The following is a 72,089-nucleotide window of genomic DNA, read 5'->3' on the forward strand; positions in this document are numbered from 1 at the left end:
CCTAGTCATGATAGAAATTGATAAAAGAATTATATAAGGTTAAACTCACTTACTTGAAGGTTTGTATGAGATACTTGACTGTAAATGAGAAACTTGTATTTTCTTGAAAAAAATTATTATTTGTGGATCGAGCCGAACGCCTCGGTAGTAAATAGATGCATCTATGGTTCGCTCCATCCGATCCTCTGGCAGTGCACAATTTAAATATTTATTGGATCGGGCCGTACGACCTCGACATGATTTGCGCATGATTTAATTGATTGATTTGGAAATTGTAATAATTGATATTGCCTTCTCGACCTGAAATAAATTGTTAAATAATGTGAAATCAATTTGGAGAGTTCTTAATTAGAAAAGAACTGCTTACTTACTTCAGAATAATGGGCTTGCAGCCGTATTAATTAATCCTTCAAATCTAATTTAATGATATTATTCTATTTATTTATAGACCATAGTAAGTGTCAAAGTCGACCCCTCGTCACTACTTCTTCGAGGTTAGGCGGGATACTTACTGGGCACACGTTGATTTACATACTCATACTACACTTGCTGTACGTTTTGTGCAGGTACATATATGACTAGTGGCCTTGTGGGCGCAGAGGCGCGGTTATTTCAGGGACTTAGGTGAGCTGCATCTTATATACGATCCGCATCCAGCAGAGACTCCTTTAGAGTATGGTATTTTCTTTCCTGTCCAAATTTGTATTCTGGACATTTATTGTATTTTATTTTAAACTCCTAAAAAATGCTTATGCACTTGTGACATCGGGTTTTGGGATAATTATGGGATGTTCAGTATTGAAATTGGAAAATATTATATTTATTCTGTAAATTCATCTTTTACCAGATAAATTGAAGTAAATTTACGATTTTAAAAATATTAAAATAAAAATTTAATTAATTATTTAGTGTTGGCTTGCCTGACAGTGATGCCCGGCGCCATCATGACCCTTAACGAATTTTGGTTCGTAACAAATAATCTTGGATCAACATTTGCATTTAATCAGTAAGCCCTCCTTTTGTTTCTGGATGTGCATGGGACAAAGTTGCACGAATAATTAACTTTTGACTCTACTCTTACAATTTGTCGTGAACTATATATGGCAATAATATGAAACCTAATCACATATCCACTACTAGGCAAATTAATCTTGAATTCTTGATTTCATTTATTTAAAACCTCCAGATTCTACTTCTTGGCATCTATAAATTTATGTTACGAGCAATTACTTTGACGAGTTTCTCATGTTGTGCTAATTACGTGACTCAAAAGATGAAAATTTTGAATAAATACTTCATATTCTTTAGCATAATTTCTTGAGGAATAACTGAAAATGGAAACACATATTGAGAATTCAAAATAAACGCCTGGATTAAATAGAAGAAAATACCTTATTATTATACTAATAAATGAGCAGCAAGAGTAATGCTTGAATAGAGATCATAATAAATATCTGACCTTTCTACTTAGAAGAGATAGTGGCTATATTCATAATTTTTTGCAAAGGCTACTTGTGTAAATTGGTTGTATTTTTGACTTTGGAGTGTTGACACCTTGATATATTGCTTTTGCTAACTTATTTTTTCTGCCTTTTGGTAGTATCTTATTTAGATTCTCAACTCTTTTATTCTGATTTTTGTGTAACAACTGCCAACTTTACCGGAAGATATTGAATTCAAATAATAAAATTTTTACAACATTCTAGAACTGTATCCTTTTGTGACATTCATTATTTGATGCTCAAGTACTACTGTAACAAAAAACCCCTATTTCCGCTCGCCATTGCCTCAATACATACGGTTGTTACACATCATTTCATAATGTATTGTATTGCATAGTTTGATAAATACAATATTTTGATAGAATGTATCGTTTGACATTGTTTCATGCAGAGGCGGACCCAGGATTTGAGTATGACGGGGGCACCATTATCATTAGAAGTACCACTTAATATCTTCACTAACATTTACTTGTAAATTCTAGCTATGTTGCATAATTTAATTATATTTTAATACTTAATATTTTCACTAACCTTTAAATGTAGTGTTGGTTTCTAGCACACTATAATTAAAATTGCGTCTCAAAATACTTAATTGACTTCTTTTTGTATATCAAGAATCAGAAACTTAAACATAAATTGAAAAACATGGAGACAGTCATTCTTAAACAACCATTCTTAAACAATTTGGAGCGTCTGAAAAATAGAATGAGAAGCCATTCTTAAAGTTAAATAACAAAAATTTAAGAGACCACTAAATTCCAGAGAAAATAGAAGCTCAACCTAAACAAAATTATTTGAATAATAGATTTGGGGTTTACCTAATTACCAAGAATGCCTTTACTGGAGATTCTTGAACCAAAAATTTTAAATCAATTGTTGCTCATTACATGATAACTCTGCACTATATACGTCTTTATGAATATGTGAGTGTGTTCTCGAATTTTTGATCAAGTTTATAGTTTCTGTAGTTCTGTATCTTGGCTGTTGTTTATTGACTTAATTTTAGTGTTGTATTTATTTAGATAATAATTTAAACAAAAGCAGATGTCATTTGTATTTTGTTGTGAGCCCATATTTAAGCTTTCTATAGTTTTACTCAAATATCTTTGAAGAGGTCAAGTTGGTGGACGGGATGTAAATTAACATCCATCTCCAATTCTCCATGCTCTTAATCTCTTATAATTTATAAATAAAAAATAAGTTTCAAAGTAAAAGAAGCACTAACCAGAGATTTGGTGCCTGCTACTTTTTCAAAGTAATGAGAGGAATTGAGATTGAGGAAGAAGGGTTCTCCATTTTAAAGTGAGAAGTAACTGCCTGAGAGATGAGTTAACGGGAGGCGAGTTTTGATTTTTGATTGAGGAAGAACCGAAGAAGTGAAGAACTGGAGAAGGGTTTAGTCTTTAGGGAATTGACATTTGGGGCTTTTGATTAGGGTATTGACTATTATCTATAATTATTAAAAATTTAAAATATAATTGAATTGAGAAAAGGTGAAATAAAAAATTATAAATTAGTGAACTGTTGACTAGTGACTAATAAATAGTACTATTGTACTAGTATATAGTTCCAGTTATAAGAAGTAAAAGAAACTTTTAAAAAGAAAGAGTAAAAGGCTGGTTTCGAACCCGCAACATATGACAAGAAGCAGAGCTTATGCTTAGAGGTGGACCATTGCTCCAGGCGTAATTTCGTTAATGAGGGGGCCAAAAAAATTATTTAAGGGGTCCCCAAAGTATATACAGCTATACATAAAATATATATACAGAGTTTTTGTCAATGTTAACGGGTTCACGTGACCCCTCAAGGACTGGTGTAGGTCCGCCTCTGGTTTCATGATATCATGCACCAACAATATGAAGAATAAATTTGTAATATTATGAAGAAAACTTATGAAACGGGTTAAATTTATTATATAAAAAGATAAGATAAATGATAAAATAAAATTATTTAATAATAGTGAAGGGTGAGATGAGAGAAAAAGACAAGATAACGGCGCAACCACACCAAATCGGTCGTTACATAAAGTGGCACATTTCGTCGTTACGTAGCGACGGATTTAACGTTACGATACAATAAAATTTAAGTAACAACCAAAATAAATATCGTATTTAAAGTAACAATATGATACAATACAATAGGTGACGACCATCCATACAAGTTGTTAGTGGGTCGATCAAAAATAATTACAATCGTTAGTTAAAAATATATATTAATTATGATATATATATATATATATATATATATATATATATTTATAATTATGGGTTTCGAAATATACTTTGTCGGCTATTATTTGAAGGCGATTATAATGTATAGATTTTCCAGGCACTAATGTTGTATTTGAACAGCTGCCCTCTACCCATGAAAGACAGCTCAATAATGACATGTGATGAAATGGAATTTTTATACTCATAATTAAGAGTTTAGTATATAAATTATAATGTCTTATATATCGTGTAATTTAGACAATAATTATATGTCGCAGTAGGTAATTAGTTGGAGTGGATTATATAAACTAACCGTAAAATGTGGCCTTATTTTTTGGTTTTTTATTTTTGAGCCTTGTTGGCATATTTGGAGCCTTTTATTTAAGGCTTTGTTGGCCAAATAAATGGCCTTGTATTTTGAGAGGATGTGGCCAATTGTTGACCAAACATTTCTTTCTTCTCTTCCTATATAATGATGACTCTCTACTCATTTGGAAACACACCAACAAGACTTGAGTCTTCATTTCTTGTTTTTTTCTTTATTAAGAGTATTTTGTATGAGAGTTAGTGTTGAGAAGCACTTGTGTAAACCCTTTCTTTGGAGTGATCTTATGAGGTTATTCTCTCAGGGTATTTGGGATTAATTAGAGTGTTTACTCTAATTTTGTACTCTTATTGTTATAGTAAATTGTTCCTCTCCGCTTGTGGACGTAGGTCACTTTGACCGAACCACGATAAATTTGTGTCTTCTTTATCTACTTTAATTGTCGTTGTTATCAACTTTCATTGTCTTTGTTATTGCCATTATACAATTATTTGGCTAAATTCCGCACCACCCGGGTTCCCGATCCTAACAAATTGGTATCACAGTCGGATCTAACCGGGTTGGTTTTAATAGCCAAAATGACTATAACAAAGACCTATGTTGAGAAATTTGATCGAAGTGCAAACTTCGAAATGTGGCAATTAAAGATGGAAGCTATCCTAATTTAGGATGGCTTAGACTTGGCGTTACAAGGAAAGGAGAAGAAGCCGGATAAAATAACGGATGAGGAGTTTGTAGTCATAGACAAAAGGGCAAAAGCAGGTATCATTTTAAATCTCTTAAATGAGGTTTTACGTGAAGTTTCTGTAGAAACCACAATCAAAGGCATGTGGGAAAAATTGAAAACCTTATATATGAAGAGGACGGTGGAAAATAGACTTTACCTGAAGCAGAAGCTTTATACAATTCGTATGGGTGAAGGTACCTTTATTCTCTCTCATCTTGACACATTTGATTCCATTCTTATGGATTTGAATAATATAGATGCTGAAATTAAAGATGAGGATCAAGCCGTGTTACTGCTTTGTTCTCTACCCCCATCTTTTAACAATATAAAAGATATTATACTTTATGCAAAGGATAATATCTCTTATAAGGATATTAAATTTATTTTAAAATCAAAAGAACAGATAGATAGTGATATTACTGGGGAAGCTAGTGGAACTCAAGCGGAAGTTGGCTTATTTGTTAGGGGCAAATCCGACTCCGTATCCAGATACAATAATTTACAGTGCCGCTAATGTCATAAGAAATGTCACAATATCTCTGAATGCTATAAACTGAAAAATAAAGAAAAGCATAAAGAAAGAAAAAATAAGCACAAAAATACTGACACCGCCGAAGCTAGTGTAGCAACTGATGAGATTGAGAGAACTATATTTTTAGCAACTGAAACTAGTTTCAGATTAGACAATGAGTGAATTTTATATTCTAGTTGTTCATATCATATGTGTCCTAACAGGGACTTGTTTTCTACATATGATTCAGTTGCAGGTGGAGTTGTCCAACTGGGTAACAATGTTACTTGCAACGTTATTGCCAAAGGTACAATTCGGTTCAGAATGCACGATGATGTGGTGAGAACTCTCACTGATGTTAGATATGTTCCTGAGTTGAAGAAAAATCTCATATCTTTGGGCACTTTAGAATACCTAGGGTGCAAATTCACTAGTGAATGTGGAGTTTTAAAAGATTTTCAAGATGCTTTTGTGATCATGAAAGCACACAGATCTGGTTCGTTGTATACTTTATTGGACTCCACTGTTATAGACCCTACTGCAGTTTCAATATCAGACAACTTGTCTGATTTTGATGGCATTAAATTTTGACATATGCCCGTTGGGGCTTTTGCGGAGAAGGTGAAGCAAATTTACTATATCAGCCAAAATTAGGCCAAGGTGGAGATTTGTAAAAGGTGGCCTTATTTTTAGGCTTTTTATTTATGAGCCTCGTTGACACATTTGGAGCCTTTTATTTAAGGCCTTGTTGGCCAAATAAATGGCCCTGTATTTTAAGAGGATGTGGCCAATTGTTGGCCAATCATTTCTTTCTTCTCTTCCTATATAATGGGGACTCTCTACTCATTTGAAAACACACCAACAAGACTTGAGTCTTTATTTCTTGTTTCTTCCTTTCTTCCTTTATTAAGAGTATTTTGTATGAGAGTTGGTGTTGGGAAGCACTTGTGTGAACCCTTTCTTTGGAGTGATCTTGTAAGGTTATTCTCTTAGGGTATTTGGGATTAATTAGAGTGTTTACTCTAATTTTGTACTTTTATTGTTATAGTAAATTGGTCATCTCCGCTTGTGGACGTATGTCACTTTGACCGAACCACGTTAAATTTGTATCTTCTTTATCTACTTTAATTATCGTTGTTATCAACTTCCATTGTCTTTGTTATTGCCATTATACCGTTGTTTGGCTAAATTCCGCACTACCCAAATTCTCGATCCTAACACTAACAATTAACTTTTCTTTTCACGAATTTAAACGATCCTTAAGTATTTGAAATATCTTTTTCGAATAAACGTTACAACACTTTTTTTTAAAAAATAGTCCCAAACAATCGTTTAAAATCTAGAAACTCTTTTAAAACTCTCAAATTGTTCAATTAGCTTCGTGAAAAAGAGCTGGAACTCAGGAAAGTGATACGGTTTTTTCCTCATACGTAATTTAGGAGTTGACATTTATTATTTAAAATTATCAATATTTTTCTGTTTGAAAACTGACAGAAAAATATAAATTAAATAAAGCAACAATAAGGACGAAAGAGTAATAAAGGAAGCAGCTGATTCGTCTTACCTTTCTGAGTTATCTGAAACAACATTTTGAGGGAAATAATCTTCTTTTTTTAAAGCTTTGCAAATGAAATGTGGCAATCAAAGGGGAACTCAAACTGACACGCAATGGACGGTGTTACTTTATGTCACTAATGTTTCGAATGTTAAAAATAAATAAACCAGAATATGTGATAACGTCTCTTTGGCTTTTAATGAAGAAATATTATTTTGATTTTTAACTACGGTTATCTTCAAGTTGGTACAAAATCGACCTGATTATGACTCATTATTATTATTAAATCTGGTCAAAAATGGGTGAATTAATTGCTTATTAATATCATTAAAACTCTTTTTTACTTTATGAGTTATAAAATCTGGACATATAATTTTTTTTTACATCACCAGTAAGCTAACCTGTTTTTGGTAATGAGATTAAACTAACATCAAGCCAGAGATTTATTGCTCAGACTAATCTAAAAGTAAGAAAATCATAAGAGTATTCATTATGCTAGAGCGAAAAGATGAAGTGAAGGAGGTTGCTAAAGTCGAGCCTTCAATTTAATTAAGAGTAATATTTAATCACCCAAAATACTTGAATTTGCAAATAGAAGCGGTGAAGGGAGATCTATGCAATAATAGTTTTTAAGATTTTTATAGAAATATATTTATGAATACGAGATGGTTACTTTTCATAAGATTCTAGTACTTGTAGAAACAAGAAAGGTATAAAACGATATCTTTGTTTTTATTTAAATATTTACATGACATATATCGTTTTAACAAAATATTATATTATACTCATGATTGATCTTTAAGAGCAATCATACTATACGAGAATAGAAATTGTATGGTGACGAAGGCCTCATTCCTATCTTCTACAATTCCAAAAAGATCATAACCAAGCAATGAAACAAGCCAAAAGAGAGAAAAGTTAAAATAATAATCATCTTTGTTAGTACTACTTAAGCTGTGACTAATCTACTCCTCAAACCCATTCCTTTGTAGTTTGTACCAATTATAGACTCAAGACAATGAGTATTTATAGAATTTAGCTTGTTTGGCCAAGCTTGTGGAAGGCTAAAAATATTTTTTTTGTGAAAAATAATATTTTCTTCATTTTAATTTATGTGAACCCATTTGATTGGGCACAAAATTTAAGAAAAAATAGAAAACTTTTGAACATGTGGTGTAAAATGAGGCACATATATTTTGTGTGGCTATAAATCATTGCATAAAGGTAAATTATTGCCAAATAAGAAAATTGATCATTCTTTTTGGTACGGACTAAAAAGGAAATAAGTTCATATAAATTAAAACAGAGGGAGTACTTTTAAAGAAATTTAAGGTGTTTGATTAAAACATTTAAAAAGTTTTTTTTTTTTTTGAAAAGATCAAAGCATTTTTCAATTGATTTATTTAGAAAGAAAATAAAAAATTTAAAATGACAAAAACATTAAGGAAAAAGGATAGGAATCCTTATTCTAAGAGGTGTCATCTCGCCTTTACTTAAACCATAATTTATATAAATATACAATTGGAATAGTGATCCGTTATCACCTTAATTATAAATTACTGAACTAGGGGATGGTAACACTAAGCTTTAAATAGATTCGTAAACGAGCTAAGTAATCCGGATCTGACTAGAAGTTAAGCTTTGTTTAGTTGACATCAAGAGATGATTAGTAACCTTAAGTAATTTGTGTTTCTTCAACTTTCATGATTTGCACATGATTTTAATATGAACATGTTACCGATTGTTTTGAATTTGCACGTGGGACAAGTTTTTTACTTGATATGATACCGCTATATTTATTTGAGATGATTACAGTTATTTGAATGCTCTCATTGTTACTGAATATGTTTTACCATTACTTGAGATAATATTTACTGTTATCGAAATGAAATTACATGATTTGATAAAAACTAAAATACCCTATATTATCTTAAAATATTTTTATACGAGTATTTACCGATTACAGAGATAAGTATAAATGGGAGGGGACTTGAAGGACCCCCATAGCTACGGCAGGTTCACTAGACCTGATGCACCTTGTAATTATGGATTACCGTTACAACCCTCGCTAGTGGGAAGGTAGAATTAGCATACCGTTACTGATTTTCCTCGAGTAAGGACTACCGTTGTATTTGACTTCTTGCGAAGAGGTCCACACTTATACCGATTACATGATCCGTTTATTGAAACCTTCCAAACATGAATATTTGATATGACATAGTGTTTACCGAATTTATTACCGAATGGTTAATTGATTTCTATTTATATTAAACACATGATGAGGCTGATTTCTTTTAATTGTTTTGAAAGGGCATCTTAATAATATTTTCTAGTTAATATATTGCATGTTTTCTGACTTGTCCCCAATTAAAAATAGTTGTGGTTAAATATTATTACTCACTGAGCTAGCGACTCGCCCCCCGTTATTATTTTTTCCAGAGACAACAGGTGATGCAAACGATAACCTCCCTAATTAGAGCGCAAGAATTGACAATTCCTGGTGAACCCCGCACTTATTCACGTAGGCGAATAGATTATCTATTTGTCATGTTCCTTCCTTTCGAGCTCTTAAAGTCGCTCCATAGTCATTTTTATTGGTGCCATGAGTATCCTTTTATTATTATAGACCAGTGACAAATATTGCACTTTCTTTATGTATTTTGGAGATTGATTTAATATTATTATGTTGGAAAAGGTTGATAATATTGGTAGAGGCTCATTTTTTATTAATTGATGAAGATTATGACTGTTTTTGATGAATATTGATTTGTTGTGTTTATTAATGAGACATGATAATGTTTGGTTAGTCTTAAAATAGGAAAAACTTTGTTTAATTTTATGTAAAATACCGATGAGGTTTACTTGGGAGCACTTGCTCCCAAGCGCCGGTCATGATCCTAAATTGGGTCACGACAAAGTTGGTATCAGATTCACTTCACATGCAACCTTAAATGTTGGTGGGACAAATCTCAGCGACGACACAGAGTCCCTAAATGGTGTGTATGTGACACTCTAGGCGAATTCTATATCGACAAAATACGGGAGATATGGTGACTATATAAGTTGACAGACCTTAGACTCTAGTGACACGTTTTAAAGCCGTACGGATCTAGGCCCAAAGTGGATAATATTACTAGTGGGCTGAGCTGTAACAGTCAGCCATGCAAGTAAAACGTCTTCTCTTTTCTAATTTAATTATTATATTCTATATATGAGTATATTTGAACTTAAAGTAGTTTCTCTTTTTAGTAAAACATACCAAAATTTGAAAAATATTAAAATGTAAGGTAGAATCATCGACAGAGGACATAAAATGGCCCAAACTTCTGCATAAAAGGAAAATAGAAAAGTCAAAAACTCAAAAGCCATGATGCATGTCCTATATTTTAGTAGTTGAATTTCTCTTACTTTTTGACAAATAGTTCAATGAGAATCTTGAAAACTACCTTCCTAATTCAGCTCCATTATACCATGTGAATTACCTATCCTAAATAAATTCCTTTCCATAACATATTAATGACAACAAATTGCAGTTATGAAAATCTAATTACACATTTCAGGTTCTAAAACGACCCTATTTAAAACTTCCTTAAATTTAATGACATTTTCAAAAGTTTAAAATTCTACTCATTAAATAACATACCCGTTCATCCACCTCAAATATATCAAACCAAGTGTGCTCTAAATTTGAGATAATTTGTTAAATTTTCATAAAGAATTTTTTTTAATACTTATGATGATGGAAAACAACATACACCTAATAGATTAACCAATATTCATGCTAATTGACATGTCCAAAATCGTTATAAATTTATAATAAAAAGTACTGTTGAAGAGAGTATACTGAATTTGTATATGCATGATCGCTATTGAACTTGATTTTTTTTTTAAAACAATAAAATAAATGACTTCAAATTTTTTTGCGCTAATAATTAATAACATAAAAATTATTTATATAATCAGATTATTTATTATACTTATTGACAAATCTCAAATATTAATTCATAATCTAATAAGTATATAGTGTAACTAGCATATATACAAAAATTGTATAAAAAGATCCTTACAATATCATTGCATGTGGAGTAATATACTATACTATAACTAAAATCCAAAACAAAAAAGCATATTTGTATGCATTATTTTCTGGGAAATAAATAGGAAAAGGACAAAGGTGAAATGAAAAAAAGAAAAGAAAAATGATGTACTTTTGCATGAACTCCTCGAAAATAAAGGCTTAGACTAAGAGACGCTTGGCAGTCTATTGCAACCTTTTTCTCACCAATTGTTGCTCTTCTCCTTCATTATTCCAAAACCCCATCTCTTCTCTTTCCTTCACTTTCCCAAGAAAATAAATACATACATATAATAGGAAAAGAATATCCAAACCCATAATAATTTCACCTTATATATATATAGGAGTACCATATAGTAAGCTTTTTTGTGTTATTGTTGTTATTTATGTAAAATCATGGAAAGTTATAGAAAAAAGATGTATTATTCATCAACATCAACGAGGCTTTTGTGGATTATGGTGCCATTTATTTTGGTTTCTATTTTTTTCGCTTTTGGGAATAATTCAAAAACTTCAACTTCTTTATTTTCTTCTTCTTCAAGTTGGCTTTTTTCTTCAGGTTATTATTCTTTGGACTGGATTACTAATAATAATTATTTTAGTAATAATACTTTAATGGTTATTTTACTAATTTTTGCTTCTTAAACAGTACTTAAAAAGAGTTCCGGCGGTGAGCAACCGGATTTTCAGCCAAAAGTGGTGGCGGTGGCGGTGGCTGGAAACGGCGGCGCTAACCGAGAAGAAGCTCTGTTGGAAGACTACAGCTTTAACAGTAGTAATAGTTTTTCTCCACTTACTGCTGAATCTGATCAAGAAGTTCAGAAAGAAGCTCAAGAACTTCAAGAAATTCAGCAACCAGTAAGTCTTATTTTTCTGTTTCTTTTTTCTCAATATTTTTAATGCTTTAAAGGAATTTTGTGCGCATTTTAATATGCATGTACTTTTTTCTTTTCTGTGTGCTGGGATGATTTTATTTTTAAAAAGTAGGGCCTAAAATCAGAGTTCCTACATTAAAATTAAGAATTTAATTTATATTCACTAACAATGTAAAAATTCCACTATCAATACAATTTAATGTCTGATATTTACTAATTCAATTTTTTTTTCTCTATCTTTTTTTTTTTAATGTTTTAAAGGAAATTTGTGGGCATTTTTATGTGCATGTACTTTTTTTGTTTTCTGAGTGTCTGTGATGATTTTATTTTTAAAAAGTAGAGCCTAAAATCAGAGTTTCTTGGATTAAAAATAAGGATTTAACTTATATTCGCTAACAATGTAAAAATTACACTATCAATACAATTTAGTGGATCTGCTATTTACTAATTCAGTTTGTTAAGGGGGATTACCTGTTAGTACTACATTTGAAGTGACCTGATATTGTAAAAAAAAATTACATTGTTAGTATATAGAAGTTAAACTCTAAAATTAAAGGTTCGTGAACTTTAGATGTCTGTAGTTAATTTATTGCTAAATGATAGGAGTAGTAATTTTTAGAAGGAGAAAAAACAATGGAGCTATGAGTTTTCTGTAATTTTTTGTTTTTATTTATTTTTTGGTCAAGTTTTGTATCTGTTCTAGTGGGTACCGACTACTGAGTACTTTTCAGTGTATATTTGTTTCCCCTTTGAATAGTTATTTTCTGCATAGTTCATAGAATTTAACTGAACTGGTATGAATAAACCGCATTACAAGTAGTTATTTTCTTGTCTGTGGAAAAAAGAAATAAAAAAGCAGGGGAAATGTGATTGCCTTTTCTTTTTTTCTCTTATTTTCCTTCTCTTTTTTGTGGGGAGGGGTGTGTTTTGGATGGTTTAATTAGAAATACTTTATATCCGATGATCGGGAAAAAGGAAAAAGAGGAAGAAAGATTTCTGAACTAAATCTTACTCCCTCTGTCCGAATTGAAGGGTTGAAGTATGAGCTTCAAAGCACATGATTTTCTATTTGAATTCATGTATAAATTCTTCGTGTTTTAAATATAATTTACATATTTGAAAATTACATATTATAAGTTGACATACGTAATGATTACTGTTTTGACTCTCAAAATAGTAATATCTTTATATAAAATGGGATGGGGGGAGTATATATTTTGCAGTGGCCTCATAATTTTAAGCAAATAATACTTGTCAATTGTCATTATCAGTTATTAAGTAGTTTGCATGTAATAGTGATTTGGTAATTTTTGTAGCGAATATCGTGGACAAATCTCTCCTTACTGAATGGTAATTTTTGCAAATCTTTTTAAGCAGGTTATACAGAAGAATGAAAGTTTTAACATTATTTCCTATGACAAACCACATGAGTTCCCTTCTTTGAATGAAACTCATGCTCTTCCAATTGAAACCAGAATCAAGAGAAAGTTTAGCAATTTGGAGAGATTAGAAGCCAAATTAGGGAAATTTCGAGCCGCCATCAAAGAAGCCGCTACGTCTGGAAATCAAACAGATGATGCCGATTACATTCCATCAGGTCCTATGTATTGGAATGCCAATGCTTTTCATAGGTGTGGCGCTGTTTATCGTTCATTATTAATTTGCTTTTGTTGTTCATCATAATTGACACTTTTTAATCAAGAAATCTATTTTTTTTTTGTGTCCGATTTGTTTGTGTAATGTATTTTGGTTGTAACTTCAGGAGTTATTTGGAAATGGAAAAGCAATTCAAGGTATTTGTGTACGAAGAAGGCGATCAGCCTATTTTTCACAATGGTCCGTGCAAAAGCATATACGCGATGGAGGGAAACTTTATTTATCAAATGGAGACGACCAAATTCCGAACTAGAGACCCTGAGAAAGCTCATATATTTTTCCTACCAATCAGTGTGACGGCAATAGTTCACTTCATATATGATAGAAACTCCAAAGAACATTGGAATCCTATGAAACAAACGCTTAGGGATTACATTAATCTTGTCGCTGGGAAATATCCTTACTGGAATCGAAGCCTAGGCGCGGATCACTTCATGCTTGCTTGCCATGATTGGGTAAAACCTTACACCCTACTCCTGCGTTGACCGTTTTTCATTGTAATTTTCAACTTAATTATTCCTTTTTTGAGTAGGGGTAAGGCTGCGTCCTCACTACCCTTCCCAAACTTCACTTGTGGGATTAAACTGCGTATGTTGTTGTTTCTAGAAAAAAGTTTGTTATTAGAATAATGATTGTTTTGGAATGCGTCGATTTTGTAGGGGCCTGAAATTTCCAAGGCTGTTCCGGAGCTATTCAAGAACTCAATTAGAGCGTTATGCAACGCAAATACCTCGGAAGGATTCAAACCTTCTAAAGATGTATCCTTTCCGGAGATCCTTCTTCCGGGAGGTACAATGGACGGCCTAATTGGCGGTCCATCCCCATCACATCGATCAATTTTGGCGTTCTTCGCCGGAGGACTTCATGGACCTATACGCCCGATACTTCTCGAGCATTGGGAAAACAAAGACGACGATATCCAAGTTCATAGGTATCTACCAAAGGGTGTCTCGTACTATGGCATGCTAAGGAAGAGTAAGTATTGCTTATGTCCAAGTGGTTATGAAGTTGCTAGTCCACGAATGGTCGAGGCACTTTACACGGGTTGTGTTCCGGTCCTTATTAAGGACCATTACGTACTACCTTTTAGCGATGTTTTAAACTGGAAATCGTTCTCGGTTGAAGTTCTTGTTGAGGAAATTCCAAACTTGAAGAAAATTCTGGCTGGAATTTCGACAAGGCAATATATAAGGTTGCAAAGAAGAGGTAAACAAGTGAGGAGGCATTTCGAAGTTAATATGCCTCCAAAACGTTACGATGTGTTTCACATGATCCTTCATTCTATTTGGCTTAGAAGACTGAACATGAGAATTCGTGGTGTTGAATATTTGTAATATATCTGTATTTTCTTGTAGTGTTAATGTAGTAACAAGGGAAAACTTGAGGACTGTGTTTATGTGAACCACGTGTTTTACAATGAAATTGTGTAGTGAATTACGTTAATTAATTCGGTGAAATATTTGTTTTTAGGTAACTAATGTATGTATATGCCGTGCTATATCAAAATTTAGTAGGCCTATTTGATTCTAAGTCAATGTTTAGTAAGCCTAATAGTAGTCGCTATATTGTGTTTGTCTTTGTTAATTAATCTCCCATTCCCTTTTGGAAGATTCTAAACATGAAATATCTTTTGGAATAATCATTAATTATTCAAGGGAAAAATAATATAATATTTTGTAATTTATTTGTTAACCATTAATGGATGGCTATGCACAGTTTGATTAAAGTCTAATTGCAATTTATTTTTTAATTAAGTGATGGCCGGCTTGCTAGGAAGCAAGATTACTACATTAACTAGAGACTACAAAGGAAGTAGTGGGATGATTCTATTTGTAGCGCCCCCGAAAAATTTCGAAGTACTTAAGCGCTATTAAGAAAATTGACGTGTGCTAATTATATTATTTTGTGTGCAGACGAGGACTATTAATATGATGGATATCAATTGGATATGATAATAAGTGTACAAGGCATATTATAAGTGATGTGGGGCCTAAGGAGATCCCTAAGTCCAAGTTAAGTTGGAAAATTTCATAATAGACTAAAGTTTCAAATGAGTACGCACAAGACCAAATTTTGGACGAGCATATATACATATATATATAACGAGTATGTGATGGACAGCCTATATGTGATGATAAACCTACCAAATGAAAGATCTTCGAGTCTAGTTTCTAACGCTTCAAACCGTTTGTCATTTGGACACTCCTACAAGAAATTATGACCAAATTATCCAAAGATGGCAGAATGTGACACTACCGAGCCGCCCCATGCGCGCCGCCTGTGAGGATCTCCAGAACACTTCAAAATTTCGTTACTAGGCACATTTTCACTACCGCCCCGCGCCCCATGCGGCGCGGCTGTGCAAATTTATGGGTTTTTACAACCCGACCCCATTTTAATAAATAACCTTCGGGCTTTATTTGGGACGATTTTCTGGTGAGTCTAGAGAGAGGTGAGAGAATTTTAGAGAGAGAAGGAGAGAACTTAATCTCCCAATCATCCAATCTTGCACCAATCTTCAAGAATCAAGGAGTCAATCACTAGATTATCCTTCATCCGGGTAAGTCTGTGATGACCCAAAAGGTTATCTTTAAATTTAATAATTATTTCTGTGTTCTAAGACCTCGAAATGCACTATTCATCATTCCTCGACTTGAGTGCGCAGTCCGTATAATTTTTCAGAAAGTTTTTATATGAAAAATTGATTAAAATGTGAAATAGAGCCTTAAAACTCAACTGAGTTGACTTTGGTCAACATTTTGAGCAAACATACTCGGATCAGTATTTTGACAGTTCTGGTAGGTCCGTATCGTAGGAATTTAATTTGGAGGTCCCTAGCTTGAAGTATCGCCAGTTGGCGAAAACTAGAAGCCTAAAGGCTTAAAGATTTTAAAATTTAACCACAAATTGACTTTTATTGATATCAGGGTCGGATTCGAATTATGAAATTTTTTATAGGTCCATTATGTCATTTATGACTTGTGTTCAAAATTTGAGGTCAATCGGACTTGAATTGATATGTTTCGGCATTGAATGTAGAAGTTAAAAATTCTTAAGTTCCTTAAGCTTGAATTGTGGTATGATTTATGGTTTTAGCATTCTTTGATATGATTTGAGGTTTCGACTAAGTTAGTATGATGTTTTAGGACTTGGTGGTGTATTTGGTTGAGATTCCGGGGGCCTCGGGTGAGTTTTAGATGATTAACGGGTTGAATTTTGGACTTGGAACTTTGCTAGAATTTTTCTGATGCACTGTCTGGTTTCCTTCTTCGCGTTCGCGATAGGGGTCTCGCGTTCGCGAAGAGGAACTGGAGGCAGGCGGAATTTACACTTCGCGTTCGCGAAGAGGGGACCGCATTCGCGAAGGGGTAAAGGGCAGTGTTCATCTCGAACGCGTGGGAGCATTCGCGTTTGCGTAGAAGGGAGAGGCCTGGCCGGGCACCAGGCGATAATGCTTCGCGTTCGCGTAGGGGAGACCGTGTTCGCGAAGGCGAAGTTTGGCAAGGCATCGCGTTCGTGAGACTGCCCTCGCATTCGTGAAGAAGAAATATGGGGCAATACAAAAATGTGCTTCGCGAACGCGAGGGTGCTATCGCATTCGCGAAGAAGAAATTCTTGGACAACAGAACTTAAGTTCTGGAAATGGAATTTCATCCCATTTTTCATTATTCAAGATTTTGAGCTCGAGTAAGGCGAATTTTAGGCGATTTTTACGGAAAAACATTGGGTTAAGTGTTCCTTATCCTATATTGAATATATTTCATGATTCCATACTCTTTTACATCATGAATCCGTGAATTTATGGAAGAAAAATCAGATTTTTATAAAATCTTCTGAAAATGTAAAATGAAGATTTGAAAGCCATTCCGATGTCGGAATTTAATAATTTTTCTATGGTTGAACTCGTATCGGAAGGGGTGTTCGGATTTCGTAAGTTTTTCGAGATTCGAGACTTGGGTCCCACTGTTGATTTTTGAAATAAATTTCGAATTTTAATCCTGAAAATTAGTAAATTCATATGGAATCAATTTCTACGATTTGAATTGAGTATATTGAATTGTTTATGACTAGATTTGAGGATTCCGGACACGAATTCGTGAGGCAAAGATTTATTGAAATCTTGAGTTGGTTGCAAATCGAGGTAAGTGTCGTGGTTAACCTTAACTTTAAGGAATAGAACCCTTGAATTATTTGCTACGTGAATTTCATGTGTAACGATGTATAGACAAGGTGATGAGTGCCTATACTTTGTCAAATTAATTATTTGCTTAATTATTTAAACATCTTAAATTATTTTAAGAAACGAATTAATTGTTATAATAATTATTTCTCTCATATTCCTTGTCAAATATTAATTCTTGAATTCCTGCAATAATTGTTACATGTTTATTTGATTTATGTGTCTTAATTGCTATTTGACATTTAGCATATTAAATATTAAACTGTCTATTTTCTCCCTAATTTCCATAATTAATTGCTACTTGTCATTATTTGTTTCATAAATAAATTATAATTATTGTATGACTTGATGCTTAATAGTTTCTCATTGAACGTGGTATTTATTGGAGTATTTTTATTATATTTAAGAGTTGTTAAAATATATAGGGGGATCGGGTTGCATGCCACAACGTAAATGAAAATGAATATATTGGGGGATCGGGTTGCACGCAGCATCAAATATATTTAAAATTTATATTGTTGGAGTGGGTTGCACGCCGCAACATAATTTAATTGAAAGGTTATATTGTTGGATCGGGTTGCACGCCGCAACAGATTTGATTCTAAGTTTATATTGTTGGAGCGGGTTGCACGCCGCAATGGAAATAAATTAAGAAATTATGATTGCTGAATTGACTTCAATTATTATTATTATTATTATTATTATTATTATTATTATTATTATTATTATTATTATTATTATTATTATTATTATTATTATTATTATTATTATTATTATTATTATTATTATTATTATTATTATTATTATTATTATTATTATTATTATTATTATTATTATTATTATTATTATTATTATTATTATTATAAGCGACCTGCCTTAGCCTCGTTCCTACTTCGTCGAGGTTAGGCTCGGCACTTACAGAGTACATGGGGTCGGTTATACTCATACTACACTCTGCACTTCTTGTGCAGATTTCAGAGTTGGTCCCAGTGGCGTACCATAGACTTGCTCGGATTTCAGCTACCCACAGGAGACTTGAGGTATAACTGTACATCGTCCGCAGTTCTGAAGTCCCCGTCTACTTTATTTTAGCTGTGTATTTTCTTTAAGACAATTTTATTTTATTCAGACCCTTATTTGTATTATTCTAGAAGCTCGTGCACTTGTGACTCCAGTTCTGGGATGGTATTTAGACATCGCGATTATTATGGATTATTCACTTTATTTTAGAATTTATTTTCGCATTTATTTCTTTGTTATTAATTAATTTAAAATTATGTTAAAATGGCAAATTATATTCTAATATTGGCTTGCCTAGCAAGTGAAATGTTAGGCGCCATCACGGTCCCGAAAGTGGGAATTTCGGGTCGTGACAGTTGGTATCAGAGCACTAGGTTACATAGGTCTCACGAGTCACGAGCTAATTTAGTAGAGTCTGAAGGATCGGTACGGAGACGTCTGTGCTTATCTCTCAGAGGCTATGAAGTTTAGGAACAATATCACTTCCTTCTTATTCTGTCGTGCGATTTTATTCTATCATCGATGATTGAACCATTTATTCTTATTCTCTCGCAGATGGTGAGAACACGTAATACATCTACCGATGGATAGGGACCAGAGCCCCCGGTGGCAACTATGACCAGGGGTAGAGGTCGAGACCAAGGTCGTGCTAGAGGCCGAGGCAGAGGCAGAGGTAGAGCTCAGTCTAGAGCTCGAGCAGCATCACCTATTGTAGAACTTCAGGTGGATCTTCAGGAGGAGGTTCTAGTTCAGACTGTACCAGTTGGATCAGTTCAGGTTCAGGAAGGGTTCATAGCTACTCCAATACTTCAGGACGCTTTAGTCCATTTGGTGAGCCTAATGGAGGGTGTGACCCAGAATAGCACATTTTCAGTGGCACCAACCGTCTCACAGGCTGGGGGAGGAGCACAAACTCCCCCTACTCCAGCTCCGGAGCAGATAACTCCTAGTATCAGGCTCCAGCAGCCCCGCCAGTTGGGGTAGTTCAGCCAGTTATTGCGACACAGGCCGGTGATAGGCTCGCCATGCCTTCTGAGGCTTTATTGAGGCTGGATAAGTTTTCTAAGCTCTTTCCAGTTCATTTCAGTGGTACACCTTCTGAGGACCCACAAGATTATCTTGACCGCTCCATGAGGTATTGCAGAACATGGGTATAGTTGAGACTAATGGGGTTGATTTTGCTGTAATTCAGATGACGGGTTCCGCCAAGAGGTGGTGTAGGGATTATATATTAACCAGACCAGTTGGATCGCCTGCATTGACCGAGGAGCATTTCTCATGGCTATTTCTAGAGAAGTTCCTCCCTATCACATTAAGAGAGGATTTTCGCAGGCAATTTGAGCGTCTACAGCAGGGCAGTATACTGTTACTCAGTACGAGACCCGTTGTGGATCTAGCCCATCATGCTCTCCTTTTACTTCCTACTGAGGGAGAGAAAGTGAGGAGGTTTATTGAGGGACTTACTTACCCTATTAGGCTTCAGATGCCCAAGGAAACCGGAAGTGAGATTTACTTTCAGGCGGCTGCTAATGCTGCGAGGAGGATCTAGATGGTTTTTGCACAGGAGATAGGGCAGGGGTCTGATAAGAGGCCTCGTGAGTTCGGTGGGTTCATTGGTACCTCGTCTGGAGGCAGGGGTAATTTTGGTAGGAGTCATCCTCCCAGACCGTTTCATTCAGCACTTCAGGCATCTCACGGTGCTTCAGGGAGTCACGATCCTATTATGCCTTACTCTGGGCAGCCAGTATTTGGCGCACATTCAGCTCCTATCAGCGCACCACCACTCCAGAGTCACTATAGCGGTTATCCGGCCCGTTCGGGCCAGCTTCAGCTTCAGCAGCCAAGGCAGCATGATGGGTGTTATGAGTGTGGAGACATTGGTCACATCATGAGGTATTGCCCTAGGTTGTCAAGTAACAGATCTCGGCAGGATTCTCATGCCATCATACCGGCACCGGTTGCTTCACCGCCTGCTCAGACAGATAGAGGTAGGGGTCAGGCAACTAGAGGTGGAGGTCAGGCCGTTAGAGGTGTAGGCCAGCCAGTTAGAGGCCGTCCCAGAGACGCAAATCATAGTGGTGAGGCCCAACCCCAATTTTATGCTTTTCCAGCTAGGCCTGAGGCCGAGTCATCCGATGCAGTGATCACAGGTATTGTTCCAGTTTGCCATAGAGATGCTTTAGTTCTATTTGATCCAGGATCTACTTATTCCTATGTATCCTCTTATTTTGCTTCATATCTAGTGATGCCTCGTGATTCTCTGAGTGCTCCTCTGTGTGTGTCCACTCTGGTGGGAGATTCTAGCGTGGTAGATCATGTCTATCATTCGTGTGTGGTTACTATTGGTAGTCTTGAGACTAGTGTGGATCTTCTACTTCTTAATATGGTAGATTTTGATGTCATCTTGGGTATAGATTGGTTGTTACCTTATCATTCTATATTGGATTGTCATGCCAAGACGGTGACCCTAGCCATGCCGGGGTTACCTCGGTTAGAGTGGAAAGGAACTCCTGGTTATTCCACCGGTAGAGTTATCTCTTATGTGAAGGCTCGATGTATGGTCGAGAAGGGTTATCTAGCTTATTTGGCTCATATTTACGATTCTAGTGCGGATGTTCCTTCTATAGATTCAGTTCCAGTTGTCCATGAATTTCCAGATGTATTTCCTGCAGACCTGCCGGGGATGCCACCCGACAGAGATATTGACTTCTATATTGATTTAGCTCTGGGCACTCAGCCCATTTCTATCCCACCATACCGTATAGCCCCGCTGGAGTTGAAAGTATTGAAGGAGCAGTTACAAGACTTGCTTGATCAGGGATTCATTAGACCTAGTGTCTCACCCGGGGGTGCCCCAGTATTATTTGTAAAGAAGAAAGATGGTTCTATGCGGATATGTATATATTATCGACAGTTAAATAAAGCCACTATCAAAAACAAATATCTGTTGCCAAGAATTGATGACTTATTCGATCAGCTTCAGGGTGCCAAGGTATTTTCGAAGATCAATTTGAGGTCTAGTTATCATCTGTTGAAGATTAGGGCATCCGATGTCCATACGACAACTTTTCAGACTCGATATGGGAATTATGAATTCCTAATGATGTCATTTGGGCTGATAAATGCCCAGCAACATTTATGGATTTGATGAATCGAGTGTTCAAACCCTATTTAGATTCTTTTATGGTCGTGTTCATTGATGATATCTTGTTTTACTCCAGCAGTCGAGAGGAGCACGAGCAACATCTTCAGATTGTGCTTTAGACTTTGAAGAATAATCAGTCATATGCCAAATTTTCGAAATACGAGTTTTGGTTAAACTCAGTTGCTTTTTTGGGGCATGTTGTATCGGTTGAAGGCATAATAGTGGATCATAAGAAGATTTAGGCAGTTTAGAATTGGTCTAGACCTACTTCAGTTATAGAGATCCGGAGTTTCCTGGGTTTGGCAGGTTATTATCGTCGGTTCGTGGAGAGGTTTTGTAATGACTTGACTTGTCGTTTTAAGAATTAATGCCTCGTTCAGTGACTTAAGGTCTCGAGAAGCTTCATAACATGTATTATGACCCGCGGGTGTGGTCGAGTTTGATTTTCGGAAGATTCAGAATTTAATTAAAAGAACAATTCTCATTTTTGAAGCTTAAATAAAAAGAGTTTACCAGAGATTTGACTTATGTGTAAACGACCTCAGATTTGAATTCTAATGATTCCAATAGCTTCGTATGGTGATTTTAGACTCAGGAGCGTGTCCAGAAAATTATTTGGAAGTCCGTAGTGGAATTTGACTTGAAATGGCGAAAATTGAATTTTAGGGAAGTTTGATCGGGGAGTTGACTTTTTGATATCGGAATCGGAATCCAGTTCTGAAAATTTTCATAGCTCCGTTATGTCATTTATGACTTGTGTGCAAAATTTAAAGTCATTCCGGATTGATTTGATATGTTTCGACACAATATATAGAATTTGAAAGTTCAAAGTTCATAGATTTTGATTTGAGGTGCAATTCGTCGTTTTGATGTTGTTTGATGTGATTTGAGGCCTCAAGTAGGTCCGTGTTATGTTATGGAACTTGTTGGTATATTTGAACGGGATCTCGAGTGGTTCGGTGAGTTTCGGGGTGAGTTTTGAGCGATGTCTGGGCATTTCGACACTCTAATGTTGTTCTGGATCTTCAGAGGAAAAGTGCGGACCGCACAATTTTGTGTGCGGCTGCACATCAGGGGTTCTGCAGGTTCGATGGTCCGACTTCGTAGGCTTATATAGTTTAATCCATAACGAATTTGGAGATAATTCAAAAACGAAAGTTGTAGCCCTTTGAATCTAGTTTCCAGAAAGGTATAGTATGAATCATTTGAACATTTGTACAAAAAGTTATAAGCAATTTACTAGAGCCCGATAAGCTATCACAGTGAAGTGCGACCGCACTCAAAATTGTGCGGCCGCAGAACTTGAATATGCCCGGCAGCACTTGAAAATGTGCGGACCGCACATTGGGAGATCAGACGTGGTACTATATAGCCGAGGGTTAGGGTATTATTTCATTTTTGGAATTTGGGAGCTCGGTTTGTGGCGATGTTTCATGAGATTTTCAAGAAATTCACCGGGGTAAGTGATTCTAATGCAGATTTGGTTAACATACATGAACATATCATTGTTTTCATCATTTAATCAATATTTTGAGATGGAAATTTGGGAGAAATTATAGACATTTCATAAAATGAATTTTTGGTATTTGAATACCGATTCAGAGTCACATTTGAGTGAAATTAGTATGGTTGGACTCGTATCGGAATGGGTGTTCAGATTTCGTAAAAATTCTGTCGGGTTCCGAGAGGCGGGCCCCGCGTTGACTTTGGTTGACTTTTTAAAATAAAATTTTAAGTTGACATTTTATTATCCGGAATTATTTCCGATGAATTTTAATGAAGTTATACAATTAATTTGGATAGATTTGAGCTGTCCGGAGGTCAATTCAAGCAAGAAGGCGATTTTGGAATATCGGTATAACTTCAAAAAAGTAAGTATCTTTCCTAATCTTGAGTGGGGGAAATTACCCCTTATACATTGAGTCTTATGTGAAAATTATGTAATTGAAACCATGTACGCGAGATGACGAGTACGTACTTGGTTTATATGTATAAATTATATTGGTTGAAATTCGTAGACGCCCTTATGTATTAAATTAGAAAATTGTTGGAACATAGTAAATCCTTTATTTGTCATGTATAAATCCAGGTTTGTTGAAATTATTTTTATATGATAATTTGGTGTGATTGTCACGTTGAGTTTTATGTGAATTTCGTGTTTTTGTTAGTTGATATTTCCTAAAGATAATTTCATTATGGATTATTCATTTATAAATAATTTATTATGTAAGTTTAAAAGGAGACATTAATCTATTTGCCAAAAATTTGGATTAAAGAAGGCATTGTTCCTTTATGAATTACTTTCCAGTTCATGTTGTTGCAATTGGTATTGAGTTATAAAGGTCGTAAATGATATTTGAGGCAAAGTGTTAAATTATAAAATATTATTTTGTTGAGTTGTTCACTCCCGGATATTCTATTCATCCAGGTGCCGCCAAAATGTATCAAGATTTACGGCAACACTATTGGTGGAGGAGAATGAAGAAGGATGTAGTTGCATATGTAGCTCGGTGTCTAAATTGTCAGCAACTCAAGTACGAGCATTAGAGAACTGGTGGTTTGCTTTAGAAGTTAGAAATTCCTGAGTGGAAGTGTGAGCATATCACTATGGATTTTGTTGTTGGGCTCCCATGGACTCAGAGAAAATTCAACGCAGTATGGGTCATTCTGGACAGGTTGACCAAGTCAGCACATTTCATTCCAGTAGCAGTTACCTATTCTTCAGAGCGGTTAGCTAAAATTTACATCCGCGAGATCAGTGTGCCTGTGTCTATCATTTCTGATCAAGGTACGTAGTTCACCTCGCACTTATGGAGGGCTGTACAACATGAGTTAGGCACGCGGTTTGAGTGGAGTACCACATTTCATCCACAGACAGACGGACAGACAGATCGCACTATTCATATATTGGAAGATATGCTTCGCGCTTGTGTTATAGACTTTGGAGGTTCTCGGGATCAATTCTTGCCACTTGCGGCGTTTGCTTATTATAATAACTACCAGTCGAGCATTCAGATGGCTCCATATGAGGCATTATATGGAAGGCGATGTCGTTCGCCAGTTGGATGGTTTGAACTGGGAGAGGCTCGGTTATTGGGTACCGATTTTGTACAGGATGCCTTGGATAAGGTCAAGGTTATTCAGGATCGACTTCGCACAGCTTAGTCTAGGAAAAAGAGTTATGCTGACCGTAAAGTTCGTGATATTGCATTCATGGTTGTAGAAAGAGTATTGCTCCGGGTTTCACCTATAAAAAGTGTAATGAGGTTCGGAAAGAAGGGCAAGTTGAGCCCTAGGTATTCATGACCCTTCAAAATTCTTGAAAGGGTGGGCAAAGTAGCCTACAGGCTTGCATTGCCACCTAGTTTATCAGCGGTTCATCCGGTGTTCCATGTGTCTATGCTCCGGAAATATCATGGTGATCTGTCCCATGTGCTAGATTTCAGCTCAGTCCAATTGGACAAGGATTTGACTTAGGAGGAGGAGCCAGTAGCTATTCTAGCCCGGCAGGTCCGACAATTGAGGTCTAAGAGTTATCCTTCAGTTCGGGTGCAATGGAGAGGTCACCCGGTAGAAGCATCTACCCGGGAGTTTGAGTCGGACATGCGGAGTAAATATCCATACCTTTTCACCAGCTCAGGTACTTTTTCTAGATCCGTTCGATGACGAACGTTTGTTTTAGAGGTGGAGAATGTGATGACCCAAAAGGTCATCTTTAAATTTAATAATTATTTCTATGTTATAAGACCTCTAAAAGCACTATTCATCATTCTTCGACTTGCGTGCACAGTTCGTATAATTTTTCGGAAAGATTATATATGAAAAATTGATTAAAATATGAAATAGAGCCTTAAAACTCAACTGCGTTGACTTTGGTCAACTTTTTGAGAAAACAAACTCGGATAAATGTTTTGATAGTTCATGTAGGTCCGTATCGTAATTTGGGACTTGGGCATATACCCGAAATTTAATTTGAAGGTCCCTAACTTAAATTATTGCCAGTTGGTAAAAACTAGAAGCCTAAAGGCTTAAAGATTTTAAAGTTTGACCACAAATTGAATTTTATTGATATCGGGGTCGGATTCGAGTTCTGAAAATTTTCATAGGTTCGTTATGTCATTTATGACTTGTGTGCAAAATTTGATGTCACTCGGACTTGAATTGATAGGTTTCGACATCGAATGTAGAAGTTGAAAATTCTTAAGTTCCTTAAGCTTGAATTGTGGTATGATTTGTGGTTTTAGCGTTGTTTGATGTGATTTGAGGTTTCGACTAAGTTCGTATGATGTTTTAGGACTTGGTGGTGTATTTGGTTGAGGTCCTGGGGGCCTCGGGTGAGTTTCAGATGGTTAACAGGTTGAATTTTTGACTTAGAACTTGCTGGAATTTTTTTGATGCACTGTCTGGTTTCCTTCTACGCATTCGCGATAGGGATCTCGCGTTTGCGAAGAGGAACTAGAGGTAGGCGAAATTTACTCTTCCAAAAATGTAAAATGAAGATTTGAAAGCCAATCAGATGTCGGAATTCGATAATTTTTTTATGGTTGAACTCGTATCGGAAAGGGTGTTCGGATTTCGTGAGTTTTTCCTGGATTCGAGACGTGGGTCCCACTATTAATATTTGAAATAAATTTTGGATTTTAATCCTAAAAATTAGTAAATTCATATGGAATCAATTTCTACAATTTGTATTGAGTATATTGAATTGTTTATGACTAGATTTGAGGATTTCGGACACAAATTCGCGAGGCAAAGGCTTATTGGAATCTTGAGTTGGTTGCAAATCGAGGTAAGTGTCGTGGTTAAACTTGACTTGAGGGAATAAAACCCTCGAATTATTTGCTACGTGAATTTCATATGTAACAATGTATAAGCAAAGTGACGAGTGCCTATACTTTGTCAAATTAATTGTTTGCTTAATTATTTAAACATCTTAAATTATTTCAAGACACGAATTAATTATTATAATAATTGTTTCTCTCATATTTCTTGTCAAATATTAATTCTTGAATTTCTGCAATAATTGTTATATATTTATTTGATTTATGTGTCTTAATTGCTACTTGATATTTAGCATATTAAATATTAAACTGTCTATTTTCTCTCTGATTTCCATAATTAATTGCTACTTGTCATTATTTATTTCATAAATAAATTATAATTATTGTATGACTTGATGCTTAATAGTTTCTCATTGAACGTGGTATGTATTGGAGTATTTTTATTACATTTAAGAGTTGTTAAAATATATTGGGGGATCGGGTTGCATGCCACAACGTAAATGAAAATGAATATATTGGGGGATCGGGTTGCACGCAGCATCAAATATATTTAAAATTTATATTGTTGGAGTGGGTTGCACGCCGCAACATAATTTAATTGAAAGGTTATATTGTTGGATCGGGTTGCACGCCGCAACAGATTTGATTCTAAGTTTATATTGTTGGAGCGGGTTGCACGCCGCAATGGAAATAAATTGAGGGATTATGACTGCTGAATTGACTTTAATTATTGATATTATTTACCGGTCTTACTTCTTTCCCTATTATTATTATTATTATTATTATTATTATTATTATTATTATTATTATTATTATTATTATTATTATTATTATTATTATTATTATTATTATTATTATTATTATGTTTATTATTATTGCCGATTCAAATTTACTTGGGATTGAGATGCAAAGATGATGATGATTATTATTATTATTATTATTATTATTATTATTATTATTATTATTGTTATTATTATTATTATTATTATTATTATTATTATTATTATTATTATTATTATTATTATTATTATTATTATTATTATTATGATTATTATTATTATTATTATTATTATTATTATTATTATTATTATTATTATTATGATTATTATTATTATTATTATTATTATTATTATTATTATTATGATTATTATTATTATTATTATTATTATTATTATTATGATGATGATGATTATTATTATTATTATTATTATTATTATTATTATTATTATTATTATTATTATTATTATTATTATTATTATTATTATTATTATTATTGTGTACAGGTTAATGTAAGCGACCTGCCTTAGCCTCGTCACTACTTCGTCGAGGTTAGGCTCGACTCTTACCAGTATATGGGGTCAGTTGTACTCATACTACACTCTGCACTTCTTGTGCAGATTTCGGAGTTGGTCCCAGCGGCAGTACCATAGACTTGCTCGGATTTCAGCTACCCACAGGAGACTTGAGGTATAACTACACAATGTCCGCAGTTTTGAAGTCCCCGTCTACTTTATTTTAGCTGTGTGTTTTCTTTAAGATAGCTTTATTTTATTCAGACCCTTATTTGTATTATTCTAGAAACTCGTGCACTTGTGACTCCAGTTCTGGGATGGTATTTACACATCGCGATTATTATGGATTATTCACTTTATTTCAGCATTTATTTCTTTGTTATTAATTAATTTAAAATTTTGTTAAAATGGCAAATTATATTTTAACGTTGGCTTGCCTAGCAAGCGAAATATTAGGCGCCATTGCGGTCCCGAAGGTGGGAATTTTGGGTCGTGACAAAGTCCTAATTTTAAGATTTCATACAAGAGATTATGAGTTCAAATATACTGTGGAGTTGGAAATAGGCCATGCATGTGACACAAAGTTATAGTATGTAGGGTTAATGAACCATTTTGGGTAGTTTCTTGTTGAAATTGGTTGAGGGATGAAAGGATCTCCATTGTAGAGCCTTGTTGTCTATTTCACATGTTATGTGTTTGACAAAATTCTTAAGAGAGTTACATCATGAAAATTCTTCTAATTACTAACCGATTTTCACTATCTTCCTATAAATTGTTATTGCTAGAAGTGTTGGGGCGATGTAGTAAATTAAGAAAAGCTCGGACAAGGTATGTTGGCTAAACTTTATCTCTTAGAATCGAATTCCATAATGTTCCCGTAAGTTCAAGTATGGTTGGCTCAAGATTTCTAATTTCTATATTCCGGGTTATCTCCTATAAACTTGACTATTCCGAATGAGCTTTATGTTGAAAGATATATGTTCAAAGTATAGTTTGCGTATTCAAATGTTATGACTTTGAATCGTATTTTAAATGAAAACTAGTATACCAATTGGGTGAGAAAAACTCGATGTGCTTATGTCATGACCCAAAACCTAACCCGTCGTGATGGCGCCTATCTCAATACTAGGCAAGCCGACAATCTCAATAAACCACATATCTTTTAAATTTGAAAACATAATGATTAAATTCAGCGGAAGAAATATCACAAGTACAAATATAAATACTCCCAAAACCCGGTGTCACTGAGTACATGAGAATCTAATATGAATACAAGTATGGAAAATATGGTCCATAATAGTCTGAGACCAAATACAGTAAACAAGGAGATAGGGAAGGAGAGACAAGGTCTGCAAAACACGACAGCTACCTCGAAATCTCTGAAAAATCAACTGTGCAAAAGAATCAACACTTGCTATGTCCGTTAACACCTGGATCTGCACACGAAGTGCAGGGTATAGTATGAGTACAACCAACTCAGCAAGTAACAATAATAACTAAGGAACTGAAGATAATGACGAGCTACACAGTTATAGTTCACTTTCAGTAATTCCAGCAAAGAATAGACATGCTTTCAAATCCGGCAGTTTAAGTCAAATCAATTTTATACAGTTCAATTTCATGTAATCCGTATATAAAATCTTTCAGAGATTTCACAACAATGACAGATAACAACCAAGTGCAACAACAAATGCAAAGCAAGTACAGCCTCTCAGGCAACAGTCACTCAACTCATCACAACAGCTCAACCACTCAGCTCTCAACCCTCATTACTCACACTCAATGGGTACCCGCGCTCACTGGGGGTGTGTACAGAATTCGGAGGGGCTCCTACAACCCAAGCGCTATAATCTGCACAGCCAACTCACGTGCTGCACGGACAACTCACGTGCCTTAGTATCAATTATCTGGATCCACACGGCCAACTCACGTTCTGCACGGACAACTCACGTGCTATAGTATCAATATCTGGATCCGCACGGCCAACTCACGTGCTGCACGGATAACTCACGTGCTATAGTATCAATATCTCACAATCAGTCCCTTGGCCTCACTCAATCATAAATCTCTCTAGTTTCTCGGTGTAACGACCTGACTTTTCGTTTTAAGAATTAGTGTCCCGTTCAACGACTTAAGGTCTTGAGCGACTTCGTATTATATGTATTGACTTGCGTGCGTGGTTGAATTCAGTTACCGGATGATTCGGGGTGATTTGGGACACTTGGTCCTAAAACGGAAGTTTAAGTCTTAGGATTTTGACCATAGTCGAAAATGTGTGAAGACGACTCCGAAATGGAGTTCCATCGGTTCCGTTAGCTTAGTTGGGTGATTTTGGACTTAGGAGTGTGTTCGAAAAATTATTTGGAGGTGAGTAGTAGAATTAAGCTTGAAATGGCGAAAGTCGAATTTTTGGAAAGTTTGACCGGGGGTTAACTTTTTGATATCGGGATCGAAATCCGATTCTGGAAATTTGAATGGCTTCGTTATGTCAATTATGACTTGTGTGCAAAATTTGAAGTCATTCCGAATTGATTTGATGTGTTTCAGCACAAGATATAGAATTTAAAAGTTCAAAGTTCAAAGTTCATAGATTTTGATTTGAGATTTGATTTGTCGTTTTGATGTTGTTCGATGTGATTTGAGGCCTCAAGCAGGTCCGTGTTATGTTATGGGACTGGATGGTGTGATTGGACGGGGTCCCGAGAGGCTCGGGTGAGTTTCGGGGTGGTTTCAGATCATTTCTAGGCCATTTATAGCTGCTGGTTTTTGGCTACAGTAGTGTGCTATGCAATAGCGTGGAATTGGCCGCGATCGCGAAGCACAAAATGGGGGAAAATGGCCAGTGAATCGCGATAGCGGAAGGCCTTTCGCGATCGCATAGAGGAAATTTTCTGCTGCACTGACCCGACTTTGGAAGCTTATATCTCGCAATCTATACGAAATTTGGAGATGATCCAAACATAAAAGTTGTAGCCCTTTGTGTATAGTTTTCAGAAAGATAAACCATTTATCATTTGGAGTTATGTACAAAAGGTTATGGTAGATATACTACAGGCTGCCCGCGAAGAGTTTGGAAATCTCTGTTGTATAGGGCTAAATTTGGAAGCTTATATCTCAAAATATATAAAGAATTGAGAGATGAGCAACAAATAAAAGTTATAGTCCTTGGAATCTAGTTTTCATAAAGTTAAACCATTCATCATTTGGAAGTTTGTACAAAACGTTATGACCATTATACTAGAGGCTATCCGAAAGAGTTGGGAAGTTTGTTCTTCGCGATCGCGATTGGTTTTCCGCGATCGCGAAGAGCAATTTTGGGGCTGAAAAATTTTGTGCTTCACGATCGTGAAGCATATTCTGCGATCGCAAAGAGTAAATATCTGGGCAGTAGCTATATTTCGAGATTTCAGTCATTTTTAACATATTTGGAGCTATGGAGCTCGGATTGAATCGAATTTTGAGGCGATTTTCACCATATGGATTGGGGTAAGTGTTCTATATCCTAAAGTGATTATACTTCATTATTATATGGTTATATTTATTATTTATTTCGGATTTAAATGGAAGAAATCAAGATTTTTGCAAAATCTTCCAAAAACAAAAAATTAAGATTTGGAGGTCGAGTTGTTATCAGAATTTGATAAAATTGGTATGTCTGAACTCGTATCGGAATGAGTGTTCGGATTTCATGAAAATTATGTCGGGTTCCGAGGGGCGGGTCCCGCGTTGACTTTTGTTGACTTTTTAGAATAAATTTTTAAGTCGACGTATTATTATCCGGAATTGTTTCCGATGAATTTTAATGGAGTTATACAATTAATTTGGATAGATTTGGACGGTCTGGAGGTCAATTCAAGAAAGGATACGATTTTGGAATATCTGCATAACTTCAAAAAGGTAAGTGTCTTGCTTAACCTCGAGTGGGGGAATTACCCCTTAGGCATCGAGTCTTATGTGCCATTTGTGAAATGTGAAGCCGAGTACGTACTCAGGCTTATATGTGAAAATTTTCTTGGTTTAATGTTTTAGGCATTCTTATGTATTAAATTAGATAATTGTTGGCATTAGTAAATCCTTGAATTATCACGCCTCGTTCCTTATTTGTCAAATTTGTATTTTATATAATAAATTTATTGTTATTGTCACTTAGATTTTATGTGAATTCCGTGTGTTTATTGATTTGATATTTTCTTGGAATTAAATCCATGATGGAACCCTTATCTGCAAATATTTATTAATAAGTTTAAATTGAGGAGTTAATATAATTATCAAGAATTTGGAATAATGAAGGCGTTGCCCTATACTGAGTATTTTTCACCTCTGTTGATTGTTTTGAGGTTTATTATACGTTGTGTGGAGCCTTGGGCTATTTGTTGACAAATTTATTGATTCTGCTACATATTTGGAATTTGGTTGTGGTCAGTGGAAATTGTGATATGAATTGTTCTATTGTGTTTTGGTTTAAACACTCTCCTTGATGTTATTTATTCTTCCTACCTTGCTTGTTAATGATATACATGTGCTTGGTAAGGAAGAGTGTAAAACACGAAGGGTGATGCCGTGCCATTTGAGAGTGTAAAGCACGAAGGGTGATGCCGTGCCATTGAGAGTGTAAAGCACGAAGGGTAATGCCGTGCAATTATTTTTATGTTATCATATATTCATGGCACGAAGGGTGTTTCCGTGTAGGCGAGGGCGAGAGACATACATTATATTGTGATATGATTTTGTTGTATATACATTCATGTCTTTATCTTGAGATGTTATTGTGCACCTATATTTTTTGTGTGACTTGTAGTCGTTGTTGCTTCATGTATGCCTCCACTTTATTTCTTTTATTGTTATTGGCATTTCTCCCACCTAGTTGGTACTATTATATGTATTCACAGTGAGGAAGATATAAATGCACGAAGGGTGTTTCCGTGCCAATTGATTTGAATCAAATATATATATTGGGTGAGAATGAGCTAAGTGCACGAAGGTATTGCCGTGCCATTTGATGTGATATGTTGAATATATTCCTCACGCCAGGAAAGTTAAATGAGGCGTCACATGATGACTTTTATTCGAAAGAATTATATTAGAAAGATATTTATTTGAAATAATTATATTATAAAGATATATACTTGAAAGAGGTATATTTGAAAGATATTTACTTGAAAGAATTATATTCGAAAGGTATTTACTTGAAAGAATTATATTTGAAAGATATTTACTTGAAAGAATTACATTCGAAAGATATTTACTTGAAAGAATTATATTCGAAAGATATTTACTCGAAAGAATTATATTCAAAAATATATTTATTGAAAAGGATTATATTCCAGAGATTTTTATTGAATAACTTAAATAAAATATGTATATTCTGAAAGACCTGATTAATTGGTTGTACTTGTATTTATTATTCGTTTGTGCAATATTTATGGTGTTCCTGTTACCTTGCTATTTAAATCACTAGTTGATTGATGTTGCTCTTACTGCTATTTGTTTTCTATTATTTTTGTATGCTATATTGCACAGGTTATTAGACTAGTGAGTGTCTTGACTGTACCTCGTCTGTACTCCATTGAGGTTAGTCTTGATACTTACTGGGTACCGACCGTGGTTTACTCATACAATACTTCTGTACATTTTTGTGCAGAACCAGGTATAGGAGATATCAGACTTGAGCAGAGTTAAAGCGGGATCGTAAGGATTCAAGGTAGAGCTTCTTGGTCATCGCAGTCCCTTGGAGTCTTTTTATTTCATTGTACTGTTAATTTTTAATCAAACAGTATTGTATATTCAGTCCTCGTGATCATTCCATGTATTCAGTTAGAGTTCGTGACTCAGTACTACCAGTCTTGGGAGGTTGTATATTCATATTTATTCCGCTGTTAGTTTTGGTTACTTATTTAATTCAAAAAAATAATGGCTTCAAAATGTGATAGAAATCGGCTTACCTAGTCTTAGAGACTAAGTGCCATCACGATGCCTGTGGTGGGATTTTGGGTCGTGACACTCGGGCTCTCAATAATCATGAAATCAGCCCAAACAACAATGATATGATGCATTAATAATGAACAACAAAGACTGAGATAAAATAAATAAGTAAACTGTGACTGAGTACCAAACAACAATTTAGCAGATAATTCAACATGTACACGACCTCTGTGGGTCCCAGCAGTACCAACATATAGCCTAAACATGGTTTCTAACATGCCTTACAGTCAAATTTTCATAACACATAGAGAGCATATAGCTAACAATAAATTATTCAACTTTACAGTTTTCCGGGACGGACCAAGTCACAATCCCCTCGGTGCACACCTACACGCCCGTCACCTAGCATGTGCGTCACCTCTAAAATAATCACATGATACCAAAATCCGGGGTTTCATACCCTCATGACAATTTATAACTGTTACTTACCTCAAACCGTGTAATTGTTTATTCCGCTATGCCCTTGCCACGAGAATTGGTCTTTGAAAGCCTCGAATCTTGTCACAAATAATTCGTTTTAGTCAATAAAATTATTGGAATTAATTCCATAAGAAAATACTAATTTTCCAGAAAAACCAAAATTTAGCTCGAAAACTCGCCCGTAGGGCCCACATCTTGGAACTCAACAAAAGTTACAAAATATGAACCCCCATTCCACTACGAGTCTAACCATACCAAAATTACTAAATTCCGATAACAATTCGGCTCTCAAATCCTCAAATTTATCCAAGAGGGTTTTCAAACTTTTCCAACTTAGTTCACCAATTAAATGATAAAACAACCATGGGTTCGGGTAATTTAACTAATACTGAGTTAAGAACACTTACCCCGTTATTTTCTCTAAAAATCTCCCAAAAATCGCCTCAATCCGAGCTCCAAATCGTTAAATATGAAAAATGACTTAAACTTTTTGTCCAGACCTCTCTTCTTCGCGAACGCGACAGGTCCCCCGCGTTCATGAAGCACAAATCGACTGCTCACAATTTAACCCTTCGCGAACGTGATCGAGGCTTCGCGAACGCGAAGCTTTACCAGCTCAGACCTTCGCGAACGAGACCACCACCTCGCGAATGCGTAGAACAAGGACCTGGGGTCCCCAATAGCCTCACTCCTCTTCGCGAACGCGACACCACTCACGCGTTCGCGATGCACACACATACCATACCTTCGCGTTCGCGTCCTCCCTTTTGCAAACGCGAATAAAAAAACCTCACACTTAGAAAATACTCTTCGCGAACACGAGGGCCCACTCGCGAATGTGAAAGAGAAAATCAGAAAAATGCAGCAGCAAATATCAACAATCTCACCAAGGCCAAAAATGATCTGTTAACCCCCCTCTCCCCCCCCCCCCTCAACCAAACATACCATAAAGTCCTAAAATACCATACGAACTTAGTCGAACCCTCAAATCACCTCAAACAACGCTAAAACCATGGATTACACCCCAATTCAAACCTAATGAACTTTGAAATTTCAAGTTTCTACAAAAGACGCCGGAACCTATCAAATCACATAGGATTGACCTCAAATTTTGCACACAAGTCATAAATGACATAACAGAGGTATTCCAATTTTCAGAATCGGATTCCGACCCCGATATCAGAAAGTCAACCCCTCCGGTCACACTTCCCAAAATTTTAACTTTCGGCATTTCAAGCCTAATTCCACTACGGACCTCCAAATAAATTTCCGGACATGCTTCTAAGTCCAAAATCACCATACGGATCTATTGGAATCATCAAAATTCAAATCCGAGGTCGTTTACACATAAGTCCATATCCAGTCACTTTTCTAACTTAAATTTTTCAATTATGAGATTAAGTTTCTCATTTCACTCTGAATTCCTTTCGGGCCCGAACCAACTACCCCCGGCAAGTCACATAATAAATGTAAAACATAAATTGAGCAGTAAATGGGGAAACGGGGTTGTAATATTCAAAACGACCGGCCGAGTCGTTACATTCTCCCGCTCTTAAATAAATGTTCGTCCTCGAATGGGTTTAGAATAATACATGGAGTCTCAAATAAGTGTGGGTATTTACTCCGCATCTCCTGCTCAAATCTCCCAAGTAGCTTCTCCGACTGGCTGGCCTCTCCACTGCAGCTTCACTAATGCTATGTTCTTGGACCTCAGTTTTCGAACTTGTCGGTCTAAAATAGTTACCGACTCCACATCATAAGTCAAATTACCGTCTAGCTGCACTGTACTGAAATCCAGAATATGAGACGGATCCACGACATACTTTCAGAGCATGGATACACGGAACACTGGATGAACACTTGATATACTAGGTGGCAAAGCAAGTTCATAAGCCACATCTCTAATTTTCTTAAGTATCTCAAAAGGCCCAATATACTGAGGGCTCAACTTTCCCTTCTTCCCGAACCTCATCACACCCTTCATTGGTAAAATTTTGAGCAGAACCTTCTCCCCAACCATGTAAGCAACATCACGGACCATCCTGTCGGCATAACTCTTCTTTCTAGACTGCGCCGTGCGAAGCCGCTCCTGAATCACTTTAACCTTCTCCAAAGCGTCCTGAACCAAGTCAGTACCCAGTAGCCTAGCCTCACCTAGCTCAAACCAACCAACCGGAGATCGACACCATCTCCCATATAATGCCTCATACGGAGCCATCTGTATACTCGACTGGTAGCTGTTATTGTAAGCAAACTCCGCAAGTGGCAGAAATTTATCCCAAGAACCTCCAAAATCAATGACACAAGTGCGTAGCATATCCTCCAATATTTGAATAGTGCGCTCGGACTGCCCGTCTGTCTGAGGGTAAAATGCTGTACTCAACTGAACTTGTGTGCCCACTGCACTGCACTGCTCTCCAAAACTGTGATGTAAACTGCGTGCCCCGATCTGAAATGATGGACAACGGTACACCGTGTAGGCGAACAATCTCGCGGATATAAATCTCAGCCAACCGCTCCAAAGAATAATTAGTACCAACTGGAATAAAATGCGCGGATTTGGTCAACCGATCTACAATCACCCAGATCGCATCAAACTTCCTCAATGCTCGTGGAAGCCCAACTACGAAGTCCATGGTAATACTCTCCCATTTTCACTCCGGAACTTCAAGTCTCTGTAGTAATCTGCCCGTCTCTGATGCTTGTACTTTACCTGTTGACAATTTAGACACCGAGCTACAAACCCAATTATATCTTTCTTTATTCGCCTCCACCAATAGTGCTGCCTCAAATCTTGATACATCCTCGCGTCACCTAGATGAATGGAGTACCGCGAACTGTGAGCTTCCTGGAGAATCAACTCACGCAAACCATCTACATTAGGCACACATAGCCTGCCCCTGCATCCGTAATACACCGTCATCTCCAATAGTGACTTCCTTGGAATCACCGTGCTGAACCGTGTCCTTAAGGACAAACAGATGTGGATCATCATACTGGCGTTCTCTGATGCGATCGTATAAAGAAGACCGAGAAACCACACAAGCCAAAACTCGATTCGGCTCAGAAATATCCAATATAACAAACTGGTTGGCCAAGGCGTGAACATCCAAGGCTAAAGGCCTCTCTACTACCGGTAAGTATGCTAAGCTGCCCAAACTCTCCGCCTTACGACTCAAGGCATCGGTCACCACATTGGCCTCTCGGATGATAGAGAATGGTAATGTCATAATCCTTAAGCAACTCTAACCATCTACGCTGCCGCAAATTAAAATCCTTCTATTTAAACAAATGTTGTAGACTCCGATGGTCGATATATACCTCACACTGGACACCGTACAAGTAATGCCGCCAAACTTTTAGGGCATGAACAATAGCGGCTAACTCAAGATCGTGGACTGGATAATTCTTCTCATGTACCTTTAACTGTCTGGATGCACAGGCAATCACCCTACCCTCTTGCATTAGCACTGTGCCGAGACCAATACGCAATGCGTCACAATACACAGTATAAGACTATGAACCTGTAGGCAACACTAAAACTGGAGCTGTAGTCAAAGTTGTTTTCAGCTTCTGAAAGCTCTCTTCACACTCATCCGACCACCTGAACGGAGCACCTTTCTGGGTCAATATAGTCATAGGCGATGCGATAGACGAGAAACCCTCCATAAAGCGATGATAATAAATGGCCAAGCCGAGAAAACTCCGAATCTCAGTAACTGAAGATGGTCTGGGCCAACTCTGAACTGCCTCTATTTTTTTCGGATCCACCTTAATTCCTTCACAGGACGCTATATGTCCCAAGAATGCCACTGAATTAATCCAGAACTCACACATAGAGAATTTGGCATAAAGTTTCTCCTCTCTCAACCTCTGTAATACAATACCTAAGTGTTGTGCATGCTCCTCCTGGCTACGTGAGTACAATAGAATATCATCAATAAATACTACGACAAATAAATCAAGATATGGCTGGAATACACTATTCATCAAATGCATAAATACTGCTGGGGCATTGATTAGCCCAGAGGACATCACAAGAAATTCATAGTGGCCATAACGAGTTCTGAATGTCGTCTTTAGAATATCCGAATCCCAAATTTTCAACTGGTGATACCCCGATCTCAAATCAATTTTGGAGAACACCCTCACTCCCTGAAGCTGGTCAAATAAGTCATCAATACGCGGCAAATGATATTTATTCTTGATTGTAACCTTGTTCAACTGCCTATAATCAATGCACATCCACATAGTACCATGTTTCTTCTTCACAAACAGAACCGGTGCACCCTAAAGTGACACACTAAGCCTAATAAACCCCTTTTCAAGGAGTTCTTGAAGTTGCTCTTTTAATCTTTTAACTCAGTTGGTGCCATACGATACAGAGGAATAGAAATGGGCTGAGTGCCCTGCACCAAGTCAATACCGAAATCAATATCCCTGTCGGGTGGCATACCCAACAGGTCTGCAGGAAATACATTCAGAAAATCTCACACGACCGGTACTGAATCAATAATAGGAGTATCTGCATCAACATCTCTCACAAAGGCCAAATATGACAAACATCCCTTTCCAACCATATGTTGGGCCTTCAAATAAGAAATTACCCTGCTAGGAACAAACTCTAAAGAACCCCTCCATTCAACCTTCGGCAACCCCGACATCGTCAATGTCACGGTTTTTGCGTGACAGTCCAGAATAGCATGAGATGGAGACAACCAATCCATACCCAGGATTACATCGAAATCAACCATACTGAGTAATAAAAGATCAACCCTAGTCTCCAGTTCCCCAATAGTTACCACACACGACCGATGCACACGGTCCACAGTAATAATATCGCCCCACCGGTGTAGATACACTAACAGGTAAAACTAAGGACTCACAGGGCATGTCCAGATAATGAGCAAAATACGATGATACATATGAATAAGTGGAACCAAGGTCAAATAATATAGAAGCCTCCCCATGGCACACTGAAACAATACATGTGATCACTACATCTGAAGCAACAACATCTGGCCTGGCAGGAAAAGCATAGAATTGGGCCTGACCGCCTCCTGATCGGCCTCCCCTTCTTGGGCGACCCCTAGCTACCTGACCCTCACCCCGAGCTGGCTGGGCGGGTGGTGGAACTGCTGGTGCTGGTGCCGTTAGTCGAGGACTCTGCTGTGGAGCCCCACTCAACAGCCTAGGACACTTTCTCTTGAAATGACCAAATTCCCCGCACTCGAAAACAACCCCTCCTCTGATGGAATTGCTGCTCCTGATATCCCGAGGAATTACCTGTAGAAGCCTGAGTGGACGAGGCATGATGAGAACTCTGCGCTGGTAGTGCACTGAATGAAGACTGGCCTGAGTGAGCACTATAAGAACTGTGGCTAGCTGATGTACCACGATGAGCTGGATGACCCGTCTGAGTGTGTCTGTAAGAACGACCCCTTCCGCGGTAAAACAGACCCCCTGAAGGAACACCGCTGTAATCACCTGGACCACGAGGCCTCTTAGCCTCCCTCTCTCCACGTTCCTGGCTACGAACCATCTCTATCTGTCGAGCAATGTCAACTACCTCATCAAAAGTAGCACTAGACACCCTCTCCCTAGTCATAAGTAACCGCAACTGATATGTGAGGCCATCAATGAACCTCCTAATTCTCTCCCTATCAGTGGGAACCAACCAGACTGCGTGATGAGCCAACTCAGAAAATCATCTCATACTGCATCACAAACATGCCATCTCATACTGTGTAACTGCTCAAACTGTCTGCGTAGCTCCTCTCTGCGAGACTGCGGCACGAACTTCTCCAAAAAGAGAACGGAGAATTCATGCCATGTAAGTGGTACTGTACCAACTAGCCTGCGCCTTTCATAAGCCTCCCACCATATGAAGCCAGCCCCAGAAAACTGAAAAGTAGTGAAGGAGACCCCACTGGTCTCCAGAATACCCGTTATCCGAAGTATCCGCTGACACCTATCCAGAAAACCTTGAGCATCCTCTGACTCAGTACCGCTAAATGGTGGAGGTCTAAGCCTCTCAAATCTCTCAAGTCTCCTCTGCTCATCATCTGTCATAACAGTAACTACCGGGGCCTGAGCAGCTTCAGCCGGCTAGGCTAGTAGCATCCCCGGTATCTAAAGTCCTTGTACTACCTGGTCTGGAGTATAGGCAACAGGGGTATGAGTACCTCCCCCGGCCTGAGAAGTGGCAGGTGCGGCCTGAGCCGAAACCACCTGAGCAAGACCAGTGCAAGATGCCAATATCTGGGCCAAAGTTTCCTGAAGGCCTGGAATCTCAATAGGCACAGCTGGTGCCTGAGCTGGTCCTGTCGGCTTAGCTATATCTGGAATCAGCTCCTGAGCTGGAGCAACTGGTGGTATTACAGGTGCTGGCCTAACTGTGGTACGAGTTATACCTCGACCTTTACCTTGGCCCCGACCTCTACCACGGCCCCGACCTCTCGTGGCCCTAACTGGTGGCACTGGTGGCTGACCGTCCGATCCGATAGTGCGTGTTCTCACCATCTGTGAGAGAATAGAATAAGAGAAATTTAGTATCCGGAATCAACAATTTCGCACGACAAAATACAAGAAAGTGAAATTTCCTAAGGGTTATGCAACCTCTTGAAGATAAGTACAAATGTCTCTGTACCGATCCGCAAGACTCTACTAAACCTGCTCATGACTCGTTAGACCTATGTAACCTAGGCTTTGATACCAACTTGTCACGACCCAAAACCCAACCCGTCGTGATGGCGCCTATCTCAATACTAGGCAAACCGACAATCTCAATAAACCACATATCTTTTAAATTTGAAAACATAATGATTAAATTCAGCAGAAGAAATCTCACAAGTACAAATATAAATACTCCCAAAACCCGGTGTCACCGAGTACATGAGCATCTAATATGAATACAAGTCTGGAAAATACAGTCTATAATAGTCTAAGACCAAATACAGTAAACAAGGATATAGGGAAGGAGAGGCAAGGTCTGCGAAACACGGCAGCTACCTCTGAGTCTCCGAAAAATCAATTATGCGAAAGAATCAACACCCGCTAACACCTGGATCTGCACACGAAGTGCAGGGTATAGTATGAGTACAACCAACTCAGCAAGTAAAAATAATAACTAAGGATCTGAAGATAATGACGAGCTACACAGTAGTAGTTCACTTTCAGTAATTCCAGCAAAGAATAGACATGCTTTCAAATCCGGCAGTTTAAGTCAAATCAATTTTATACAGTTCAATTTAATGTAATCTGGATATAAAATCTTACAGAGATTTCACAACAATGACAGATAGCAACCAAGTGCAACAATAAATACAAAGCAAGTACAGCCTCTCAGGCAACAGTCACTCGACTCATCACAACAGCTCAACCACTCGGCTCTCATCCCTCAGCACTCACGCTCAATGGGTACCCGCGCTCACTGGGGGTGTGTACATGACTCCGGAGGGGCTCCTACAACCCAAGCGCCATAATCGGCACGGCCATCTCACGTGTTGCACGGACAACTCACGTGCCATAGTATCAATATCTGGATCTGCACGGCCAAATCACGTGCTGCACGGACAACTCACGTGCTATAGTATCAATATCTGGATCCGCACGACCAACTCACGTGCTGCACAAACAACTCACGTATTATAGTATCAATATCTCACAATCAGGCCATCGGCCTCACTCAGTCATAAATCTCTCCAGTCTCTCGGGCTCTCAATAATCATGATAATCAGCCCAAATAACAATAATATGATGCATCAATAATGAACAATAGAGACTGAGATAAAATAAACAAGTAAACTGTGACTGAGTACCAAACAACAATTTAACATGTACACGACCTTTGTGGGTCCCAGCAGTACTAACATATAGCCTAAACATGGTTTCTAACATGCCTTACAGTCAAATTTCCACAAACACATAGAGAGCATATAGCTAACAACAAATTATTCAACTTTACAGTTTTCCGGGACGGACCAAGTCTCAATCCCCTCGGTGCACGCCCGTCACCTAGCATGTGCGTCACCTCCAAAATAATCACATGATACCAAAATTTGTGGTTTCATAATCTCAGGAGCAGATTTATAACTGTTACTTACCTCAAACCGCGTAATTCTTTATTCCTCTATGCCCTTGCCAAGGGAATTAGTCTCCGAAAGCCTCGAATCTAGTCACAAATAATTCATTTTAGTCAATAAAATTTATTGGAATTAATTCTATAAGAAAATACTAATTTTTCATAAAGATAAAAAATTTAGCTCCAAATATCGCCCGTGGGCCCACGTCTAGGAACTCGATAAAAGTTACAAATTATGAACCCCCATTCCACCACGAGTCTAACCACACCAAAATTACTAAATTCCGATAACAATTCGGCCCTCAAATCCTCAAATTTATCCAAGAGGGGTTTCAAACTTTTCCAACTTAATTCACCAATTAAATGATAAAAACAACCATGGATTCGGGTAATTTAACCAATATTGAGTTAAGAACACTTACACCGTTGTTTCCTCTGAACATCTCCCAACAATCGCCTCAATCCGAGCTCCAAATCGTTAAAAATGAAAAATGACTTAAACTTTCTGTCCAGACCTCTCTTCTTCGCGAACGCGACAGGTCCCTCGCGTTCGCGAAGCATAACTCGACTGGCCACAATTTAACCCTTCGCGAACGCGACCAAGGCTTTGCGAACGTGAAGCTTTACCATCTCAGACCTTCGCGAACACAACCACCACCTTGCGAACACGTAGAACAAGGACTTGGGGTCCCCAATAGCCTCACTCCTCTTCGCGAACGCGACACCACTCATGCATTCGCGATGCACACACAGACCATACCTTCGCGTTCGCGTTGGCGTCCTCCCCTTCACGAACGTGAAGAACAAAACCTCACACTTAGAAAACACTCTTCGCGAACACGAGGGCCCACTCGCGAACGCGAAAGAGAAAATCAGAAAAATGCAACAACAGATATCAACAATCTCACCAAGGCCAAAAATGATCCGTTAATCCCCGCGGAACTCACACAAGCCCCCCGGGACCTCAACCAAACATACCATCAAGTCCTAAAATACCATACAAACTTAGTCGAACCCTCAAATCACCTCAAACAATGCTAAAACCATAGATTACACCCCAATTCAAACCTAATGAACTTTGAAATTTCAAGTTTTTACAAAAGACTCTGGAATCTATCAAATCACATCCGATTGACCTCAAATTTTGCACACAAGTCATAAATGACATAATAGAGGTATTCCAATTTTCAAAATCGGATTCCGACCCCGATATCAGAAAGTCAACCCCTCCGGTCAATTTTCCCAAAATTTTAACTTTCGGCATTTCAAGCCTAATTCCACTACGGACCTCCAAATAAATTTCCGGACATTCTCCTAAGTCTAAAATCACCATACAGAGCTATTGGAATCATCAAAATACAAATCCGAGGTCGTTTACACATAAGTCCACATCCAGTCACTTTTCTAACTTAAAATTTTGAATTATGAGACTAAGTGTCTCATTTCACTCTGAATTCCTTCCGGACCCGAACCAACTCACCTCGGCAAGTCACATAGCAAATGTAAAGCATAAATTGAGCAGTAAATGGGGAAATTGGGTTATAATATTCAAAACGACCGGCCGGGTCGTTATAGCTTAAGACTCTAAATTGCTCATATGTGTACCTAAAGTCTTGATTTAAAATACCTTATTGTTGATAATCTTTAAAGATGCTTGAAAATGAAATAACTGAATTGGGGATATAGAGTGTGGCCAACGTGCCAAGAATTTAAGTTATGATTGTGATAAGTAGTGCAAATGAAATGAGAGGATGCAATAAAGAATATGAAATGAGCCTCGACTCAATCGTTTAAAAATAATTTTGAAAATAGAATTTTCTAAAAGATTTTTTACTCAATTCATGCCCATAAGTGGTTGCTTTAACTAGTGATTTGCTTTGTAAATATACCCAGTGTGATTAGAGTTCTTACATACTCAGGTGTTGAAATTATACATTGTTATTTATGGGAAAGAGTATTACAAGAATAAATGGTGTATTGATTATTTATGATTTTGATGTGTGTTTCTATTGCTGGTTGGTATGTCCCATTCTTTGAGAAGAAACCTTTGGTGTTTAAAGTTCCCATTACAAATAGATTTAAAGTATATAATTTCTGAAATATTTTGTATGTTGATATTTAATGGTGGTCCTTGAAAATAAAAGAGGTGAAAGTGTGAGACAAGAAATATGGCCACCGTGCCAGGAATAAAGAATCTTGTGAATTTCCAGATGAGCCAAGGAAATATTGTTGTTGTGAGTGACTGAAAATACTAATGAGAATTTATACAATGTGAAAGATGATGAGGTGAGTACAATTATATTTATGTTACCTTTGTGTGCAAATCAAATAATAAAAAAATATTTTTGGGAGTATCATTAGCAAAACCAAGGAAGGGTGGGTCATAAGGCCCACACCTGAAACTACACGTGCCGGTGTAGGGGTGGATTGTGATTATTCCCCTTAATTGAGATGAAATTGAAATATTAGTGAAATTGTGAGTATTCCCCTTAATTGGGATGAAACTAGTAATATATGTGAATTGGAAAAGTCAACCCACACGGCATATGTGGCAAGGCGGCCTAGCTGATCGGATGGAGATCAGATGCCATGTTGCGCACATAGTGGTACTACTCTTGGTAACAACTTTCTTTCGCATCACATGTCAAACTACATTGTTCGTAGGGAGATGGCCTAGCCGATCGGTCGTTATCGGACTCCGTGCTAACAAAGACGGTGGTATATCAGTGCTAATGATCTCCCAACCAAAAATATATATTATTTTCGTATTTTAAAAATTGTTATGTTTCAATTGGGCATTTGGATATAGTTGATTGTGACTTGCTGTTTCTATGGTTTTCATTTTCTTATATGGTTATTCTATTTTGAAAGAGGACTTTTAGCATTACATACTAGTACTATTCGACAGTACTAACGTCCCTTTTGTCGGGGGCGCTGCATCTTTAATGGATGCAGGTAGTTTCACAGCAGGCGGCATTAATCTGTGATAGCGGTACACTCTCTTCAACTGACTTGGTGATCCCCCATTCATTCCGGGGTCATGTATCTTTTATTTCTCATGTACTGTGTTTTGAGGTATAGTCGAGGCCTTGTTGCTAGTATTCCATATTACTCTTCAGTTATACTTAGAGGCTCCGTAGACAGGTTGTGGTGGTATTTGGTGTTGGGAATTGAATTAGAACTGTTGGTATTTGGCAACATGTGTTTCATTAAATCTATAAACTCGTACTATTTTGGAAATATTGAATGATGCTGTTAATGGGAATGAAATGGAAGTGGTAAATGAAATCTTTTCAATATTTGATTAACAGAATACATATCCTCTTTATTCATGAATGAATTTGAGTAGAATAAAATCTAACAGGCTTGCTCACCTGGGTTTACTCGGTTGAGCGTCGGTCACGCTCCCGAGTTTGGGGTGTGATATTATTTTAACGATAACCAAATGTCTCAAATGCAAATATATGAAATGAAGCACTAAATGCTGTTACAATGTCAAAATAACAAATCCCAATTTGGTGTTGGCCATTGTGTCTTTGATTTTGAAAGTTTTGCTGAAGGTGTGGGTCACCCAATAGCATTTAGAGGGGGGAGGGGTCTTGTAGCGTTGTAGGGAGTTGGGTTGTTGGGTTAAAGTAATAGGTGATAAAGTGCAACTTTAATTATTACACAAATTATTCATTTTTACTTGTAAATTAATTTAATATTGAGTTTGGTAGTTGTTACGATCTAAAATCCAACTAGTCGTGATGACACATAACCTCACTTGCTAGGTAAGCCAAATAATAATAATTCGATTCAGTTAATATTTAACTGATTCTAATACACTTTTCAAGGACTGGTAGTACAAATCATGAGCTTCTAAGAATAGAATTTACAAAACTGGTGTGAAATAAAAATACGTCATCTGTCTGAAATATACATGAACAGATTAAAAATTCTAAAGCTACCATGAACAAGAGGCACCAATGACTGGAACGTAGGTACATCTTCAGATCGAGCTCCCACCGTACGCAACAACATCAACATCAGAAATCTGCACGCAAGGTATAAAAGTGTAGTATGAGTACAACCGACTCCATGTACTCAATAAATAACAAACCTAACCTTAGGTTGAAAGTAGTGACGAGCTTGTACCAAGGTCAGAGTCCACACCAATAACCAATAATATCTCATAACAATATAATTTAAAGCAGCACAAGCAATAACTCAATAAGAACATGCTCAACTCGTATACAGTTCTGGAAAATAAATATTTTCTTTTCAAGTATAACAGTAAAACACAAATCCTTTGCCGAAAGTCACCAAAATATGAGTAAGTCTAAGATTTGTGGTTTTTCTCAAAAACTTTAACGACAGATAATAAATTTCATTATCAGATGGCATGAGGAAAAATACTTCTCTATGCCTACATATCAAGCATACAAATCTAATGCAATGCAACCTAGTGATGAACTCATGTACTCACACTCTCAGAGTACTCAATCACTCAGCACCGTATATGGTCAATCCAGTCCAAGGAAGATCCATCCCATATATATGCATAATTACTAACATTCAGTCACTTAGTACTGTACAGGGTCAATCCAGCCCAACATCCCAAATATAATAAATGGTTCTGGCAAGATCCATGCCCAGGAAAATTATAAATAAACAAGGCAACTCCATACCCTGGGAAGTCCATCCCAAATATAAAATCATATGCGCTCACTGTGGGGGGTGCAGACTCCGTAGGGGCTCCTTCAGCCCAAGTTCTATAATAAGTGAATCTGGCCTGCTGTGGCGTGCAACCCGATCCCATAATAATAAAGCCTATAAGGCCTGCTGTGACGTGCAACCCTGTTCATATAATAATAACATATATAAAGCCAATATGGCCTGCTGTGGCGTGCAGCCCGATCCCATACATATCCTCACAATCAGGTCCTCGGTCACCAATCTCTCAGTCTCTCGGGCTCACAATGTCATGAAACTAGCCCAAAATGATGATATGATGAATCAATAATTAGCAACAGAGACTGAGATATGATATGAAATGAATGAATATAACTGAGTATGAAATTTCAGTTTAAACATACCATTCGACAACGGAAATGACCTCAGTGTGTCCCAATAATACCAGCATTTGCCTAAGCATGATTTCTAACATGAGTCACAACTCAGTTTTTCTAACACATGAAAAATACATGGAACAATACAAGTTAATTGACTATACAGCTCTACGAAATCGACTGACTCTCAATTTCTACTGTGCACACCCACACGCCTGTCACCTAGAATGTGTGTCACCTCCAAACAAATCACATAACACGTATATTCAAGGTTCATACTCTCAGCTCCAAGTTTAGAAATGTTACTTACCTCGAACAAGCCAAACCCGATGCCAAACAAGATAAACAATACCCTAGAAATTTCACTCCGCGCGTATCAAACTCCGAACGCCTTCCTATCTCCTCAATTCCAAGCCAAACGATTCGAAACTAGTCAAACAACGTGCAAATTTATCAAAGTATACTCCAATGCTTACAATTTAATAATTTATAAAAATTCACACCTCTGCTCGAAAAGTCAGCAGTGGGGTCCATGTTTTGGAATTCGATAAAACTTACAAGATCTGATAACTCATTCAATTACGAGTCCAACCATGCTAGTTTCACTCAAATCCGACTCCGAATCGACATTCAAATCCCAACAATTCATTTTATGAAATTTCTAAAATTTCCCCCAAATTTCCATCTCAAAATACTAATTAAATGATGGAAACAATAATATATTCATGTATATTATCCAAATCCGAGTTAGAATCACTTAACCCGATAAATTTCTTGAAAATCCCACGAAACATCGCCACAAACCGAGCTCCCAAAGTCCAAATATGAAATAATACAATAACCCTTGTTTATAAAGTACAACTATCTAATCTCCCGTTGTGCTGACCGTACATATTTTGTGCGATCCGCACATTCCAAGTTCCGCGGCCGCGATCCAAATTGTGCGGCCGCACTTCAGCAGCCACTGCACTACTAGGTTTCAGTAAATTGACCATAACTTTCGGTACAAATGTCAAAATGATGAATGGTTTAACTTTCTGGTAACTAGATTCAAAGGTCTACAACTCACATTTTTGGATCATCTCCAAATTTGTCACGACCCAAAACCTAACCCGTCGTGATAGCGCCTATCGTGGTACTAGGCAAGCTGACCTTTCCAAAACACTTTCATAATTTAACAGAAATGAATTAAGACACTTAAAATAACCGAAATTTTCTCATAAATAGGGGGTAAACCCAAGTAAAACATAAGTGCGTAAGAAAAAGAAATAGTCCAATATCAGGGTGTCACTAAGTCATGAGCAACTAGACTCTCAATCTAAAAGTCAATGACTACAATAGTCTGCGTCTAGATATCAATACAGAGAAAGAAAGATAATGAGAAGGGAGCACAAGGTCTGTGAATGCCGGCAGCTAACTCATAAATCTCCGAAAAATCAATTGCGCACGAACTCAATGACCTCCACGTCCAGTCATACCTGAATCTATACACAAGGTGCGGGGAGTAACGTGAGTACTTCCAACTCTGTAAGTAAAAACATTAAATAAGGAACTGAGAAGCAATGATGAGCTACACAATTGCAGTTCATTTTAGTAATTTCGGCAAGAAAAGTAGGCATGCTTTCAATTCGGTGTTTTAAATCAAAACATTTCGAGTTCAGGTACAACAATATCAGCCTTCCAGAAAGTTTCACAAAAACAACAACAATTAGCAACGAAGTGCAACAACAAAATAAGAGTAAGTACAACCTCACAGGGCTACTGTCACTCATCTATCTCAACAGCTCAATCACTCGGCTCTCAGCCTCAATACTCATAATCAAAGGTACCTGCGCTCACTGGGGGTGTACAGACTCCGGAGGGGCTCATACAGCCCAAGCGCTATATATTGTTGCGGCGTGCAGCCCGACCCAATACTACTGCGGCGTGCAGCTCGATCCATATATTGCTGCGGCGTGCAGCCCGATCCGATATATGTCCCGAAGGCTTGTTGCGGTGTGCAACCCGATCCAATATTGCTGCGGCATATAGCCCGATCCAATATATCTCACAAAGCTCTCAACCAGGCACTCAGGCCCTATCTTAGTCACTAACCTCTCCAGCCCCTCGGGCTTACAGAATATCATAATAACCAGCCCCAACAAGGAATACAACAAGTATCAACAAGTAATGAGAGGAAACAGAGATATAACACACAATAAGACTGTGACTAAGTACAAGACAACAATTAGCAGTCAGTTCAATAAGTATACGACTGCTGTGGGTCCCAATAGTGATATAATATGGCCTAAGCATGGTTTCTAACATGGACGACAGTCAATTGCTCAAAGACAAGGAAAATCAAGTAATAACAATGGCTATTCGACTATACAGTCTCACGGGATGGACTAAGTCACAATCGCTCACGGGGCACGCTCGCACGCCCGTCACCTAGCATGTGTGTTACTCTAAATATCACATTATATAAATTCTCAGGGTTTCATACCCTCAAAACCATATTTAATACTGTTACTTACCTCAATCCGAGCAAAATCCTACTCCGCAATGCCTTTGCCTTTCAGATCGGCCTCCAAACGTTCCGAATCTAGCCACAAGTAATACAACACATTCAATAAAGGCTAAAGGGATCAATTCCACAAGAAAACTATTAAAATATAGCCCAAAATCCGAAATCGGCTCAACCTGGCCCCCGGGCCCATGTCTCGAAATCCGACAAAAGTCACAAAATATGAACACCCATCCACTCACGAGCCCAACCATACAAGAATTACTAGAATCCTGAAATTTAAGCCTATGAAGTTTCTACCATTTTTTCCCAAATTTACAAATCAAATCACTAATTAGATGATGAAAATAGCAATAGATTCATGGAATATAGTCCAATCTGAGTTAGAATCACTTACCCCAACAATCTTCTTGAAGAAACCTCGAAGAATCGCCTCACACCGAGCTCTTAAAGTCCCAAAATCGAAATGGGAATTAAACCCTCGAAATCCCACTTTTCTGTCCAGTTCTTCCGCACATACGGACCTTTAGTTGCATCTGCGATGTCGCACCTACGAAAATTCTATCGCAGGTTCGGGAACAACTAAAAGGTCTGGGTCCGCATCCGTGTGCAAGTGGTCGTGCCTGCGTGTGCGCTCCTGCGGACAAAATTTCGCTTCTGCGATCCTCCCCTCCAACTCATTTTCCGCATCTGCGGAGCTTCAGGCGTATCTGCGGGCTCGCAGATACGGAAACACCCCCGGCCATCTCCTCAACTCCCGCTTCTGCGCTCTTTCCTCCGCACATCCGAGTACGCACCTGCGGCTTCCCCATCGCAGGTGCGAAACTACTAGATATCAGAAGTCTTTAGCAATCTCATAAGTCCAAAACTCAATCGTTAAGCATCCGAAACACACCCCCCCACCCCCCGGGACCTCAACCAAACATGCCAACAAGTCATATAACCCCATGCAAACTTAGTCGAACCTTCGAATCACTCAAAACAACATGAAAACACTAAATTACCCTCAGATTCAAGCCTAAGAACTCCTAAACTTCCAAATTCTGCAAACGACGCCGAAACCTATAAAGCCACGTCCGAATGACCTCAAATTTTACACACACCTCACAAATGACACCACAAACCTATTCCAACTTCCGAAAATTCATTTCGACCCCGATATCAAATTTTTCACTGCCGACCAAAATCGTCAAATTTTTAATTTTTGCCAATTCAAGCCAAATTCCACTACAAACCTCCAAATCACATTCCGAACGCGCTCCTAAGTCCAAAATTACCTAACGGAGCTAACGGAACCATCAAAATCAAATTCGAGATCGTTTACACTTAAGTCAACATCAAGTTGACTTTTCCAACTTAAGCTTCTAATTAAGAGACTAAGTTTCTCAATTCACTCCGAAACTAGTACAGACTCGAACTAACTAACCCGATATATCATAATATAACTGAAGAACACAGAAGAAGCAGAAATAGAGGAAACGGGGATATAACTCTCGAAATGACCGGCCGGGTCGTTACATCCTCCCCCTCTTAAACAAACGTTCGTCCTCGAACGAGTCTAGAAACATACCTGGAGTCTCGAATAGGTGTGGATATCTGCTCCGCATCTCCCGCTCGGTCTCCCAGGTGGCCTCCTCCACAGGCTGACCTCTCCACTGCAGCTTCACTCAAGCTATATCCTTTGACCTCAACTTCCGAACCTGCTAATCCAAAATGGCCACTGACTCCACATCATAAGTCATATCACCATCCAACTGAATCGTGTTGAAATCCAAAACATGGGACGGATCTCCAATATACTTCCGGAGCATAAAAACGTGAAACACTGGATGCACACTCAACAAGCTGGGTGGCAAGGCAAGCTTGTAAGCCACCTCCCCTATCCTCTGAAGCACCTCAAAAGGCCCAATGAACCGGGGGCTCAACTTGCCCCTCTTTCCAAACCTCATAACACCCTTCATGGGTGATACCTTCAACAACACCTTTTCCCCAACCATGAAAGACACATCACATACCTTCCTGTCCGCATAGCTCTTCTTCCTAGACTGTGCCGTGCGAAGCCGCTCCTGAATCGATTTCACCTTGTCTAATGCATCCTGGACCAAGTCTATACCCAAGAGCCTAGCCTCACCAGGATCGAACCATCCTACTGGAGATCTACACCTCCTCCCATATAAAGCCTCGTACGGAGCCATCTGAATGCTCGACTGATAACTGTTGTTATATGCAAACTCCGCGAGTGGCAGAAACTAGTCCCATGAACCCCCAAAGTCAATGACACAAGCGCGTAACATGTCCTCCAATATCTGGATAGTGCGCTTGGACTCTTCGTCCATCTGAGGGTGAAAGGCTATGCTCAAGTCAACCTGAGTACCCAACTCTCGCTGCACGGCCCTCCGAAACTGCGATGTAAACTGAGTGCCCCTATCTGAAATGATGAAAAGTGGGATACCATGCAGACGGACAATCTCTCGGATGTAAATCTCAGCCAACCACTCTGAATAGTAAGTAGTGCCAACTGGAATGAAGTGCGCAGACTTGGTCAACCGATCCACAATAACCCAAATAGAATCGAACTTCCTCGAAGTCCGTGGGAGCCCAACTACGAAGTCCATGGTGATCCGCTCCCACTTCCACTCTAGGATCTCTAACCTATGAAGCAAGCCACCCGGTCTCTGATATTCATACTTAACCTGCTGACAATTGAGACACCGAGCCACAAATCCAACTATATCCTTCTTCATCCGCCTCCACCAATAGTATTGTCTCAAATCCCGGTACATCTTCGCGGCACCTGGATGGATGGAATACCGCGAGCTGTGGGCCTCCTGAAAAATCAACTCCCGGAGCCTATCTACATTAGGCACACATATCCGGCCCTGCATCCTCAATATGTCATCATCACCAATAGTCACATCCCTAGCATCACCTCACTGAACCTTGTCTTGAAGAACGAGCAGGTGGGGGTCATCATACTGACGCTCCCTAATACGGTCATAAAGAGAAGACCTGGAGACCACATAAGCCAATACCCGGATCGGCTCTGAAATATCCAATCTGATAAACTGGCCAGCTAAGGCCCGAACATCCAATGCCAAAGTTCTCTCTGTTGCTGGAAGATATGCTAAATTGCCCAAACTCTCCGCCCAGCGACCCAAAGTATCGGCCACCACATTGGCCTTCCCAAGATGGTACAAAATAGTGATGTCATAGTCCTTGAGAAGCTCCAAACATCTCCGCTGGTGCAAATTAAGATCCTTATGCTTTAACAAATGCTGCAAACTCCGGTGATCAGTGTAGATCTTACAATGAACCTCGTACAGATAGTGCCGCCAAATCTTCAGGGCGTGAACAATAGATGCTAACTCAAGATCATGGATAGGATAGTTCTTCTCATGAGTCTTTAACTGGCGCGAGGCATAGGCAATCACCCTACGCTCTTGCATCAGAACGCATCCAATACCTATCCTCGAGGCATCAAAATACAGGGTGTAAGAACCTAAAGCTAATGGCAGAACCAACACTGGAGTTGTGGTCAAGGCAGTCTTGAGCTTCTGAATGCTCTCCTCACACTCATCTGACCGCATGAATGGAGCACCCTTTTGGGTCAATTTGGTCAAGGGCGATGCAATAGATGAAAATCCCTCTACAAAGTGATGGTAATTGCCCGCCAAACCAAGGAAGCTCAAAATCTCCGTGGCTGAGGACGGTATAGGCCAACTCTGCACCGCCTCTATCTTCTTTGGATCCACCTGAATACCCTCACTGGACACCACGTGCCCCAAAAATGCTACTGAACCGAGCCAAAACTCACACTTTGAGAACTTTGCTAGAGCTTCTCCTCCCTCAATCTCTGTAACACAATCCTCAGATGCTGAGCATGTTCCTCCTGGCTACTGAACCGAGCCAAAACTCACACTTTGAGAACTTTGCTAGAGCTTCTCCTCCCTCAATCTCTGTAACACAATCCTCAGATGCTGAGCATGCTCCTCCTGGCTACGAGAGTACACCAGGATGTCATCAATGAATACAATAACGAATGAGTCCAAATAAGGCTGGAATACATTGTTCATCAAATGCATGAACACTCTGGGGCGTTAGTCAGCACAAAAGACATTACTAAGAACTCATAATGACCATATCAGGTCCTGAAAGCTGTCTTAAGAATATCCGAATCCCGAATCTTCAGATGGTAATACCCTGACCTCAAATCAATCTTGGAGAACACCCTCGACACCTGAAGCTGGTCAAATAGGTCATCAATACGTGGCAAAGGGTATTTGTTCTTGACCGTGACCTTGTTTAACTGCCTGTATTCAATGCACATCCTCATGGAACCATCCTTCTTCTTCACAAATAGGACCCGTGCACCCCAAGGTGACACACTAGGTCGAATAAGCCCCTTATCAAGGAGTTCCTGAAGTTGTCCCTTTAATTCATTCAATTCCACCGGTGCCATACGATACGGTAGAATAAAAATGTGCTGAGTGCCCGACACCAAATTAATACCAAAGTCAATATCCCTGTCAGGCGGCATGCCCGGCAGGTCTGCAGGAAACACATCCGGAAAGTCACGTACCACCGGAACAGAATCAATGGCAGGAGTCTATGCACTAACATCCCTCACAAAAGCCAAATAGGATAGACAACCCTTCTCAACCATCCGTTGAGCCTTCAAATATGAAATCACCCTACTAGGTACATAGTTTATAGAACCGCTCCACTCAACCCTCGGCAAATCCGGCATCGCTAATATCATAATTTTAGTGTGACAATCTAGAACAGCATGACATGGAGACAACCAATCCATACCCAATATCACATCAAAATCGACCATACTGAGCAGTAAAAGATCCACTCTGGTCCCCAAACCCCCAATGCTCACCACACATGACCTATATACGTGGTCCACAATAATAGTATCAACCATAGGAGTAGATACATGAACATATGAAACTAAAGACTCACGGGGCATATCCAGAAAATGAGCGAAATACGAGAAAACATATGAATAAGTGGAACCAGAGTCAAATAATACAGAGGAATCTCTATGACAAACTGAGACAATACTTATAATCACAGTATCTGAAGGAATAGCTTCTGGTCTGGCAGGAAGAGCATAGAAATGGGCATGTCCACCCCCTGATCTGCCTCCCCCTCTCAGGCGACCCCTAGCTGACTGGGCTGGTGGATGAAGGAACTGATGCTGATGACATTGACTGGCTCCTCTGCGGAGCGGGACCTCCCACTAGACGAGGACACTCTGTCCTCATATGACCAAACTCCCCACACTCATAGCAACACCCCGGTGCTAGTGCTAGGGACTGAAGGGAGCCCCGGGCACCGGGATAACTAGCAGAAGGACCTGGAATAGACGAACCCTAACCCGATGGAGCACGAGAAGAACTCTGTGTTGGAAGGGCACCAAGAGATGAACGACCATGCTGATAACTGTGAGATCCATGTCCAGATGATGCACCATGGTGAACTAGGCAAGCCGTCTGAGCATGTCTGAATGGACGACCTCTACCGTGATGGAACTGACCCCCAGAAGGAGTACCACTAAATCCACCCTGTCCACGAGGCCTCTTGGCCTCCCTCTCAACCCTCTCCTGACCGCGAACCATCTCAATCTGCCGAGCAATGTCGACAACCTCATCAAAAGTAGCACCAGACACTCTCTCTGGTCATAAGCAATCACAACTGATAAGTGAGGCCATCTATAAACCTCCTATTCCTCTCCCTGTATGTGGGAACCAACCAGATAACATGACGAGCCAACTCCGAGAATCACATCTCATATTGCGTCATAGACATATCACCCTGATGAAGATGCTCAAACTATCTGCGCAGCTCCTCTCTGCGGGACTGAGGCACGAACTTCTTCAGAAAGATAATGGAGAACTGCTGCCAAGTAAGGGGGTGCTGCGCCGACCGGCCTACGCCTCTCGTAAGTCTCCCACCGACTGAATGCAGCCCCATAGAACTGAAAGGTAGTGAACGAGACCCCTCTGGTCTCTAGAATACTTGTTGTACGGAGTATCCTCTGACACCTGTCCAAGAAACCATGTGCATCCTCTCCCTCTGCACCACTGAAAGATGGAGGCTGGAGTCTCCCAAACCTCTCCAATCTATGCTGCTCATCCTCAGGCATGGCAGGAACCACATAGTCCTGAGCATCTGCAACCGGCTGGGCGGGTGGTGACCCCGATGTCTGGAATCCCTGTACCACCTACTCTGGTGTGCAAGCAGTGGGATTCTGAGTACCTCTCCCGGCCTGAGAAGTGCCTGCTGCGGCCGGAACAGAGACCGGCTGATCAAGGCTAGTGCACGCAGTTAGAATCTGAGCTAAGGCCTTCTGAAGGCCTGGAATCACAATAGGCACAGGTGGTGCCTGAGCTGGTGCATCAACAACTGGAATCTGGTTCTGATCTGGGGCAACTGGTGGATCTGCAGGTACTGCCCCATCTGTTATGCGGGCTGCACCTCTACCCCTACCATTGCCTTTACCGTGGCCTCGGCCTCTCGCATCCCTGGCTGGTGGTACTGGTGGCTGGCCCTCCTGACCAGTAGTACGAGTCCTCACCATCTGTGAGAGAATGAAACAACAGATGTTTAGTTACTAGAATCAACAGATTCGCACGACAAGAATTTAAGAATGTGGAGTTTCTTAAGGGTTGTGCAGCCTCTCGAAGATAAGTACATACGTCTCCGTACCAATCCGTAAGACTCTACTAAACTCGCTCATGACTCGTGAGACCTATGTAACCTAGGCTCTGATACCAACTTATCACGACCCAAAACCTAACCCGTCGTGATGGCGCCTATCGTGGTACTAGGCAAGCTGACCTTTCCAAAACACTTTCATAATTTAACAAAAATGAATTAAGACACTTAAAATAACCGGAATTTCCTTATAAATACGGGGTAAGCCCAAATAAAACATAAGTGCGGAAGAAAGAAAATAGCCCGACATCGGGGTGTCACAAAGTCATGAGCAACTAGACTCTCAATCTAAAAGACAATGTCTACAATAGTCCGCGTCTAGATATCAATACAGAGAAAGAAAAATAATGAGGAGGGAGCACAAGTTCTGCGAACGCCGGCAGCTACCTCGTAAATCTCCGAAAAATCAACTGTGCGCGAACTCAATGACCTACACGTCCAGTCATACCTGAATTTGCACACAAGGTGCAAGGAGTAACGTGAGTACTTCCAACTCAGTAAGTAACAAAATTAAATAAGGAACCGAGAAGCAGTGACGAGCTACACAATTGCAGTTCATTTTAGTAATTTCGGCAAGAAAAGTAGGCATGCTTTCAATTTGGTGTTTTAAATCAAACCATTTCGAGTTTAGGTACAACAATATAAGCCCTCCAGAAAGTTTCACAACAACAACAATTAGCAACGAAGTGCAACAACACAATAAGAGTAAGTACAGCCTCACAGGGCTACTATCACTCATCTATCTCAACAGCTCAATCACTCGGCTCATAGCCTCAATACTCGCAATCAAAGGTACATGTGCTCACTGGGGGTGTACAGACTCCGGAGGGGCTCCTACAACCCAAGCGCTATATATTGTTGCGGCGTGCAGCTCGATCCATATATTGCTGCGGCGTGCAGCCCAATCCGATATATGGCCCGAAAGCTTGTTGCGGCGTGCAACCCGATCCAACATTATTGCGGTGTGCAACCCGATCCAATATATCTCACATAGCTCTCAAACCGGCACTCAGGCCCTATCTCAGTCACTAACCTCTCCAGCCCCTCAGGCTCACAGAATATCATAATAACCAACCCCAACAGGGAATACAACAAGTATCAACAAGAAATGAGAGGAAACAGAGATATAACACACAATAATTCTATGACTGAGTACAAGATAATAATTAGCAGTTAGTTCAATAAGTATACGACCGTTGCGGGTCCCAATAGTGATATCATATGGCCTAAGCATGGTTTCTAACATGAAAGGCAATTAATTGCTCAAAGACAAGGAAAATCAAGTAATAACAATGGCTATTCGACTTTACAGTTTCACAGGACGTATCAAGTCACAATCCCTCACGGTGCACGCTCGCACGCCCATCACCTAGCATGTGCGTCATCTCCAAATATCACATTATACAAATTCTCGGGGTTTCATACCCTCAAAACCAGATTTAAGACTGTTACTTACCTCAATCCGAGCAAAATCCTACTCCACGATGCCTTTTCCTCTCAGATTGGCCTCTAAACGTCCCGAATTTAGCCACAAGTAATACAACACAATCAATAAATCCTAAAGGGATCAATTCCACAAGAAAACTACTAAAATATAGCCCAAAATCCGAAATTGGCTCAAACCGGCCCCCGAGCCCACGTCTCGAAATCCAACAAAAGTCACAAAATATGAACAAACATCCACTCACGAGCCCAACCATACAAGAATTACTCGAATCCAACCTCAAATCGCCTTCCAAAACTCGAAATTTAAGCCTATGAAGTTTCTACCATTTTTTTCCAAATTTACAACTCAAATCTCTAATTAGATGATGAAAATAACAACAGATTCATAGAATATAGTCCAATCTGAGTTAGAATCACTTACCCCAACAATCTTCTTGAAGAAACCTCGAAACATCGCATCACACCGAGCTCTCAAAGTCCCAAAATCTAAATGGGAATCAAACCCTCGAGATCCCATTTTGTTGTCCAGTTCTTCCTCACCTGTGGACCTTCAGTTGCATCTGCGACGTCGTACCTGCGGAAATTCCATCGCATGTGTGGGAATGACTAAAAGGGCTGGGTCCGCATCTGCGTGCTAGTGGTCGTGCCTGTGTGTGCACACCTGCGGACAAAAGTCCGCTTCTGCGATCCTCCCCTCCAACTCATTTTCCGCGTCTGCGGAGCTTCAGGCGCATCTGTGGGCTCGCAGATGCGGAAACACCCTCGCACCTGTGACCCCCGCCCTTCTCCTCAACTACCGCTTCTGCGCTCCTTCCTCCGCACGTGCGAGTACGCACCTGCGGCCTCATCACCACAGGTGCGAAACTACCAGATATCAGAAGTCTTCAGCAATCGCATAAGTCCAAAACTTAACCGTTAAGCATCCGAAACATATCCGAGGCCCCCGGGACCTCAACCAAACATGTCAACAAGTCATATAACCCCATGCGAACTTAGTCGAACCTTAGAATCACTCAAAACAATATCAAAATACCACATTACCCTCAGATTCATGCCTAAGAACTCCTCAACTTTCAAATTTCGCAAACGACGCGAAACCTATAAAACCACGTCCGAATGACCTCAAATTTTACACACACGTCACAAATGACACCACGAACTTACTCCAACTTCCGAAAATTCATTCTGACCTCGATACCATATTTTCCACTGCCGATCAAAATCACCAAATTTTTAATTTTTGCCAATTTAAGCCAAATTCTACTACGGACCTCCAAATCATATTCCGAACACGCTCTTAAGTCCAAAATCACCTAATAGAGCTAACAGAACCATCAAAATTCAAATCAGAGATCGTTTACACATAAGTCAACATCCGGTTGACTTTTCCAACTTAAGCTTCTAATAAAAGGACTAAGCGTCTCAATTCACTTCGAAATCACTCCGGACCCGAACCAACTTACCCGATATATCTGAAGAACACAAAAGAAGCAGAAATGGGGGAAACGGGACTATAACTCTCGAAACAACTGGCCGGATCGTTACAAAATTCCTTATAGAGTAAAAGATATAAGCTTCCGAAGTCAGACCATCAAACCTGCAGATTCCCCTCTCTGCGGCCGCAGGAGGATTTTTGCAGTCCGCACATTTTTCACTGCCTCCGCACTTTGGGAGTTTGCAGCCGTACTCCAAAAATGTGCCCTCGGCACTTCAAGTGTTCTAAGACATCATCAAAGTGCCAAAATGCCCAAACTTGTTTAGTCTTTTATATAGTATGTTTTTTTCTCCACACTCATGCTCACATTCTGCTTTGAAAAATTGACCTGCCATTCCAAAATCATGGAGAATGAAATCAATCGCAAGCTCTTTTGATGTTTTTGGAGTATTACAACAAAATCCAAAATAACAATAAAATATTATTGCAAAAATTCTGTTAAAAAAAAGTACCAACAACAAAGCGTCATTTAAGTACGAAAAACAACGTTTTAGCAGAGGATTCATGGTTGTTATTTCCTTCTTGGCTTCTGAGTTTTTGGATCGCCGAGTCCAGTGTTTTCTTGTACGAGTCCGCCGCTACTCCACTGGGAAATATCTTCCTACTGTAATTTTACGATAATAAATGCTTCATCCGTTGGGCACGAAATTTAAAAAAAAATAAGACTTTTGGAATTTGTGATCCTAAGTAATTTAAAATGAGACCCAAAGTATTTGTGTGATTATAAAAGCTTCTCGTTAAGGGTAGAATTGTAAGTTTAAGTAAAATTGTTTTCAAATTTAGAAAGTAATTATTATTTTTGGAACGTGCCAAAATGAAAATAGGTTCACGTGAACAAAAATAATAAATATACAACAAACTATCACTATTACTGCCAAGAACCTAAAATAAACAAAGACACACAATCATTAACTATACTACACAATAAAAAGATTCAAAATTGAACATTTTACAGTTCATATATTTTGTTTAAATATGTTACTATGAACCTGTGATCATAGATATTGTAACGGACATTATTGTAATCAGAGAAGCAAGTACGGAGTTTAGAGTGAAGGGCAAGTTCCGAGACAAAGAGAGTTCCACCATTACTCCGTCGAATTCCGGCGCTTCTAATTTCACCATTAGAGTGAAATTTAATTTGGTGGTGGAAAAACATGTAGAGGGGAGGGGTAAAATGGGTTAGGGACGCTGAGGTGGCATGCCACGTGGCATCTACCTATTCAAATGTCAGTGCTACGTAGGATCGGGTGTTTTACCTTGGACAAACTTAACGGAAGAGGACCAATACTATTATAGCAGAGATATATTTGGACCCAAAGTATAATGAGAGGTATATTTAAATATTTTCTCATAATACAAGTGGATATTTGGTACTTTACCGTTTAATAAAAGAATAATCAAGTAGATCATTAATATAATTATTTTACTTAATTGTTTTTGTAGGATATGTAGTTGAAGGCCGGAAAGCATATGTTTAAATCTTTACATAAACAAAAATCTAAATTATATAGCTCTCATTTGAGACAACAAAATTCAAAATTATTTAAAGTGCGACAAGAGTGCATTATTTTATTATTTAAAAATACGCCATTATTGTCCTTGATTCAATCTTTACATCAACTTCCCTTCCAACAGACAAACAAAAATCTTATTGATAACGCATAAAGATGTGGACTAATTATTAGCCAATATACACAAAATTAAAGATTCAACTTTTTAATTGCCAGTAGCTTTCTTTTGGATGTGTTAGAGAGCCAAATCTAATCTATAAAATATAATACTAAAAGAAACAAAAATTACCTCTAAAACGATCCATGTATAAATACTTAGTGTTGCAATGGTGTGAATATAAATACTTGGTGTTACAATGGCGTGAATACAATGAATTTTTTCATATAGAGGCAATTTTATATAGAGGCAATATGTGTTTTATACGTGGGATGGGATTCTACTATTTTTACGTCTAACTATCCGGGTAGAATTAGTATAGTATTAGAACTTTACAATCGATTAATAATTTTGAAAATTTTCTATATTTAGTTGGTATCAGATTACTAAATATTATCCAAATTAGTGTTAGATATTATTAATTTATCCAATACGGAACTATTTTTTTGACAAAATATTTAAGGACATAAAAGTTTATTGATATTTTAAGAATGATTTTGTCCTTCGGTAAAAATATTCGTACTTTTGTAATATAAATTATTACCAGATGGATTAAAAAAAATGTTCATATGATTTGACAATGCGTCTTAACTTTGTCATTACCTTGTCAAGTCGCTCACAAATTTTAATGAATCTCTGGAAAAATTGCATGTCTTTTTTAATATTCAATTATTGGCTGACCGTCACGACTTGCTCTTCTATTTCCATCTTATCTACTTCGTTAAATTGTTCACAAATGCGATTCAATTGTTTTTCTTTTTTCAATGCATATTTTGTAAGGATTTTCACACTTCCAGGTTGTAAGCATAAATATTTTAATATTTTATTTAATTATTACACCAAATCATCTCCGCATCGATCATAACTTAAACATGTATCTTTATCACATAATCAAATACAAAGACGGTTGGTGATCACACCCAACTATGTCTTATAAAAAGGATTAAGCGGTCGTTGTAAATATAATTCGGTTTACAAGTTCGGAGTTAAATCCCACAGAGAACTAAGGCTTAGCTACAACTGTTCAATATTGCTAAGAAACACAAGTCCAAACAATTTCCTAATTATAAAGATTATAATATTTATTTCTAACTAATTAACTAACACCATTATAAAGCAGAAAAATTATCAACTAACAAGGATGAAATTTGAGACAAGACTAAGGAAGTCTAGAGTTAGGATTTCCCCAATTGTCGGAATCATTCCCGCTATGCCTTCTATAATTTCGCCTAAGTTTTCTCTATCATTCATGAGCGCTCTGAGTGTCGTAACTCTCTCCCGAGTAATTACCACAACTTACTAGACATATTCTCCTGAATTACGCTAGCTGACATTAAGTACGGCTCACTCGGATCGCACCAAGGTTTCGTTATCCCTAATCCCACCTTTAAACCCTCCGTATTGATCCCTCATATATGTTAGGAGTGATGTTGTTCAACAACTACCTAAATATGCACTCTCTCCTGAGTAATACACACTACATAGGCACAGTCAATTGAGAGCTATTCAACCAACCACAATATAAACGTAGTTGAATAAATAGAGAAATCCAACAACTCAATTATATAAAACCATAAGAAGAATTTATCCTACAAAAGGTTCTATCAAAACTCTAGATAACAAATTAGCTATTCATAATAGTATGCCTAACTACAATACTAGAATTCATAACCAATAATGGAAATAGGAAGAACGAAGTAAACAACTCGTAGAAGAATTCTCCGCCTTGCTCTTAGTGTGTTCTTGGCTCCTTAGGTCAAAATTCGGTCTAATATCGGTCTCCCCCTCAAATATTGTGTTTAATGACTATTTATATGTGTAGGAAAAATGCTTAGACGAAATAACCAAGTCCAAAGATAAGTAACAGACAAAATAGGCTTTAAAAATCCAGAACACGCGTTGCCTCGCGCCAGACCACGACTAGCCTGCTCAAACGCATGCTCCAGCTCGCCTCAGGCCTCGCGGCGTGAGCTCTAATGCGAGCAATGAGTCTCGTGTCGCCTGGAAGGCTGACTTTGATTTGCTGCCCAACATTCCATTTCACGTTGTCCTTCTTTTTCAACTTTTCAATTCTTTCACGTTTTTGTCTTCCTTGTTTCTTTTTCAATTGTTCCTTTTTTTTTCTTTTGATTTGTTACACTTTAATTCATACATATCCACTAATCAAATAATTATAACTTTATTCTTGTAGTGTATAAAATACACATAAAATTTCTCCTTTTCTCCCAATTTCATCTTCGACGTACCTATACATAAAATAAACTCACTTAAGCATAAATATAGTATAGTTTAGCATTAAAGCACCTAAATTTAAGGTAAATAATATACTAAAATATGGAATTATAGCCAAACATCAATACCCACACTTAAATGTTGCTTGTCCTTGAGTCAACCAATACTTTACACTATCTTTGAGCACTTTGTTTTTACACAATTGAGGCACACTACACCAATGTCCATGGTTTATAGCAATAATTAAACTTTAGCATATGCAATCACATACACTTCCCTTTTTTTATGCCATACTTCACAAATATTCACAATAAAGACAACATGCTCCTAACAATCCTAGCCTCAAAAACCAACTCAATGTCACAATGCACTGATGGCTTGAACACCCAACATCCTAGAGAAGTCTAATAACGTTACCTATCACTCATGAAACCATGTGCCCTCACAACAAGAACAAAAGAGTAAGTTGAATCCACACATTCGAATCTCATGATTAAATATAATTTAAGGACTCACATATATCAAAGAAAATCTCTCACTCTCACAAAAGAAGTCACATGCATGCAATTGGCACCATAGGCTTGCCCATAATGTAAATCTCTACTAATGTAGGCTTACTCTATCTAAAATCAATTAGGACTTTTTCAAGGTTGTAATGTGGGCTAAGGGATGAGTAGGATATATTTAGGAATAGTGGTTCACCCTCCTAATCACTTTAACGCATCACATAATAACTTTAAGCGCAAATTCCTCATACACTTCAATTTCACAAACAAAATCATCATTAACAACTTTACCTCTTTCTTTAGGCACTACTTTAATTCATACCCACTATCAAGAACAAGATATCAATTTATTCATCTAAAATCATTTTTCTTTCTTTTGAAATTTCCACTAGTGGTGAATTCTTTTACCAAATAAGTGCACCTTTCTTCTTTTTATTGGTTCCACTCAAAAGCCACCCCACACTTAATTCTTACTTATTCTAGCGCTCATTTCACAATTAAAGTGCTTTAAAAGGTAAAAGGATGAAAACAATGTCAATTAAGAATAAAAAAGATATAGGCTTTTAATGTGGGTGCCAAATAAAAGTTTATAGGCTCAAAAGGGTTAACTAGGGATAAATTTATTTATGGTAAACAATAAGTTCAACAAGATCAAAGAAAACCTAAAATCATTTTTCAAATCGAGCATCACCTAAAATTTCGCTTCGACTCATATACAAGGCAAGTTCTAGACTCAATCACAATGACATGGACTACACAAAAACTCACTTCACACGCGGCACATGACTCACTAAGAATGGTTTCATTCTAACTCTCAAGTAATGCAACTATTCACGAAGCCACGAGATATTAAGCATTAAGCACAAAGTGAACATAAGTCAAGAAAATGAGACATAGGCGTCACAAAACATGTTATCCAACAAACCAAGGCATCATAAGCAATTTTAGCTCATAAGGAAGATACTATACGTGCCAAAGTCTAAATATGCTACTATCAAACGAGTCAAGGGCGCCTAAGAATCTTATCTTTCTTCCTCCATTTATTTCCTAAATTCTAATCTACTCTTAAAAAAAATAAAAGGAAAAACCACGGGAGATTGAGAGCTTTAAACCCTCCGTATTGATCCCTCATATACGTTAGGAGTGATGTTATTCAACAACTACCTAAATATGCACTCTCTCTCGAGTAATACACACTAAATAGGCACAGTCGATTGAGAGCTCTTCAACCAACCACAATATAAATGTAGTTGAACAAATAGAGAAATCCAACGACTCAATTATATAAAACCATAACAAGAATTTATCCTACAAAAGGTTCTATCAAAACTCTAGATAACAAATTAGCTATTCATAATAGTATGCATAACTACAATACTAGAATTCATAACCAATAACGGAAATAGGAAGAAGAAAGCGAAAAACTCGTAGAAGAATTCCCCGCCTTGCTTCTAGTGTGTTCTTGCCTCCTTAGGTCAAAATTCGGTCTAATGTCGGTCTCCCCCTCAAAAATTGGGTTTAATCACTACTAAAAATCTGCTAAAAACCGACCAAATATTTCCGACCAACGTTGGTTGGTCAAAAAAAGCGACCAAAAACCGTCCAGGTTGGACGGAAAAGAATTTACATTTTTTTAAAACTAAATACCGACCAACGTTGGTCGGTAAATTGGTCAACGAATTGACCCAGCTGGTCAGACAAGAAAATTTTGGATTACCGACCAACATTGGTCGGTAATCTGGATCTAATTTTTTAAATTTTAATAATTATTTTATTATTTAAAATATTTTATAATATTTAAGAATTTATATTTAAAATTACCGACCAACGTTGGTCGGTTAATGTAGGGGAAGCATTTACCGACCAACTTTGGTCGGTAATTGTTATTTTCTGCAAAATAACCGACCAAAGTTGGTCGGTTATTACGTCAACATTGGTCAAACTTTCGAATTACTTTTATATTTACTATCTAAATAATATAAATATAATTCGTTAACACTTTTGTAATACAAATAATGAATACACTAACATATACTATATATAACATGCTATTTGTAAATTGATTCATCGACTTATAACTTACTTAGATGCATCGATGAATATTAAAAATAAAATATTTGACCTATATCGACTAATAGTAAAAACAAAACATCTCGACCTATATCGATTAATCTAACTATGCCATGCATTATTAGTGATGAATGAATGAAAAATAAAAGAATTAATACTAAACATCTTTGACACACACACACACACACATACACACACACACACACACACACACACATACTAAACATCTTTGACATATATATATATATATATATATATGGATCACAAATTAAATAAACGAAAGAAGCTATTAGTATTAAGTAAACGAGTTAAATTAATAGGTCAAACATGGTCAAACTTTAACAAGCTATATATATACACACACTAACATATACTATAACAAGCTATATATATAGTTAAAGTATTACAGTGAAGTGTATTTTTGTGTGTGTGTGTGTGTGTGTGTGTATATATATATATATATATATATATATATATATATATATATATATATATATATATATATATATATATATATATATATATATATATATATATATATGAGCCGTATATATATAAGAACACGAAGCGCTAGGACCACAGGGTCGGGTTCTTTTAGGGATAGACTTGGGAAGATACTAATTAGTATATATACTTTATCATCAAATATATCTATTTGTAAATTGATTCATCGACTTATAACTTACTTAGATGTATCGATGAATATTAATCGATGATTCATCAAAATGTCTCGACCTATATATCGATTAATCTACGTCATGCATTATTAGTGATGAACGAATGAAAAAAGAAGTTATTAGCATCAATTACAATATAGTGTGTGTGTGTGTGTGAGAAATTACTCACATACTTAAATATAACTTAGAAAATTTACTTAGATAGATGCTATTATAATTTATTAAAATTAAATAGTTAATATAATTATTTATAAAGATTATGCTTATAGTTTATAATTATTTATAATAATTCCATAGTTAAATAAAATAAATGCTTGTAGTTTATAATATTTTTTTTATAGTTTATAATATTTTAAGAAAAAAATACAAAAAAAAAAAGAATTTAATTTTTTTAATTAAAAAAACCGACCAAAGTTGGTCGGTTTTTGGACAAACGGTCAACACTTAATGTACCGACCAAAATTACCGACCAACTTTGGTCGGTGATTCTGAAATCAGAATTGAAAAACGGGGGGAACCCCCATTTCTCTCTTATTTTCCCCTCTCCTTCTCTATTTCCCTCACTCAAAACCTTCCCCTCTCCTTCTCTATTTCCCTCACATAAATCCCATTCCCCACCCCGCGTCGCCACCGCCCAGCCCTCGCCGTCGCTGCGTCGTTGCCGTCGCCGCTGCCACGGCCACCCTTCTCCATCTCCTAAAAATTTTAGGTTTGAATTACAACCCATTTATTTATTATTTCTAGGTTTTGTTAATTAGTTATGAATTAGTTTCAATTAATTAGTGTTTTAATTATTTGAACATTGTATTTTATTAAGGATTAGGGTTTAGGTCTTGTTTTAATTAGTTTTATTAACTAATTAATTTTGTTAATTAGTCAATTAGTTATAAATTAGTTTTAATTGATGAGTGTTTCAATTTTGAGTTTGTATTGTCTTGAATAGTTTAGTTAGAATTGAATTATTAACTTTGTATTGTCATGAATAGTTTAGTTAGAATCTAGGGTTTATGCTTTATTCTTGTGAATCGAACTTTTAGGGTATGGGTTTAATTTCTTTAGTTTAGTTAGTTTATGTTTAAACTCATAGGATATGAATTGAAATTTTAGTTTTTAGGATTTGTTCTTGTGAATTGAACTTTTAGGATATGAATTGAACTTTTAAGATATGAATTGGACCTTTTGGATATGAATTGGACTTTTAGGATATAAATTGGTATAATTAGGAAAAAATACTTATCTTGAATTAACTAAAAAAGATATAATTAATTTATAATTGTAGAATAAATTAATTTGTTCTTGTGAATCAAACTTTTAGGGTATGGGTTGAATTTCTTTAGTTTAGTTAGTTTATATTTAAACTCGTAGGATATGAATTGAAATTTTAGTTTTTAGGATTTGTTCTTGTGAATTGAACTTTTAGGATATGAATTGAACTTTTAAGATATGAATTGGACCTTTTGGATATGAATTGAACTTTTAGGATATAAATTGGTGTAATTAGGAAAAAATAATTATCTTAAATTAACTAAAAAAGATATAATTAATTTATAATTATAGAATAAATTAATTTGTTCTTGTTTTATTTGTATAGATGGAACATCGTACTTGGATGTACAATAGAAATTATCCTAATCGGCGGGGATTGCGGGAGGATTTTTTAGAAGGGGTTGATGACTTTATTAGACATGCAATGTCACTTCCACCATACCAAAGTGAAGGAGTAATTAGGTGCCCTTGTGTCAAGTGAGATTGTATGAAGTTTAAAAAATCGGAGAAAGTTAAGCTTCATCTTTATAGGAAGGGGTTTATAGAGAATTACTTTGTGTGGACTAATCATGGAGAGATCGATGGTAGCCGTGGGATATTTCATAACATGGTTGTTGGTGAAAGTAGTAGGTCGGTGGAGAATACAAATCTTGATTCTAGAATTCAGGATATGGTTGCGGATGCTTTTGGGATGCACTTCGGGGGTGAGCCCAATGAAAATATTGAACAAACTCCTAATGATGACGCAAAACATTTTTATGAACAGTTAGAGGAAGCTAGTCGTCCACTACGTGAAGGAAGTCCGCACTCTGAGCTGTCTGTTGCAGTTAGATTACTAAGTATCAAATCTAATTGGAATATTTCTCAAGCAGCCATGGACTCTTTCATTGACCTTATGAGTGAACTAGTTGACCCTAATATCAACTTACCTGGTGATTTCTATAAGGCAAAGAGATTGGTTTCTAAGTTAGGACTTTCGTCAATGAGAATTGATTGTTGTGAAGATGGTTGCATGTTATATTATAAAGATGATGCAACTTTAGATAGTTGTAAATTTTGCGAAAAGCCTCGTTTCAAGAGGCTTTCCAGCGGGAATATGGTCGCTGTCAAGGCGATGCATTATTTACCTCTTATACCTAGGTTAAAGAGGTTATATGCGTCGATGAGTTCTGCTCCTCATATGAGATGGCACTTTGAAAATAGAAGACCACCTGGTGTTATGTGTTATCCTTCAGATGGAGAAGCTTGGAAGCACTTTGATAGGACATATCCAGATTTTGCTAGTGAACCAAGGAACATTCGGTTAGGTCTGTGTGCGGATGGCTTCACGCCTTTTTCTATATCTGTGACACCATATTCATGTTGGCCTGTCTTTCTTACACCTTATAATCTACCACCTGAGTTGTGTATGACTAGTCCATATATATTCTTAAATTGTATTATCCCCGGTTCACGTAATCCAAAAAGTTTGATTGATGTCTATTTGCAACCTTTGATTGATGAGCTAAAACAATTATGGTATGATGGTGTTGAAACATATGACATATCAACCAAGCAGAATTTCAATTTGCGTGCTAATTTAATGTGGACTATTAATAATTTTCCTGCGTATGGAATGTTGTCTGGGTGGATGACTATTGGGAAGCTAGCTTGTCCTTACTGGATGAAAAATAGTAAAGCGTTCACTTTGAAACATGGCCGAAAGCAATCATAGTTTGATTGTTACCGTCAATTCTTGCCTGATGATCATGAGTTTAGAAGGATGAAAAATGCATTCAGAAAGAATAAAGTGGAATATGATTCTCCACCTCCGATACTTTCAGGTGAGGAAATTTAGGAGAGGATCCAGAACTTCAGTAAAGTTACTGAGGCTCCACCTTATAGATTTCCCGGATATGGTGTTAATCATAATTGGACGAAACAGAGTATATTTTAGGAGTTGCCTTATTGGAAGGATAATCTTCTCCGATACAAACTTGATGTCATGCATATTGAGAAGAATTATTTTGATAATTTGTTCAACACAGTGATGAATATTAAAGGTAAGACAAAAGATAACCCGAAGGCTAGAATGGACTTACAAGAATATTGCAGGCGGCCTGAATTATACTTGCAGACAGCAAACAATGGTAAGGTGTTCAAGCCCAAAGCAAGTTACACATTCACCTTGGAGGAAAGACGACAAATTTATGATTGGGTTACGAAATTGAAGATGCCTGAGGGTTATGCGTCGAATCTTGGAAAAAAAGTAGATATAGAGGTAGGGAAGTTGAGCCATTTGAAAAGTCATGACTGCCATGTTTTCATGGAGACCTTAGTGCCTATTGCATTTTGTGGTTTGCGTGAAAGAATCTGGAAACCCATCACAGAGATTAGTTTGTTTTTCAAAGACTTGTGTTCTACCACATTAAGGGAAGAAAACTTACTTTTGATGGACCAGAACATCCGTGTAATTTCTAGTAAGATGGAAAAAATATTCCCATGTGGTTTCTTTGATGTGATGGAACACTTCCAATACACTTTGTACACGAGGCACGACTTGGAGGGCCTGTTCAATGCAGATGGATGTATCCCTTTGAGAGGTAATATTATAAGTTTGATGTAATATTCTATTTTATTTGAATGTTCTTGGCTAACATGAGATTATGTAGGACAATTGACAAATGCAAACAATTTGTTAAGCAGAGGAATAAGATTGAAGGATCTATATGTGAAGCCTATCTTGCAAAGGAAACTGCACATTTTTGTTCTTATTATTTTGAGAGTAACGTGCCATGTTCTAGGAATAGGCCCAATAGGCACACGGTCGAATGTGTGAATGATCCATTATATCCACCAATGTCTATATTCAATCAACCAGGCCGATGTTCTAAGAATGTTAGAAAGAGAAGTTTGAGTGATATGGAGTACAAGTCAGCTACACTTCATGTGTTGCTAAATTGTCCCGAAGTTGTACCATTTCTCAAGTAAGTATTGATTTATTAGTTATCAAAATGTAAAATTTACTGTGACTACATATTGATGCAACTACTAAAAATATTTGATATGTCACAGTCACTTCGTGGGTCAATTTGGCCATGATGCTGTATATACGAGATTTGATACGTGGTTCAAACAGTTTGTAAGTGTGTGTGTGTGTGTATATATATATATATATATGTAGTGAATGTATAAAAATTGATTCATAAGTTGTGCTAACTTATGAATTTTTTTAACTCTATGTAGGTAAATAATCCAAATAATGGTGTAAATCAATTTTTGAAAGATATATCTTGGGGACCTGGGCTTCAGGTCACAACAATGTCTAAGTACGTAGTGAATGGTTATAAGTTTCATACAGAGGATTGCTCTAAAAATAAAAATAGCAACAACAGCGGGGTGTGGGTTCAAGGTGGTGATGGCAACCAAGTTGGAGATATTGATTATTATGGTGTGGTCAAAGAAATATTACAACTAGAATATACAGGTTGGCTATATAAGAAATTGATACTCTTTAGATGCAAGTGGTTTGACCCAAATCCAACAAGAGGTACAAGAGTACACCACCAATACAACATAATTGAGGTTAATCATACGAGGGAGTATGATCGCTATGATCCTTTCATAATTGCACATAACATTAGGCAAGTGTATTATGCTCCTTATCCATTACGGCGGAATAAGTCCGATTGGTGGGTTGTAATAAAAACTAAGCCTGTAGGTAGGGTGGAAGTCGAGAATGTGTCAGATGTTGCATATCAAAACGATATCTCCAATGTTCACCAAATAGTGGACGATCAGTTAGAAAATAATTTGGAACATCCTGAACGCATATTGGAAGAAGTTGATATAAATGAAGTAACAATTATAGAAAATGAGGACGAAGAATCAACTGATGAAGCTCAAACAAGTGAGGACGAAGAATTCTCGGACGAGGAACAATACGTCGATGAGGATTAAAAAGTTGGTTTTTTAAAGCACTCTCGTTTTATAGCTAGTTTCTTATATGTTTCAATCTAAATGTATATTATATTATGCAGATGGCATGCAAGGGTCAAGGTAACAATGATCCTACTAGTTCTCGGGGTCGAGAAAAGGGTAGGAAGGAAAAGAGGAGGGTAAAAA

The 72,089-nt window shown here is 37.7% G+C and overlaps 1 protein-coding gene across 2 annotated transcripts; it reads left to right on the top strand.

The window, feature by feature from the left end:
* The first annotated feature begins 11,081 nt into the window (after nt 1-11,081).
* Nucleotides 11,082-14,883, top strand: LOC107801755 (putative glycosyltransferase At5g03795). 2 transcript variants are annotated; one of them, XM_016625139.2, is made up of 5 exons: nt 11,082-11,464; nt 11,555-11,763; nt 13,155-13,411; nt 13,543-13,891; nt 14,096-14,883. In XM_016625139.2, the coding sequence occupies exons 1-5, from the start codon at nt 11,302-11,304 to the stop codon at nt 14,768-14,770; spliced, it is 1,653 nt and encodes a 550-aa protein (XP_016480625.1). In that variant the 5' UTR covers nt 11,082-11,301; the 3' UTR covers nt 14,771-14,883. The 2 variants fall into 2 exon arrangements, with proteins under 2 accessions (XP_016480625.1, XP_016480626.1); XM_016625140.2 differs by having other exon boundaries at nt 11,083-11,464; nt 13,158-13,411.
* The last annotated feature ends 57,206 nt before the right edge of the window (nt 14,884-72,089 follow it).

The sequence above is a fragment of the Nicotiana tabacum genome, chromosome 2, assembly GCF_000715075.1.
Source record: "Nicotiana tabacum cultivar K326 chromosome 2, ASM71507v2, whole genome shotgun sequence".
Classification (NCBI taxonomy): Eukaryota; Viridiplantae; Streptophyta; class Magnoliopsida; order Solanales; family Solanaceae; genus Nicotiana; species Nicotiana tabacum.

Bases quoted from the DNA above. Each gene is read 5' to 3' on its own strand.
- LOC107801755 (XM_016625139.2), top strand. From the start codon at position 11,302: ATGGAAAGTTATAGAAAAAAGATGTATTATTCATCAACATCAACGAGG. The intron at 11,764-13,154 runs GTAAGTCTTATT...AATCTTTTTAAG, and splicing joins TTCAAGAAATTCAGCAACCA to CAGGTTATACAGAAGAATGA. The intron at 13,412-13,542 runs GTGTGGCGCTGT...TTGTAACTTCAG, and splicing joins AATGCCAATGCTTTTCATAG to GAGTTATTTGGAAATGGAAA.